We start from the raw sequence: 72,089 nt of genomic DNA, 5'->3' as shown, positions 1-72,089 counted from the left end.
AAGGTTCAATGGAGAAGAGGACCCCTTTTTATAGGTGGGGGAAAATCCAACCGTTATGCTCACAACCCGCACAGAGCGGTACTACCGCTCGTCCTCACGGTACTACCGCTAGGGATCGCGGTACTACTGCTTGCGGTACAAAAATAATACTTCCATACCTACCTCCACAGGACTTGGGACGAGTTTTTTGGTTCGGAGCGGTACAACCGCTGTAGGAGCCGCGGTAGTACCGCTCTGGAGCGGTAGTAAAAATTACATCCGCTCCAATTCGCGGTAGTACCATTGCAGCCTTTTCAGAACACCAAAACTGCCACAACTTTTATAAACAGACTCCGAATTCAATGAAACCAATTTTGTTGGAAAGCTAGCGACAAGGGCTAACACAATCTTGAAAGAAATATCAATAATAAGCAAATTAGAAAAGGCCCATAAGAAAATGGTGAGAACCCTTCCTCGGATAAGACCGGTAAGACCTCCAACACCGAAAACATCATAGAAGACGCATGCGAACTCCGTTTTCGATGAACTCAAGCTTGTCATCAAGATGACCATAAGCTCTAAGACTCACAAAGAGAACCAAACAAGAACCAAGAAACAAGATGCAAGGATGCAATGGTTTGAGCTCTCTACTAACGATACGATCAAGCTACCAACTTGAGAGCCCCCCTTGATAGTACGACAAATGATCCTATAACCCGGTCTCCCAACTACCACCATGAGACCGGTAAAATAGAAAACTTATCAAGGGAAAACCTTTGCCTTGCACATGGTCCACTTGAGCTAGATGATGACGATCTTGACTCCCTCAAGTTGGACCACCTTGCTTGATTGCGATGGCTCGATAAAGACTAGATGATTGCTCCCCCATAGTACACTATGGGTGAGCCACTCTTCGGCTCATCTTCACAAGTCCATTGACACCACAATGGATGGCAAGATTCAAGCACTTGATCTCTTCGTGATGCTCCACTTGAGCTTGCACACGGCAATCTTGATGACGATCACCACTTGATGTCATCCTTTCCATGGGTTGTATGATATCTTCCTCTTGATGCAAGCCCATGGATACGTACCTAACCCCACATAGAACTCCCATATAGACCATGGGTTAGTACACAAAGTGCAATGGACAATGCTTACCATACCATGGGATCACTTGATCCCTCTCGGTACATCTTCTACACTTTGTGAGTTGATCAACTTGATTCACTCTTGACTTAGTCTTGATCAACCTTGAATCTTTGCAACTCTCTTCATTTGGATGATGTCTTGAAGGTAAACATGAATGATCACACAATCTTCTTCTTCAAGACATGCTTGCAATAATCTCAACACTCACATGACCAATCTTTGGATAATTCCTTAATAGCACCTTGGTCAACTCATAAACTCCTTGAAACCAACACATGGACTTCAAGAAAAGCCTATGGACAAATCCTTCAAATATAACTCAAGACAACCATTAGTCCATAGAGATTGTCATCAATTACCAAAACCAAACATGGGGGCACCGCATGTTCTTTCATGTACACCATTAACATTGAAGTCATTCCTTCAACCTGTGGATTCAACATCGCACTAGTATCAACCCTTAATTGGTGAAGCCCTTCCGCAGCCACCAATAGTAGTCAAGCACAACAGACTTACGATGGGCTTGTGCATAACAGTTTATTTCTCTATTTTTACCCTTTAACTTGTGTTCTTTCTACACCTGATAACTAGCTTGTGTTCATTCTACACTTGATTATTGACTAGCTTGTGCATGATGCCACTTGTATTCTTTCTATGGTTATGTGATTTGTATGCGAATGTATTTTGTGAACTAATGATGAATAAATACATTGTGTTATATGTCTGAATCAGATGCAGGCACCCTTTGGCCCACACTTACACTGGACACAGATGCATCATTTTTTGAAAAGGAGGACTACACCCGGCCTCTGCATCAAGCGATGCACACAACCATTTTATTAAGCAAATAAGTCGCAAAGTACGCAATTCAACTCAGGTACATAAGCAAAATAGAATCATAAAACAAAAAAGCCACAACCGGCAAAGTAGGACAAGATCACTAAACACTTATCCTATTATTAGACCGCCATTCAACTGGCCTCACCGAAAATGGGCATTCGTGGCAAAATTTGGTCATCACCTAAGACACGATCTTACATGACAGAAAAAATGGTACCGTCAAGAAATTATTTTGTGATGGCAATTCGGCGACCGTGGGGGTGATGGTTGAAACCCGTCACCAGAGCATTTTCGATGACAAAAATCAATTTTACATGGCACAAGTGGGCCGTCACCAAAAACCTCCGTATTGTAGTGTTGGTAGTTCCATGTCTAGCAGATATTGCACCTCAATGCTTCTCAACTTTCGTATAGAGAGTGATAGTCCTAGGTAATTGCAAAGGAAAACACCATTCACCCCTCCAAAACCTTGCACTAGCCCCTGAGCATCCAAATTATGGCATTGAATAGGGTATATGACACTCTTCGCCTGGTTCACTTTCGGCCCTGATATTTGCCCAAAACTTGTCAAAAACCTGGGTCACAAATAGGAAGGCATCGTCTGCATATAAGCTTGTCCTTAGCCTAGCAACACGTAAGGGAATGGGTAACAAGATGTTGGCCTCTATGGCCTTCTGAAGCAGCCGCTGCAGGGGATCCATCACAGGGATCGATGAAGATCATTGAGGATAAGGGTTCCCCTGCCTGAGTCCACGCCTATGCATGAAAGGAGATCCAGGGGTTCCAGTGATCATCACCCTTGATGAAGCATAATGCACACAATGTCTCTCCATCGTTGTCGAAACCCAAATGTTGTGCGCATGCGGTGCCCAATGAGAGTCTGCTGGGCCGGTTTGTGCCCTCGGCACGTCGTGGCGGTTTGGTTGAGGCCTCCGATTTTAGATGTTGGGTTTGGTGTGAGGTCTGGGCAGGCAGCCCTGATCATGTGCACCTCCTTCATCAAATTGATAGGAGTAGCGGCAAATGTTGCCAGGAAGGTGGCTTCAGACTTGCTGATGTATTACTTTGTAATGTCTCAGTGAATAATTAATAAAATGGTTGTATGCATTGCTCGATACGAAGGATGGGGGTGATCCTCCTTTTCGAAAAATAATAATTGGCGCCAATTGAGAGGTCTCAGAACATAGTGACAAGGTGTAAATTATTTTTGAACAGTTTCAACTCGCTGTTGGTGGCTGTCGGTGTCAAAACTGGCGGATCTCGGGTAGTGGGTCCCGAACTGTGCGTCTAGGCGGATGGTAACAGGAGACAAGGGACACGATCTTTTTACCCAGGTTCGGGCCCTCTCGGTGGAGGTAAAACCCTACTCCTGCTTGATTAATATTCATGATATGGGTAGTACAAGAGTAGATCTACCACGAGATCAGAGAGGCTAAACCCTGGAAGCTAGCCTATGGTATGATTGTTGTTCGTGCTACGAACAAAAAACCCTCCGGTTTATATAGACACCGGAGAGGGCTAGGGTTACACAGAGTCGGTTACAATGGTAGGAGATCTACATATCCGTATCGCCAAGCTTGCCTTCCACGCCAAGGAAAGTCCCATACCACGGGATGGAGTCTTCAATCTTGTATCTTCATAGTCTAGGAGTCCGGCCAAAGATGATAGTTCGGCTATCCAAACACCCCCTAGTCCAGGACTCCCTCAGTAGCCCCTGAACCAGGCTTCAATGACGACGAGTCTGGTGCGCATATTGTCTTCGGCATTGCAAGGCGGGTTCCTCCTCCGAATACTTCATAGAAGATTTTGAACACAAGGATAGTGTCCGGCTCTGCAAAATAAGTTCCACATACCACCATAGAGAGAATAATTTACACAAGTTCAATCTGCTGACGTATTCCGTGGCGTGAAATCACACGACGGCCAAGCCTTTATTCGAATCGTTTTTACTGTTCCACCTCAGCGCGTTTAGCGAAGCAGTTTCCTTGGCACGTCTTATCAAAGAGGAGATTGTGCCCCCTTATTCCGGGATCCTCATCAATACGGGCATGGGTAACCCAACCATGCCCATTGGCATGCCCCCTCTATCGAAGGCGAGTCCCAAACGGCCACGGGGAGGGCTCTTGGTTTTTAACCTCTTTATAACGAGACCAAGGCCTGCTCCTTTCTTTTAATCTCAATTGAATCCACCCCTCGCCTCGAGTTCCAACACCCAAAGCTCCAGATTCAGGCGCTTCGGACCTTTGACAATGTCCGGCTCCGACCTGCAGGGCCGGTGGATGCCTTCTTCCGTCACGAAAGAAGACGTGCTAAAGCTGAGAGACGCCGGGTATCTAACCGGCGAAATTTCGCATAGGCTGCCTGCCCAAGGGCGGGTTATTCCTACTCCCGAGCCTGGTGAGAGCGTAGTGTTTGTGTCTCACTTCCTTCGGGGTTTAGGCTTCCCGATGGACCCCTTTGTGAGGGGGCTCATGTTTTATTATGGGCTGGAATTCCACGACTTGGATCCGGAGTCCATCCTCCACATCCCATCGTTCATTGTCGTATGTGAAGCCTTCCTCCGCATTACCCCTCACTTCGGATTGTGGCTCAAAACCTTCAAAGTGGAGCCGAAGATGATCAAGGGGCAGCAGGCAGAGTGCGGAGGGGCTGTTATAAGCAAAAATGCTGATGCTCCATGGCCCGAGGGTTCTTTTCAAGAGGTGCTCAGTTTATGGCAACAGGAGTGGTTTTACATCCCCGCTCCCAGGGGCACCAAATGGGTGGCGCCACCTGCCTTCCGCCTGGGTCCTCCACAGCGGCTGGCGTCATGGGTCAACAAAGGGCTCGATTGGGGGCCGTCCAAGGACGTTCCTCTGCTGCAGGGCCGTATTCGAGACCTCCAAGAGGGAGAGATCAATCTGGTCGTAGTGGCGCAGGTCATGATGATTCGGCGCCTTCTGCCCTGCAAGCGTCGCCCCCTCCGCCTGTGGGAATTTAATCTGGAGGGACCACGAGCTCTCCAACACTTCATGGGCGCAACGCCCGGGGAGATGTATAAACTGTTCTTCGGATCACAAGAGATGTGTCCGGACTTGACTGAGGACGCAGGTCTGAGCTGCAATCGCCCGGATACTCAAGTAAGTAGTCATGTAACCGGACACGCTATCTGAACATTTATCATAAATTTGTCCTTTAAGGAGTTGTCCCTTGAGCAGGAATGGATAGCGAAAGCAAAGCTGATAAGGTGTCCGGCCCCCCTCCCTGAGACCACGCCGGATCCTATGTTAACCAAGATGCTGGCGGCTGCGCCCTTTGAAGAAGGCGAAGGGGGGAACTGGGGAGCTACTACCTCCGCAAAGGAGTTTATCAAGAAAGGAGGGATCGAGAATCACTCCCTCCAAGGGGAGAAGAGGATCGCTTCTGAAGATCCGGAGGGCAAGGCCTCAAAGCGGGGGAAGAAATCTTCACCAGAGGGTCCTGCGCCAGGAGAAGTCCCGGTCGCACTATTTCCCGAAGGAAATCAGCCGTCCAGCAAGCCGTAAGTAGAAAGGGGAGTTTTGTAATAAGGGACATCCCTGTTTTTATTTCCGAAGATAACCGAAGTTTTACCTTGCAGTTCGGATCTCAGCCCATCTCAGCAGAGCTCATCTTTGGGGGATCTTCGTCCGAAGATGATGGAGAGCGAAACGCCTCCATTTGCCGTACCGTCGTGCGGGGCGGACGACCCTGAGGTGTCGTCGCGGAGGGTTTCCCCGAGTCCGGCGGGGCCGGGAGGTCCAGCGCCAACTGGTGTACGGTCGGAGGAGCTGAAGGATCTGATCGGGCGAGCGTCTATCTCGGAATATCACCGTGCGTTAATGGGTACGGTGATTGAAAAGATTTCATCCGCTGAGAGCGGATTGCATCAAGCCGTCAGAAGTTTACTGACAGGGTTTGAGGTACGTGAAAATGATATACCTTCTGACAGTTTTGCATATAGAATGCGCCCTGTATAGATAGTAGCCCCTAAGACTCGGTATGTTGTCGAAAGTGACAGCGCGCCGAGGATCATAACCTCAGTTTTAAGATGTCGCCTGTCCTATATAGGTGGCGGAGCGTCCGGTGGCTAGCCGGACTAATCAATTTGCCGAACTAAAGCGGCAACTTGACGTGGCGGATGCGGACATCGCGCTTGTAAATAAGCGGCTTGACGAGTCACAAGGTATGCGACTTCTCCGCGGGCACCTGGTAAGGGAGCTTGACGCCCATGCCTTACAACATGCATGCTTTATACAGATGGTGCTGCTGCTATGGAGAACCTTCGGGCGGAGCTAGCCCAAGTCAAGGAGAAAGCCAGGAAAAGTGATGCGGCTGCCTTGAGGGCGGCCGAAGAGCTAAAAGCTGAACAGGCTGCTCACTGCCGAAGCAGGGAGGAAATGGCCGAGATGGCCGGGAAGTTGAAGAATTCTACCGACCGCTGCGAGTTTCTTGAAAAGGAACGTCAAGCGGAGCAAGAGGACCTGAAGAAGGCCACCACCAAAGCCAAGGATGCCCGCTCCGCGATGAGAGCTATAAAGGAGGAGCTGTGTCAAGCCGGGGATATTGCGGCTGGAAAGCTCTTTCTGCTGCGGAGGAAATTTACGGATCCTAAGTATGCTCAGTTGGGCCAGCTGTGGGGAGCGGAGGATGCTTATCTGGATTTGGCGGCGAGTGCCGCAGACGTGGTCGCACACTTCCGAGGCCAAAAGGATCACGGAATGGAAGAGATTTTTTGGTCGCAGTTCCATAGTCCAGAGCGTCCACTTCCATTAACCAATCGGTTAGCTGAATGGGCTGAGCTGAATAGGTTGTCTAGACTTGCCATGAAGGATGCCGTGACTCATTTGTGGCCGAAAAGGCCCGAGCCAAAGAGTTATTTTGGCTTGGTGCAGCAGTTCCTTGATGCGGTGCCGCATATCGATGCAATGAAGCGGTCGGCATGCATAGAGGGTGCGCGGATGGCTCTTGCCCGTGTTAAGACATGCTGGCCGGAGATGAAGGCCACCAACGTTGCATCTCGGGATTCGGACAGAAGCCGAGTACCTGCCGAGCACTATTTTGAGGAAGTCCTGCCGGGCGCTCATTTAATAGAGGCGCAATGCTCGAAGGATATTATGTTCAAATGATATGTATAATTTGTGAAATGATGTTTCAATGTAATATAAAGGCTTTTTATACTTGTGCGTTCAAGTATTGAAATACCTCCTGTGCGGCCGTTAATGTATATATGTATATAACCTGAAAGATGGCAGTCTTCGGCTTCAGCCCCCACGCACATAGTGCGGGCCTGTTTGCAAAAAAAAGCGCATTTTCACACTTAATCCAACGTCTTGGTCCTGTGAAGGAGGTGATAGCGTAGCAAACTAGGCAACCGGACTATAATGCTTTATCACTTTCACTTAGCCATAGGAGTTTGATGGTGGGGCTACTATATAGCCCCTAGGAGCACCGTGCTCTCCCGAATTTGGGGCGCGTATGTGCCTGACTGGGAAACGGTCCTTCGTTAATGCGGAGGAATTCTAAACATTCCGGTGGGTCATCGAGTGGTTGACCAGTCTCACGCTATATCATGACAGTCAGTTTTCGGCTTTCTCTACTGAGGTGCTCACTCGGCCGAACCGGGGCACAATCGCAGTAGTTCTCCTGGTGCCACGTTAGCCAATAGAGTGGAACGTAAGGCAGCAAAACACAGTAGCCGGGCAAACCCAACATTTGACCAAAGACATGATTCGGAGCTGATGCATATAAGGCCTAACTCGAGACGCCGAACACTCCCTAAGGTATTCGGTCTTTATGAAAACGGGCAAAACAATGCCCTAAGCCCCTGGTGTCCAGGTACGCGCAAAAATTTCTGAGGCGGCCGATGCCAAAATGCCAGCCTTCTCCTTGGTTATAGCAAGAAACCGGGGGATGTGTTTCAACAAGAGACAGTAAAAAGGTTTACGCAGGGTCTTAATCTGAAAAGAATCCTTGCAACGGGTCCCTACTGCACGTCTGCGCCTGTGTCTCCGTTGTGCCGTATCCTAGACGGGTGTAGCACGATGTTTATCTGTAAAAGAGAGGAACTTAGTTGAAGAAAGGTTGTGCGAAAATTTATATTAAATAAACAGAGTGTGATTCAAGAAATGAATAAAATTGAGCTTTATTGTCTCTTGTTGTACGTGCGTGGAGCCCCTTGTGAGGGTGTACGCGGCTAGTAAGCCCCTTGTTTATTTATACCGGACCCGCCTAACCGTGTCCGGGGTCTGAATGACCTGTTTAGGTGCTTTGATCAGCAAAGCCAGATTAGTGTGTGGCTGTCAAGGCAGTCTCACGTTCTTTCGTATTCGAGGAACACTCGAAGTTTCCCTTTAATGAGATGATGCCGCGTGGACCGGGCATTTTCAGTGTAAGAGATGCGTAATGCGGTATTGCGTTAAAGCGGGCGAAAGCTTTGCGTCCCAATAGTGCTTGATAGCTACTTTTAAATGGGGCGATGTGGAAGACTAACTTTTCGCGACGGAAGTTGTCGGATGAGTCGAACACAACTTCTAGCGGTAGAGAGCCCGTACAATGGGCATATGGGCTTGGCATCACTCCTTTAAAGGAAGTGTTGCTATGGCGAATTTTGGTTGGGTCTATCCCCATTCTGCGGATTGTGTCCTGATATAGCAGGTTTAGATCACTGCCGCCGTCCATTAGGACTTGTGTAAATTGCAGTCCGTCGATTATAGGTTCTAATATCAAGGCAGTCCATCCTGCGTTCCGGATACTTTCGGAGTAATCCTGATGGTTGAAGGTGATTGCTTTTAACATCCAATGTCGGGACTCCGCTGGGGTGGACCGTGCGGCGCGTATTTCAATGGGCGCCGCTCTATTTTTCCCTGTCACTTGGAGTGAGTTTACTGTTCTGACCTCTTGTGGGAAATTCTTTTGTTTTCCGGTGCTCTGCTTGTGGGGTTCGTCATCGTCCTCACTTGGTGTTTCGAGCCCCTTGTGTTCGGCGTTAAGTCGGCCGGACTGTTTGAAGACCCAACAATCTCTGTGGGTATGGTTTGCAGGCTTCCCGGGGGTACTGTGGATTTGGCATATCTTGTCCAAGATTTTGTTTAGGTTGGATAGCTCGTCGTTGTTGTCCTTAAGAGGTAGTTTTTTGTTGTTCTGCCGAGAGCTTTTGAATCCGGCGTTGACTGCCGTGCTCTTCGGACTGTTTCCCTTGGTCCGGCGCTGGTCCTTGCTGCGTCGTGGTTTCCCATTTCCATTCCTGACTTCAGACGTACTTGGGTCGCTGGTACTGCACCTTGCCAGCCAGCTATCCTCTCCCGCACAAAAATGGCTCATGAGGCTTGTTAATGCGGCCATTCTTCTCGGCTTTTCTTGGCCAAGGTGTCTGGCGAGCCATTCGTCTCGGACGTTGTGTTTGAAAGCTGCTAAGGCTTCGGCGTCCGGACAGTCGACTATTTGGCTCTTTTTGGTAAGGAACCTGTTCCAAAATTTGCGGGATGACTCTCCGGGCTGTTGAGTTATGTGACTTAAATCGTCTGCATCCGGAGGGCGGACGTAAGTCCCTTCAAAATTTGCCCGAAACGCATCCTCGAGCTCTTCCCAACTTCCAATGGTATTTTCTGGGAGGCTTTTGAGACAATGCCGGGCTGGCCCTTTGAGCTTGAGGGGTAAGTATTTTATGGCGTGGAGGTCATCTCCTCTAGCCATGTGTATGTGCAGGATGTAATCCTCAATCCAGACTCCAAGGTCTGTTGTTCTGTCGTATGCCTCTATGTTTACGGGCTTGAATCCCGCTGGAAATTCATGATCCAGCACCTCATCGGTGAAACATAGGAGGTGTGCGGCGCCCATGTATTAGGGTGTGCCGTGATGTTCGAATACTTGAGGTGTTGCATTGCTTTCTAGAGCTTGCTTTCTTGGCCCATAGATAGACCTGACTGGGCCATCGTTTTGGTGCGGATCCTTATGCGGATCGCGTGCCGGCTTGTGTGCGGCGCCGCTTGCCACTCTATGTTTGCCATGTGGTCATCTATCCGACCGGGCGGCCTCTTTGTTTTTTGATTGTGTGGGCTCTACGGCCTCCTCGTCGAATTCGGGCAGTAGTTTCCGCTTCGGGTAGCTCTTTATTTGGCGACTATCGCCGTATTTATCTCCGGTGTTGAGTACTTTGCTCCATCTCATTCTGAGTGCGTCTTCCGCTGTTTTGAGCTTCCGATTCTGCTTCTTCAGACTACGTGCAGTGGCGACGAGCCTTTTGTGGAGGTTCTTCTGCTCCAACGATGTGTCCGCGTGAGATCGTCCGGACTGTTATCTTCGCCGGGGACGGGTTGTTTATCCAAGTTATCCCGTTCGTCGTCCGCCGGTTCGCCCTGCTCTATGGCTGGGTCTGTATGGGTGCTGTCTTTGTCGAGGCGGGACTTTGAGCGGTGCTTACGTCACCGTTTTGACTGCTTTTCGAGGGAATTATCCTTTACCGCGTCCCGTTGTTCCTCGTTATCGCTTCCTTTAGGTGTATCCACCATATATACACCGTGAGTTGAGGTGGCCTTCCAGTGCCCCGTAGGTGCTGGTTTTTGGTCGTCTCCTGCATCATCGTTCATACCGTCAATGTCTTCAGAGTCGAAGTCTAGCATGTCGGTTAAATCATCGACAGTGGCTACTAAGTGGGTGGTGGGTGGGCTTTGAATTTCTTCGTCGTCTGCATCCCAACCGTCCTGACCATAATCCGGCCATGGCTCTCCTGATAAAGAGAGACACTTTAGTGAATTCAGGATGTCGCCAAAGGGCGAGTGCTGAAAGATGTCCAGGGCGGTGAACTCCATGATTGGCGCCCATTCGGATTCGATTGGCAGGGGCGTGGAAGGTTCGGAGTCCGGCACCTTGGAGTCACGAGCTTCACGAAGAACAGGGTTGGTATTCGGCTCTATCGCCGTAGAGGTAGCAGCTCCCAAGGCGGTGTCCAGCCACCCGTACTCGATCGGCGCAGTCGGCTCCGAGCTAAGGGTCTGAGCGGACACTTGTGCGGCCTCCAGGGCACTGTCTGGCAACAGAGCTAGATCATGCCCATCGTGACAGTGCGGCGCGCTTGGCTGTGGCTCGAACCCGTCAAAGATCAAGTCTCCGCGGACGTCAGTCGTATAGTTCAAACTTCCAAATCTGACCTGATGGCCAGGGGCGTAGCTTTCAATCTGCTCCAGATGGCCAATCGAATTGGCCCGCAGTGCAAAGCCGCCGAATACGAAGATCTGTCCGGGGAGAAGAGTCTCACCCCGGACTGCGTCGTTGTTGATGATCGAAGGAGCCATCGGGCCTAAAGGTGACGACACAGAGGAACTCTCAATGAAAGCACCAATGTCGGTGTCAAAACCGGCGGATCTCGGGTAGGGGGTTCCGAACTGTGCGTCTAGGCGGATAGTAACAGGAGACAAGGGACACGATGTTTTTACCCAGGTTCGGGCCCTCTCGGTGGAGGTAAAACCCTACTCCTGCTTGATTAATATTGATGATATGAGTAGTACAAGAGTAGATCTACCACGAGATCAGAGAGGCTAAACCCTGCAAGCTAGCCTATGGTATGATTGTTGTTCGTGCTATGGAGTAAAAACCCTCCGGTTTATATAGACATCGGAGAGGGCTAGGGTTACACAGAGTCGGTTACAATGGTAGGAGATCTACATATCCGTATCGCCAAGCTTGCCTTCCACGCTAAGGAAAGTCCCATCCGGACACGAGACGGAGTCTTCAATCTTGTATCTTCATAGTCTAGGAATCCGGCCAAAGATGATAGTTTGGCTATCCGGACACCCCCTAGTCCAGGACTCCCTCAGTGGCCAGGACCGCTAGCAGCTTGAGGATGAATTAGGAATCTCTGGAATTCCATTGGCTAATTTGCAGCACCTCGACGAGTAGTTTAGCAAAGAGGAATGTACATGTGTTTTGTTTGATCAACATGATGAGAAGGCGCCGCGACGAAGACGCTGGTAAAGACTGTACCATCAAGTTTTCCTTCTGGATAATATCTCGCCTTGAGAACTTGTGCACACAAAAACCTGCCTAGATAATAATCTCCATGCTTGATGAGCCAACAAAGCCTCGTTGAACAAACCGAAGTTGTGGAAACCTGCACCACCCCTATCTTTGGGTTGTAAAAGGTGATCGCAACTTTTTCATCAGTGAACTTTCCCTTATCACTTCGCGGAGCCCCAACAAAAATTTCTCACCATTCTCGTGAGACCATTACATACCGAAAATAGTACTTTGAACACACCCATAATATAGGTCAGCAGGATCTGAGCCACCAACCTAATTAGAACCTCTCTACCGGGCTGACGGCTGAGCTAGGTGCTCATCTTCCAACTGAATAAGCCGTTTTGTGACTTGTTTGAAGTTTCTCAAATCTGGCCTTTGACATACGTATTTCCGGAGTTGGGAGACCCAAATACTTCTCCTCGAAGACAGAACGCTTGTAACACTAAAGATGATGGTCTCGCAAGTGCTATTTCATGTAAAGAGTAACATCAAAGTTAGACGTTGTAGGTCAGAGAAGGATAAAGAAAACCTATTATTTGGGGAGTCGCACAATACGCATGAGTGAAAAATTATTTCATTTTTGTCTTGGGTTACGCCACTATTATTGCATTTTGTCTTCAATAAATGTGAAATTTTCAACTCATCATCCTTTTATTTTCTGCAAGCAATTTCTCAAATTCACGCATTTCATGCATGTGATGGATCATGGAAGTGGTGTATTTGAAGGCGACTCCATCATATGGCGAATGGCGATCCTGTAAAAACGATAATAAAGGAAATATTTGAAAGTGTTTACTTAACTATTTTCTTAGTTTTCTCGCAAAGAAAAAACACTTTCTTAGCTGGGCCTATATCTATAGCCTGTTTGAGATCTGCCGGGCCGAGTGGTTTCGGCCCCAGGTAAAGGCCAGGCGGGAGCTATAAATTTGATTTATGTTTTGCCGCTCCCCAAACCTAAATAACGTTGTATTTCTTACCAAATTTTCTGTGGGGAGCGTTTCCTACCATATTTGATGGCCGAGATAAGATTGTATCGAATTAAAACTTGACAGCCAGCCGTGCACATAGACGCTGTCAACAGCTTACAACCCTCCATTTCTGGGCTCTACACCACTACATAAGCACTCCATCTACGGCACCCCATGGCATCATCCACCCCTAATTCCATTGCTGCAAAGCCCCAAGCATAAACAAGAGAAGCCTCGACTAGACAGTAGACACAAACCACACATCGTTCGCCATCCACGACGTACGCGCTGCAATGGCGGGCTGGTCCTCTCTCGCGTACGACCTCGTCATCGAAGTCGGCGACCGTCTCCTCGCCGCCGGCGACCTTGACTTCTACATGAACATGCGGGCCGTCTGTCGCGGCTGGCGTGACGCAACCGACAGCCCTAGGGCCAATCCGGCGGACCCTCGCTTCCTCCTCCGGCAGTGGGTCCTGCTGGACGAGAAGTTCCCAAAGAGGGGTGACGCCCTCGCCGCCGGCCGCCTCTTCCTCAACACCACCACGGGACGCTCCGTCCACAGAGAGCTCCCATGCCTCCCCAACCACTACTTCGTGACGAGCACAGGTGGCCTCCTCGTCATGGCAAGCAGGGTCGCTCCACACGCCGTATGCGTCGTCAACCCTATCACGGCTTCCCCCATCACGTTCATGGCGCCCATACCTGACACGTTGCAGCACACCACCGCCTATCTCCACCAGGTTGGCAATGGCATTTCACCCACCCTGGTCCTGGAGATCGGCGTGTCGCGCGACACGGCGTACTCGGCCCAGCCCGACGCCGAGCTCTTCGAGCTGGTGGAGCACACCCTGCTGGACAAGGGGCTCAACATCTGGGGCATCGACCGGCATCAGCAGGGCATTGATGGTCTCATCAGCAGCATCCTCGCCGTCCTTCCTGACGAAATGTCCTCCATCTATCCCTGCTGCTACTTCCTCGGTTCCCCGGGGGATAACCTGCTCGTCGTCCCCCGTCAATGGCCAGCCCAAGGCGTCGAGGTCATCAAGGTGGACGTGGAAACAATGGAGATCCAGCCGACAAGGTGCATCGGTAATCACGCTCTGCTCCTCGGTGACAACAGATGCCTGTCCGTCGCTGCTGACAAGCTCCATGCTGTCCAAGGCGAGGAGCTCCATTCCATCCGCCGCAACTGTATCTACTACTATGTCGGTGGCGAAGCTCCAGCTCCAGGCATGTGCGTGTACGACCTCACCAATGACAGGGAGGAGCGGCTCGCCCTGTTTGATGCTGGATGGAATGAAACGTGCATCATGGATGAATCGGTCCGTCCCTCCATGCTTCAGAAGCTCATGAACTACTGCACCGATATCAAATGGACGCAGATAAGGCAGGAACAGCGTTACCGGCAATGGCAGGAGATCTACGAGGCGTTACTACAGAGTCGTGCGTGATTGATCTCTCAAGTTGAGAAATGTGTGCTTAATTATATGCATGGGTTATGCATTCCGAATTTCAGGAGTTGAATTTTCTGAGTTTTCTGTGTGATTTATGTCAATTCGAATCTTGTTGATTCATTTGAGTTGAATATTATTATAATTAGCATCTTTAGTTGAGAGATCAATTGATGAGATTTTCCCCTTCCATGTATGTTTAAAATCATACTTTTCAATTCATGTTTGTTGATTGTGTGAAAATGAAACATGACAGTGCATCAGTTCGTTTATTTGCTAGAGTTTACACCTGTGCTCACATTTCTTTTGGCCAAGTAGGACGTGAGTTTTGGATTCTTCGTCAGAATGATTTCACAAAAGTGGTACGAACATGCACATAGATAATATAAACATGCACTCGCGTAAGCTAATCGACACAGGTTATAGGCGATAGCACATGCATGATGCATGGCAACACAAGATCCCCACTTGTAAGTTAACATAACGTACGACCATGGTAGGATGATGTCTCTCGATATGCTGACCCACATCATCAACATGTTAAAAGGGTGTTAACAGTTAACACATACACACATCATATTATAGGAAATGGAAAATTTCAGTTGCGTAATGCATCCTATATCTTTTCAAAAAAAGATGATTTCGTAAAGCATGGATGCTGAAATCATGGGTGTTAATACAGTGAAGGAGACACAGTGAATTTTAATTACAGTGGACGCATGATGGGTTCCTCGTTAGAGCTAGCTACAAGCTCTCACCATAATTCTTAATAATAAAGAGATGTGACGTACACACCAGAAATCCAAAATGGCTCCTGGGTGTATTTTCTAAATTTCAGAGAAATAGCCATCCGTTTTGTGTTTATTTGGGTGTCTTCTGATAATTTACATGGAAAAGGTAAAATATTGTGGCCTACACGAAATAATGAGTTTAGTACCGCAAAAATTGTTTTTCTAGAGCAGACTTGTTTTGCCCAAATCACAACATAATGCATTTTTTCATGAAACTTTGCACACAAATTGATGATAAGAACATTTATGTTTTCGAAGCAGTTCTGGGACATCGTTCGGTCGACCATGGGGCAAGACGTGACACTCGTGTGACCTGGCACCCTAGCAGGGTGCTAGCTCCACACCAGCATCGGGCCCTCTCCAAAGCCTGGCAATTAATAGATTTTAAACAAGGCAAAAGATTTACCATTTTCATTGATTAATAATAAGAGTTTGAGCGACAGTAACCGCAACAGCAAAAACAAAGACATTGAGCTAGTCCCGCGACATTATACTATACACATGCTTAGTCCCGCAACGGCAGGAGATCTATAAGGCGTTACTACAGAGTCGTGCGTAGTGAAGTCGTGGTAGTCGACTCTTCTTCTCCGGCGTGTCCGTCAGGTTGCTTCGACTGTTTGTTGCTGGAAGTCGAAGCAGCGGTAGCGGTGGCCAGGTGGTATACGATGACGCGTGACATGTGGTTCGTTCGGTGATCCTCCGTGACACCAACCTTGCCTAGTTCCTTCGCAGTTCCTCATCGGAGTCGGAGCTGCGTTGTCTTGTGTGGATTGTATGGAGTGTTGTGCTGCAGCTATTAGGGCTGTTGTTTTTCTTTTTCTCTCACCTTCGGGTCTTTTGGTCCTAGGACCTTCGCCACTTTTATTATTTTCCGTTGGTCTCTGCTATTATTGTTAGGCTATACGTACACGACTTGTATAGGTCAAGGCTATACGCATTGTGGGCGTGTGAGTGGGTAGCGCACGATAGTGCTAGTGGCACACGATCTTCCTCTCGGACGTGCTCTCTGTAACTGTATATATGGCCGGCCGATGAGCCTAATGGATGTGTGTGCTGAGTCGCAAAACCTCTCTCCCTCATCTCTCAACTATCATGGCATCAGATGCTCCCGATCGGATCAACCCCTTTGCTCCGATCCCCGATCCCTCTTCCGCTGCCCCCGACGGCACCGCCGCCGCCCCTGGCGACGCGCCCATGCCTGGCGATGCGCCCACTAACGCCTCTGCGTCCGCCGTCGCCCCACCACCTGCCCTTACCACCCTGCCTGTGGCTCTTCCCGTCCCTCCTCAGGCGGTTGTACCCACTGCTGCTCCCCTCCCTGGCTCCGTGCTCCAGACGATCGACATCCTCCGGCATGTGCCGGTCACCCTGGACCTCCTCGCCGGCAACTACGCGCAGTGGCGTCGCCACTTCGACATGGCGATCGGCATGTTTGGTCTCCGTGACCATGTTGACGCCGCGGCTCTCCCACGCTTCGATGACCCCGAATGGGCCATGGCGGACCACGCCGTCGTCCACTGGCTCAACACCACCGTCTCCCCCGAGCTTCTAGACGCGGTGATGCAGAACGAGGACACTGCACTCACGGTGTGGACGGCGATCAATGCCATCTTCCGGGACAACCAGCTTGCCCGGGCCGTCTACGTCGACGCCGAGTACCACGCCGTCGTCCAGGGCGATATGACGATCATGCAGTACTGCACCAAGCTCAAGACCTACGTCGACCAGCTGTGTGACCTGGGGCAGCCCGTGTCCGAGCCGCAGCAGGTATTCCATCTCCTCCGCGGGCTCGGGCGGCAGTTCCATGGCGCCATCCCCCACATCACCTCGCGCTCGCCGCTCCCCACCTTCCTCCAACCGCGCTCCTTTCTTCTTCTCGAGGAACACCGTGGTGATCAGGCCGCGTGCATCCAGGGCGAGCACGCGCTCGTCGCCGGGCGTGGGCACACCGCCCCCCCTCCGGTCGCTCCCGCATCCGCCGCACCTGACGGTTCTGCCGCGCGTGGCCGTGGCCGCGGACGCCGCCGTGGCCGTGGCAACGGCAACCCTGGTGGCCAGCCTGCCGCCCCCCTCGCCGCCACGTCTTCCTGGGCTCCCTGCTCCGGCGCCTAGCGCCAACTCCTCGACTGGCCTGGTGCAAGCCTGGCCCATGCCCTGGCGCGCCCCGGGCTCTGGTGTGCTCGGCCCGCACCCCGGCACGCCTCCCCAACAGGCCATGTATGCCGCTCCCTCTGCGCCTCTGCCTGGCGCCTACGGCTACGGCGGCTACGGTCCTCCACCGGGGTACGGCCCGCTGCCGCACTACACTGTGCCTGCCGCCAACGCGTCGTCGTCTGCTTCACCGCTCGACATGGCGTCGCTCCAGGCAGCGCTTCACAACGCCACTGCCGGCCCGTCCTCGTCAGGCAGCTCCTCCGACTGGTACCTCGACTCGGGCGCGGCTGCCCACATGACCAACAACACCGGTACTCTTCATTCCGCCCATCCCTCCTCCTCCCCTTCTCACATCATCGTGGGTAGTGGAGAGCACCTCCCGATCACCCATGTTGGTGTTGGTTCTCTCATCTCTGGCACTTCCCCAATTCAGCTCCGTAACGTGCTTGTTGCCCCTTCTTTAATCAAAAACCTCCTCTCTGTTTGTCAGCTTTGCCGAGATAATCCTGTTTCTGTGGAGTTTGACTTGTTTGGGTTTTCTGTCAAGGACATCCGGACCAGAACGATGATCCTCCGCTGTGATTCCACCGGTGATTCGTATCGAGTTGGGTCGGCGCCGGCGCTGTCTTCACGCCCGTTCGCTGGCGTGGCCACTGTCGAGCTGCTTTACCAGCGTCTTGGGCACCCTGGCGCCGCCTCGTTTCAGCAGATCGCCTCCCAGCTCTGCTTCCACTTCAGCAAGTCGTCGCCGCATCACTGCCAAGCCTGTCGATTAGGCAAACACGCACGTTTACCGTTTCAGTCTTCAGTTAGCTGTACTCATTTCCCATTTCAGTTGCTTCATCTAGATGTATGGACTTCTCCTGTTACCAGCGTTTCCGGCTATCAGTTTTACCTTGTGATACTTGATGATTACACACACTATGTCTGGACGTTTCCTCTCAAGCACAAGTCTGATGTGCTGCCAATTCTGCGTGACTTTTATGCATATGTGCGCACACAGTTTCAGCTTCCTGTGTTTTCTCTTCAGACAGATAACGGGCGCGAATTCGACAGTGCTTTAGTGCGCTCCCTTCTCTCTGCGCATGGCTCTGTTCTTCGTCTCTCCTGCCCATACGCTAGCCAACAGAACGGGAAGGCGGAGCGCATTCTGCGCACACTCAACGATAGCGTTCGTGCCCTTCTTCTCCACGCGTCCATGCCGCCGCGGTTCTGGGCTGAAGCGCTCAACACTGCTACATACCTGCTGAATCGCCGTCCCTGTCATTCCAGTGCGCCTCGCTCTCCATACGAATTCTTGCTTGGTGTCGCACCCAACTACAGCCTCTTGCGCGTATTCGGCTGCCTCTGCTACCCCAACACCTCTGCCACAGCTCGCCACAAGCTTGACGCTCGCTCTGCTGCGTGTGTTTTTCTTGGCTATCCATCTGATCACCGCGGCTATCGCTGCTTCGATCCAGTCTCCCGGCAGGTTCTGACCTCGCGCCACGTCCTCTTCCACGAGGATGTCTTCCCCTTTGCTCGCCTTGCTGCTCCCGCCGCCGTGTCGCCACCGTCCCGGAGCTCTCTGCTGCGCCCCTAATCCTGCAGGTGCCCGCTCCGCGCCCTATTGCCGCGCCTCGCTTCACGCTGCGTCGCGATTCAACCACGACTGCTGGATCGCCATCGAGCGGCTCCGCGTCTTCATCCGCTGCCGCTCCCGTCTCCAGTTCAACTGGGGGCATTGGATCGGCGATCGACGGCTCCAGCTCCTGTGCGCCATCGACTACTTCAAACTCCACGGCTCCCTCGTCAAGCGCTCCTGCTGCTTCGCCCTCACCGTCGCCCGCGGCCGCTCCGCCATGCTGGATGGTCACGCATGCGCAAGCTGGGATCTTCGCCACTACGACGCCGCCACTCCATCCACCAGCGCGTCGATCTCTCCGCTCCCCAGCTCCGTTCGCGTCGTCGTGCGTGACCCGAATTGGCTGGCGGCGATGTGTGAGGAGTTCGCCGCCCTCGTCAGCAACCGCACCTGGGAGCTGGTGCCGCGTCCCCCTGGCGATAACCTGATCACCGGCAAGTGGGTGTTCAAGCACAAGCTGCGCGCCGACGGGACCCTCAAGCGCTACAAGGCCAGGTGGGTCGTGCGCGGTTTTCGGCAACGTGCCGGCGTCGACTACGGCGAGACATTCTCCCCTGTGGTCAAGCCGGCCACCATCCGCACGGTCCTCACCATTGCCGCCTCGCGCCGCTGGCCTGTCCACCAACTGGATGTGAAGAACGCCTTCTTGCACGGCACGCTTGAGGAGGAAGTGTTCTGCCACCAGCCCGCCGGCTTCGTCGACGACACCAAACCCGGGCACGTCTGCCGCTTGGCCAAGTCGCTCTACGGCCTTAAGCAGGCGCCACGCGCCTGGTTCCTGCGCTTCGCTGGATTCCTCAAGACGATCGGGTTCATCGGCACTCGCTCTGACTCCTCCCTTTTCGTCTACACCAACGGCGTCGAGCAGGTGTTTCTTCTGCTGTACGTGGACGACATTGTTCTCACCGCTTCCAGCGCCGCTCTCCTCCAGCGCATCGTCCACCGGCTCACAGGCGAGTTCGCCATGAAGGACCTCGGCCCGCTCCATTTCTTCGTCGGCATTCGCGTTCAACGCACACCGGCAGGATTCTTCGCCTGCCAACAACAGTACGCCGAGGATGTGGTTGATCGCGCCGGCATGGACTCCTGCAAACCCTCGCCCACGCCGGTTGACACGAAGGGCAAGCTACCGCAGGCCGATGGCCCGCTCGTGGACGATCCCTCCGCCTACCGCAGCATTGCCGGCGCGCTGCAGTACCTCACCATCACTATGTTCAGTAGATCCGCGCGCCTGCCATCTGCACTTGGTCAAGTGCGTGCTTCGCTATGTTCGCGGGACGCCGTCGCTCGGTCTACATCTTCGCGCTTCATCAACCTTGGATCTTCGTGCCTTCACTGACGCTGACTGGGCCGGGTGCCCGGACACCAGACGCTCCATGTCTGGCTTCTGCATTACCTCGGCGACGCCCTCGTCTCCTGGTCATCGAAGCAGCAAGCCACTGTGTCCCGTTCCAGCGCCGAGGCGGAGTACCGCGGCGTCGCGAACGCCGTGGCTGAGTGCATCTGGCTACGCCAACTTCTCGTCTTCTGCGACAACGTGTCGTCGGTGTACCTGTCGGCGAACCCCGTTCACCACCGGTGCACCAAGCACGTGGAACTGGACATCCACTTCGTTCGCGAGCGCGTCGCCCTTGGCGACTTTCGCGTGCTGCACATCCCCACCAAACAGCAGCTGGCGGACGTGATGACCAAGGGGCTGCCCACTGACACCTTTCTCCAGTTCAGGTTCAGTCTTTGCGTCGCTCCCAGCGACGTCACGACTGCGGGGGGGTGTTAGGCTATACGTACACGACCTGTATAGGTCAAGGCTATACGCATTGTGGGCGTGTGCGTGGGTAGCGCACGATAGTGGTAGTGGCACACGATCTCCCTCTCGGACGTGCTCTCTGTAACTGTATATATGGCCGGCCGATGAGCCTAATGGATGTGTGTGCTGAGTCCCAAAACCTCTCTCCCTCATCTCTCAACTATCAATTATCAATGAATGCCAGTGATCCTGGATCTCAAAAGAAAAAACAGACTCGGCGTGATGATCTCTCAAGATGGCAAATGTTGGCTTAATTATATGGGTTATGCATTCCGAATTTCTGAGTTCTCTGTGTGATTTTTGTCGATCCGAATCCTGTTGATTCATTTGAGTTGAAGATTGTTATAATTGATCTTCAGTTGGGAGATCAATTAATTGATGACATTTTCCCCTTTCATGTTTAAAATCAAACTTTTCAATTCATGTTTATTGATTGTGTGAAAATGAAACATGCATGACAGTGCATCAGTTCGTTTATTTGCTTGAGTTTACACCCGTGCTCATATTTTTTTGTTCAAGCAGGACATGAGTTTTGGATTCTTCGTTAGAATGATTTCACAAAAAATGGTATGAACATTTTTTTTTCTTGAAATGCGGTCCCTTAGGGCCCGATTCGTACGAACATGCATTCACGTAAGCTAATCGACACAGGTTATACGCGATAGCACATACATGATGCATGGCAACACAAGATCCCTACTTGTAAGTTAACCTTAACGTACGATCATGGTACGATGCTGTCTCTGGATATGTCGACACACATCAGTAACATGTTAAAAGGGTGTTAACAGTTAACACATACGAACATTTGTATCGTAGGAAATGGATAATTTCAGTTGCGTAATGGATCCTATAATTATTTGAAAAAAAGATGATTTAGTAAAGCATGGATGCTGAAATCATGGGTGTTAATATAGTGAAGGAGCCACGATGGCTTTTAATCATAGTGGACGTATATATCTCTGTTCATGGGTTCTATGTGTGTTACTCGTTAGAACTAGCTACAAGCTCTCCATAATTCTGAAGGAGATGTGATGTACACACCGGAAAAGCAAAATGGCTCCTGGGCGTACAATTTTCTACATTTCAGAGAAATAGCCATGCGTTTTGTTCGTGTTTATTTGGGTGTCTGATAATTTACATGGAAAAGGTAAAATTTTGCGGCCTACATGAAATAATTAATTTAGTGCTTCAAAAATTGATTTCCTAGAACACAGACTTGTTTTGATCAAATAACAACATAATGGATTTTTTGAATAAAACTTTGCACACGAATTGATGATAAGAACATTTATGTTTTCGAAGCAATTATGAGACGTTGTTCGGTCAACCATGGGGCAAGACGTGACAGTCGTGTGACCTGACACCTAGCAGGTTGCTCGGGCCCTCTCCAAACCGAGGCAATTATTAGATTTTGAAACAAGGCAAAAGATTTGCCATTTTCATTGATTAAGAAGAAGAGTCTAGAGACACAGCAGAACAAAGACATCGAGCTAGGCTCGCGACATTATATTACAAACATGCTTAGCCCTAGGTATCGCCAGAATAGTTGATTCGTCCTTAATGTAGCGCACAATCACTGGACCAGCGTCGCCTTGGCCCTAAAAACGTGTGCATTCCTTTCCTTTCAAATCTTCCAACTGACGCCTTCCCATCAAGATTTGACCATGACATATCGATGCCAAAGCGCAATGCTGACATGAAGATCAGGCCAAGAAAGCCCAACAATGGCTTACCAACGGCTCAACCAGCAAGAAGCAAGCTGCACTATTACAGAATACTTACAAATTTTATTTCATCACTGACGGGTGTGGACTATCAGTGAAAACTCTTGGCTTTCATAGACAATTGGTGTGTTCAGTCAGCGCAGAGGGGCCATAAGGCCTTGTACATTGCAAGGTGCTTGGGGTGCTTAGAAAAATAAGTCAGTTTTTTTAACCACCGGTGCTTATTTGTAGAGGGTAGACACTTAATTAGGCACCTCTCCTGTAGAGATAAGAAGTCTTGAGAAAAACTTGGCCATTTTAATAAGCATCTCCTCCAAGGACCTTGCATTGTACAAGGCCTAAGGTGACTCATCAGCAACAACAAGAGCGACCACTCTTGGGTGATACATCGCTAACCGTCACTCACCTCTTTGGAGTTGCAACAATTTACCTGAAATTGGTGATTCATCACTATTGAGAAATTGTCTCTCTAACCCGTCAACAGTGAGACACGACTTCTATAAGTGTCCCTGACCATCCCCTCATCTCGTAAACCAAAATGCAATATCTCCATGTTCCCCTCCCCTCCTATATCCCCCCCCCCATCATATCCCTCCACGGTTTCCCCCGAACGCCTTCCCTCTGACCCCAACTCCGCCTCCCTTCATGCGCCCCTGAGATCCTGCCGCCCCTCAGATCTGGGCCAAAAGTTCTCCTCCTCACTCCCCGATTAGATCACTTCCTTCCACGCACAACTCCTCATTGGCAGCCTCCTTTGAAGACCCGCCCCCCATGCTCTCTCATAAGAGTGGTTGAGTAACCCCCAAGTATAGAGGCGAATAACCTAGGAGTAAGTATTTACCTCGGTAGACAACCAAGTTTTATCAAACCGGAAGGAGTTCTTCCAGCAAACAAAGTCACTGGTACACGCACAGAAAACACAACACAAACTTGTCTCCAACACACAAGTAAGGTTGTCAAGCTTCTTGTCCTACTAGTTACAAGATTAAATTGCACCATATGGTAGGAATTGATAGATAGATAAAATGGTACAACAAAGAATAGTAATTCTAATGAAGATTTCAGTAATAGATAATATACCCATGGGCCATAGGTTCACTAGTGACATCTCTCATAAGCATAGTAGTGTAGTGTGGTGAAGAAATTACACTCGGGCAGTGATTAAATTGCAATATTTATATTTATGACTATGATCATTCATGGTATAATCTCATATAGGCATTACGTCTGTGATATATAGACCGTTATTCAACTGCATCTACAACTAATACTTCAACCCAAGACCGCTATCCGACATGCATCTCGAAGTATTAAGTTCATGACAAACAGAGCATTGCAATAAGCAAGATGACATAATGTACACAGTAAAATATAAAGCAATATCACAACAGAAAATCATTTTGTCCTTAATGGAAACAATACAATACATGTCTTGTCCCATTCCATCACTGGGATATGGATCGCCGCAAGATTAGAACCCACTACAATGCACCACTCCCTCTGAAGAAGTACCCATCAAACTTGGCCAAAGAAGATAGATAGATCGAAGAGCATACAAAATTATTCAATTATGCAATCAAGAAACTTCAAAAGATTCAAGTGATTTCAATGAACAATTTGATCATAAAGTGACAATCATCATATCCCAAGAAACACACCGCTGATTACATCGTATTGATCCCGATCATGTGAGGCAGCTCACAGGAACTTTGAATTGAAGAACGAGAGAGAGGAGATGCCATCTAGCTACTACTATGGACCCTAAGTTCCTAAAGGAATTACCCACACATAGTGGTGGAGGCATCAAGGGTGATGAAGAAGCTTCCGGCAGAGTATTGGAACACGCCTCCAGATTAGATCTCCTCAGAACATAAACTCGCGGCAGCAGAAAAAATCATAGGATATTCGTTGGTTTCTCAAAACATGAGATTATTACAGGCAGAAGAATGCACGAAAGGCGGTAAATGGGGGGCCCATGTGGTCTAGGGGCGTAGGTCAGCCCCTGGCCGCGCACCTACCCGCATGGGGGCCCTATGGGCCTTCTTGTCTACCTTAGGTACTTTCTAGACTCTTCTCGTGCAGAAAAAATCATATTAAATCGCCAAGATGATATATCCGTAGATACGGATCTCCTGCGAAATCAAAAAGAGGTAGAAAACAACAATTGCCTCTGGGCAATAATTAATAGGTTAGTCTAAAAAATAATATAAATTTCTATAAAAAGTTTACAAAGTGATATTATAATAGCATGAGACAATTAAAAATTATAGATATGTTTGAGGCATATGACCCCACCCTTAGATCCCGCAACCACCTCAGAACCCACTTCCACCATCTTTCCCACACTAATGTCGCAACCCCTCCCTATTCCCTATGATCCCGTTGCGCTATAAATATAAATTAATACAACCATTCCCGTGAAGAACATGAGAAATAATAGGATAGTTCTCCTATGCAAAAAAATAAGGATACAATTCATTCTATTCTTTTGGGGCGTCTCTCAAAACTTAAATAAAAGGGAGTAGTTCAAAGGATAAAATCAGTGTATGGCATGCATCCCCAGGTTCTACGATCAAGAAAATAGTACCTATAATAAAATCAAAATCATGAAAGTCGGTGGGGACTTTTTGACATATGCCTTTATTGAGGCATTTGTTGTGGGCATCCCCTTCTCTTCAAGGAAATTATGTGCCCTGTTCCTGATCAAGTGTTGGGAAACCCAAAATATGATGATTACTACTTCAGTTGTAGGGTTGGTATGAAGCCAACCCATAGAATACATACGAGCGTGTTCTACATGCGATTTCTTGTAGAACATGTTCCAATCAAACCTCTGTTCCTTCGTGTCTGGATTTCAATACCAACTAGGGTCGCCCTCTTCTCCTATAGGTCGGATGGAATACTGATACGTCCATTTTGCATCATACTTTTATATTGATATTTATTGCATTATGGGATGGTATTACACATTATATCACAATAGTTATGCCTATTCTCACTTATTTTATAAGGTTTACATGAAGAGGGAGAATGCCAGTAGCTGGAATTCTGGACTGGAAAAGGAGCAAATATTAGAAATCTATTCTGCACAACTCCAAAAGTCCTGAAACTTCACAGAGAATATTTTTGGAATATATAAAAAATATTGGGCAAAGAAACACTACTAGGAAAAGGCCTACTAATGGCGCACCAGTTTTGCCTACTAATGACGCACTACTGGTGCGCCATTAGTACCACGCCACTAGTATTTTTTACTAATGGCGCACACTAATGGCGCACCTCTGATGCGCCACTACTAACCCTTAGGTGCTCCACTAGTATTCCCTCTACGTGCGCCACTAATAGCGTTATAGGTGCACCACTAGTAATAAAGGAAGGTGCGCCACTAATAAGGGCTGAAATGCGCCACTAGTAATGTATTTGGAAAACAAAAAAAATCCAAATTTACAGAAAACAACCTATAAGGAAAAATAATTTAAAAACAGAAAATGAAATAGAATCATAATTTTTATTATAGTAAGAATATTACAATGTCTTTACAAGTATCCAATAAAAGAAAAATTACAAGGAAATAAAAGGAAATTCTAAAACTAATCTTCTAGTAATCTTTTCTTCTTTTTCCTTACTTTATCCCTGCAAAGAATGATAGAAATATGTGAGAATGAACATTGCAGAGAAGTGAAATTGAGCAATTATTTGCATCCGACATCGAAGATCTAAGATACCTTGAATCATAGACATGGGTCATTTCATGAAGCCAAGAGTCTATGCCATTCAGGATGCATAGTTCCCTGTCAGAAGAACTTAATTATTCAGTAAACACAGTCCTAAGCTTTTTACATGAGACAAAACATAAGGTACATGCTTGACCAGTTGACCTAAGCTACGGCCATGCTAATCCTGCTAACAACACACATGCAACTAGCTAACCAAGATTACTACTAACATAATTCACCGAAAAGAGTAACAGGTGATGCATCAAAAGGAATCTGGCCAGATCCGATCACATTAGACGAGCCTAGGTGTGTGGATCCAAAACAAAGTGTGCAGATCTTTGATAAATGAAAGTTAAGGTTAATAATCTAAACTTTAATATTCTGAAATTTGTTACAGTTTAGCCCAAGGAGACATGCTCTATTCCTAAGAAATTAACTATTTAGTGACATAAACGTTGTGATTAATGTGACGATGAAGGAGTTTAAGTTCTGTACCTCATGCATTGCGGAACCGTCCAGTGCGGCTCGCTGTGTCGTAGGGTCCTCATCTTGACAAATGGCTAAGTCTACTGCCTACTGCCAATGCATAATTAGCACACACAAGGATTTTATTGAGTGAAACAAAATTACCATCCATACTTCCTCTACTGCCTACACATCCAACAGGATAAAAAGAAACATTTTTCAGCAAAATCGAGTTAAATAGATGGATTTCCATCTTGCATACATGTGTGCATAGCGAATAGATGGAGGGGGAGAAGAGAGAGCTTACCAACAGCATCTGGTTGGGGAGGTGGTCATGAGCAGCATGTCGGAGAGGTTGCCGGCTAATGTTTCAAAATGAAGAATAGTCAAGTTAAGTGTTAACCAACATTGTACAAAATACAGTAATTCACCGTTTTGATAACTCACTTAACATTGTACAAGTTGAGGTAACTGAAGATAAAATGGAGCTTATGGAAACAATATTCAGAGAGTAGGAGAATAGATCCTAAATTAAAAGGATCCACTAAGTTGTGCCATTGCTACACACAGGACCTGCAGGCGCGGGTGTGACATGCCATGCCATCCAGCAACGCCGGCCATGTCGACCCACAAGTTGATTAAACAAAAACTTGGAAAACCAGCAAGTTGAATATGCATGCATCTTACCTCCCTCAGTTGCTTCCAGTCAGTCACTTGCGATCAAGATGTCCCTTCCTCCTTCCATGGAGAAATGGATCTTTCTTTCTTTCTTCCTTTCTTTGTTGACAACCATCAATCCCTGATTAGATTAGTAAAGGAAGTAGGTCAGCAGGGGGGTCTGAGTAGGAACGACAAGACGAAGTGCTATAGTTTATCAACATTGTCCGCTCTCAAAATCAATTTGGAATTCTCCAAGTATATTACTAAAATAAAGCTTCATACTGCCACAAGTAAATTTCCAAGTACTACAAATTACAATGAGTGATTCAGATAAACAAAGAATGACTGGAAGATGGCATTGGTTGATGACTTTGCTCTGTGCCAGCCAACTTTGAAAACATAGTAAGTGTACCTATACATACATAGGAAACAGGTCGTGCATCCACCAAGAAAAGGAAACGAATCAAAATCAATACATATCGTCTTTTAAAAAACTGAAATCAATACAGCTGGCAGCTAGTACAGATTGTCGCGAGAACGCCAGAGGCAAACTGAAACACACGCGAGAACTCTTGTTGCGAGAACGCCGTCGAGGGTGGGCATCTTGAGGAAGAACTCGGAATGGCGCTGGTGATGCCCTGTGAGTCGTTCGACCACTCAAACGTGACCCGAAAAAACTGACTCCCCTGCCATCGTTGATTGCATCTCCCTTTTGGAAATATAAAAACTGTATAAATTACAAATATTGGCTCCGGCAAGAAAAGAAAAGGAACCAAATCTGCACTGCTTGTTCTTTTATTTTGGATTGAAATCAACAATACAGATTGCAGGGACAAGGCCAAGAGGAAAATTGAAACGCACGCGGTGTAGGAAGGAGACGGCGTGGTGAGTTCAGAGATGCAGGGCGGGGTGAGAGGAAGGGAGAGGAGGTGACTGCTTACGGGGGTTGGGTGCGGTGGCGCTGACGAGATGGAAGGAGACGCCATCGTCCTTGGCCGTCGAGGATCTTGTGGACGCCGTCGAGGACGGATGAGGTCACCGAGGTCGAGCACGCCTCTCTTGACCAGCACCGCCATGCCGCGGATCTTGCCCACCTTCCACGCCTGCTTGTTCTTCCCCGTCAGCCCGTGGAGCAGCAGCATCTCCGCCTCCTCTCCCCTCCTCTCCGGTTGTGGGGGCGCTGAAGTCGCCCTGGCATGCTGCCTGCATTTTGGTCTTGGAGGAGAGAGGTCCTGAGCTCGGTCGACATGGCTGCGGGTGCGAGGAGGGAGGGAGGGATGGAGAGCTGTGGAGGCGGAGGGCGGCTAGGTGGGGTGGAAGGAGTAGGACGTGGTGGCGGTGGTTGCCGCGGCCTGTGGATCTGAGGCCTCGCTCCCTCCTAGGAAGAGATGGAGAGGGGAGAGGGTGGGGGCGTCGGCGACAGGATGCAGGGCGGGGCGGGAGGTCGACGGTGAGTCTAGAGGAGACGAGAACGCCGGTGGGGATCGGGATAGGAGGTCCACGGCGGCGGCGGCGGGTTTGGAGGGGATCGATTCGAGGGGAGAGGAGGAGAAAGCGTTGTGTTGCGTTGTGTTGCTTTGGTTGGATTGGATTCTCTCGAATCAGGGCCGGTCGGTGCAGCACATTGCGCCATTACTAGTTTTTTTGAAAAAAATTAAAAAAAATTCTAATGGCGCACCGTGGGATGTGGTGCGCCATTAGTATTTGCACACTAATGGCGCACCAACACATGGTGCGCCATTAGTATTTACTAATGGCGCACCACATGTACAGTGCGCCATTGGTGTCCATCCCATCTATAGCCCTTTTCCTAGTAGTGAAAGCACCAGAGGGGGGCCACCAGCCATCCACAAGCATGGAGGGCGCGCCCTACCCCCCTGGGCGCACCCCCCATCCTTGTGGGCCCCCTGGTAGGCCTCCGACGCCCATCTTCTGCTGTATGGTGTGTTTTGACCTGAAAAAATCAGAAGGAAGCTTTTGGGATGAAGCGCCACCGTCTCGAGGCAGAACCTGGGCAAAACCAATCTAGGGCTCCGGCGGAGCTGTTCTGCCGGGGAAACATCCCTTCGGGAGGGGCAAATCAAAGTCATCGTCATCACCAACAATCCTCTCATCGAGAGGGGGTCAATCTCCCTAAACATCTTCACCAACACCATCTCCTCTCAAACCCTAGTTCATCTCTTGTATCCGATCTTTGTCTCAAAACCTCATATTGGTACCTGTGGGTTGCTGTTGGGGAATGCAGTAATTTCAAAAATTTCCTACGCACACGCTAGATCATGGTGATGCATAGCAACGAGCTAGAGAGTGTTGTCCATGTACCCTCGTAGACTGTAAGCGGAAGCGTTATGACAACGCGGTTGATGTAGTCGTACGTCTTCACGATCCGACCGATCCTACTACCGGAAGTACGGCACCTCCGCGATCTGCACATGTTCGGCTCGGTGACGTCCCATGAACTCATGATCCAGCAGAGTGTCGAGGGAGAGCTTCATCGACACGACAACATGATGACGGTGATGATGAAGCTACCGGCGCAGGGCTTCGCCTAAGCACTGCAACGATATGACCGAGGTGGATTATGGTGGAGGGGGGCACAACACACGGCTAAGAACAATGTCTGTTGTGTTTCTAGGGTGCCCCTGCCCCCATATATAAAGGAGAAAGGGGGAGGCTGGCCGGCCCTTGGGCGCGCCAAGGAGGGGAGGAGTCCTCCTCCTAGTAGGAGTAGGACCCCCCCTTTCCTAGTCCAACTAGGAGGGGGAAGGGGGGAAGGAAGGAGAGGGAGAGGGAGAGGGAAAGAGGGGCTGCGCCCCCTCCCCTAGTCCAATTTGGACTCCCCTTGGGGGCGGGCGCCACCTCCTGGGCTGCTTCCCTCTCTCTCCCCTAAGGCACCCGAAGGCCCAATACTTCCCCGGGGGGTTCCGGTAACCCCTCCGGCACTATGCTTTTCTCCGAAATCACCCGGAACACTTCAGGTGTCCGAACATAGCCGTCCAATATACCAATCTTTATGTCTCGACCATTTCGAGACTCCTCGTCATGTCCGTGATTCCGAACTATCTTCGGTACATCAAAACACATAAACTCATAATACCGATCATCACCGAACGTTAAGCGTGCGGACCCTACGGGCTCGAGAACTATGTAGACATGACCGAGATACATCTCCGATCAATAACCAATAGAGGAACCTGGATGCTCATATTAGCTCCCACATATTCTACGAAGATCTTTATCGGTCAAACCGCATAAAAACATACATTGTTCCCTTTGTCATCGGTATGTTACTTGCCCAAGATTCGGTCGTCGGTATCTCAATACCTAGTTCAATCTCGTTACCGGCAAGTCTCTTTACTCGTTCCGTAATGCATCATCCTGTAACTAACTCATTAGTCACATTGCTTGCAAGGCTGATAGTGAGGTGCATTACCGAGAGGGCCCGGAGATACCTCTCCGACAATCGGAGTGACCAATCCTAATCTCGATCTATGCCAACTCAACAAACACCATCAGAGACATCTGTAGAGCACCTTTATAATCACACAGTTACGTTGTGACGTTTGGTAGCACACAAAGTGTTCCTCTAGTATTCGGGAGTTGCATAATCTCATAGTCATAGGAACATGTATAAGTCATGAAGAAAGCAATAGCAACATACTAAACAATCAAGTGCTAAGCTAATGAATGAGGCATACTAGTGACACTCTGCTTGTCTATGTACTCACACATGTACTAAGTTTCCGGTTAATACAATTCTAGCATGAATAATAAAAATTTATCATGATATAAGGAAATATAAATAACAACTTTATTATTGCCTCTTGGGCATATTTCCTTCAGTCTCCCACTTGCACTAGAGTCAATAATCTATTTCACATCGCCATGTGATTTAACACCAATAGTTCACATCACCATGTGATTAAAACCCGTAGTTCACATCATCATGTGACCAACATCCAAAGGGTTTACTAGAGTCAATAATCTAGTTCACATCGCTATGTGATTTAACACCCAAAGAGTACTTAAGGTGTGATCATGTTTTCCTTGTGAGAGAAGTTTAGTTAACGGGTCTGCCACATTCAGAGCCGTATGTATTTTGCAAATATTCTGTGTCTACAATACTCTGCACAGAGATACGCTAACTAAACGCTCCCACTTTTAATATGTATCCAGATCGAGACTCGGAGTCATCCAGATCGGTGTCGAAGCTTGCATCGACATAACTCCTTACAACGAACTCTTTATCACCTCCATAACCGAGAAATATTTCTTTAGTCCTCGAAGGATAATTTTAACCGCTGTCAAGTGATCTAGTCCTAGATCACTATTGTACTCCCTTGCCAAACTCAAGGCAGGTTATAGAATAGGTCTGGTACACAACATGGCATACTTTATAGAACCTATGGCTGAGGCATAGGGAATGACTTTCATTCTCTCTATCTTCTGCCGTGGTCAGGCTTTGAGTCTTACTCAACTTCACACCCTGCAACACAGGCAAGAACTCTTTCTTTGATTTTTCCATTTTGAAGTACTTCAAAAACTTGTCAAGGTATGTACTCATTGAGAAAACTTATCAAGCATCTTGATCTATCTCTATAGATCTTGATGCTCAATATGTAAGCAGCTTCACTGAGGACTTTCTTTGAAAAACTCCTTTCAAACACTCCTTTATGCTTTCCAAAAAATACTACATCATTTCCAATCAACAATATGTCATACATATACTTATTAGAAAGGCTGTAGTGCTCCCACTCACTTTCTTGTAAATACAAGCTTCACCACAAGTCTGTATGAAACTATATGCTTTGATCAACTAATCAAAGCACATATTCCAACTTCGAGATGCTTGCACCAATTCACAGATGGATCGCTGGAGCTTTGCACGCTCTGTTAACATCTTTAGGATAGAAAAAACCTTCTGGTTGCATCATATACAACTCTTCTTTAAGAAATCCATTAAGGAATGTAGGTTTGACATCCATTTGCCAAATTTCATAAAATACGGCAATTGCTAACATGATTCGGACAAACTTTTAAGCATCGATACAAGTGAGAAAAACTCATTGTAGTCAACATCTTGAACTTGTCGAAAACATTTTAAGACAATTGAAGCTTTGTACATAGTAACACTACTATCAGCGTCCGTCTTCCTCTTGAAGATTCATTTTATTCTCTATGGCTAACCGATCATCGGGAGGGTCAACCAAAGTCCATACTTTGTTCTCACACATGGATCCTATCTCAGATTTCATGGCCTCAAGCCATTTTGCGGAATCTGGGCTCATCATCGCTTCCTCATAGTTCGTAAGTTCATCATGGTCTAGTAACATGACTTCCAGTACAGGATTACCGTACCACTCTGGTGCGGATCGTGCTCTAGTTGATCTACGAAGTTCTGTAGTAACTTGATCCGAAGTTTCATGAACATCATCATTAACTTCCTCACTAATTGGTGTAGGAATCACTGGAACAAATTTCTATGATGACCTACTTTCCAATTTAGGAGAAGGTACAATTACCTCATCAAGTTCCACTTTCCTCCCACTCACTTCTTTCGAGAGAAACTCCTTCTCTAGAAAGGATCCATTCTTACCAACAAAGATCTTTCCTTCAGATCTGTGATAGAAGGTGTACCCAATAGTTTTGTTTGGGTATCCTATGAAGACGCACTTCTCTGATTTGGGTTCGAGCTTATCAGGCTAAAACTTTTTCACAAAAGAAACACAACCCAAACTTTAAGAAACGATAGCTTTGGTTTCTAGCCAAATCATAGTTCATATGGTGTCGTCTCAACGTGAAGGAAATATGCCCTAGAGGCAATAATAAAGTTATTATTTATTTCCACATATCATGATAAATTTTTATTATTCATGCTAGAATTGTATTAACCGGAAACATGATACATGTGTGAATACATAGACAAACTTGATGTCTCTAGTATGCCTCTACTTGACTAGCTCATGAATCAAAGATGGTTATGCTTCCTAACCATAGACATGTGTTGTCATTTGATTAACGAGATCACATCATTAGGAGAATGATGTGATTGACTTGACCCATTCCGTTAGCTTAGCACTTGATTGTTTAGTATGTTGCTATTGCTTTCTTCATGACTTATACAAAGTTCCTATAACTATGAGATTATGCAACTCCCGTTTACCGGAGGAACACTTTGTGTGCTACAAAACGTCACAACGTAACTGGGTGATTATAAAGGAGCTCTACAGGTGTCTCCAAAGGTACATGTTGAGTTGGCATATGTCGAGATTATGTTTTGTCACTCCGATTATCGGAGAGGTATCTCTGGGCCCTCTCGGTAATGCACATCACTATAAGCCTTGCAAGCAATGTAGCTAATGAGTTAGTGTAACGCCCCAGATCCAACTTTTGCCTTTTCCGGAGATGCGATATGTTATTTTCCTCCGTGGTTGGGTTTTTGTTTTTTTGTTTTGCATTTTGTTCTGTTCGTTGCATTCATCATTGCATCATTTGCATTGCATCATGTCATCATGCCATCATCTCATAAATCTTTTGCAACTCAACTAAATAAATGGCATGGATCTTTGATCCATTCAAATCGAGGGAATTCACATGGTGATTCTCTTTAAAACATATCCTCTCGATATTTAGGGAGCTATAAAATAATATTCCATTAATTTGGAATTTACCACAACACACGTGCATGTTAAATCCCGTGGCCTTTCCTTCTTCAAGTTTTGACTCTCTAACCTTGCCTATAATTCTTTTCCCACTTTTCGAAGCCCTTCCTAAATGTTCATTTATTTTCTGTTAATCTTAAACCTTGCCTACACCCTCTCTGCCAAATTTCAGCTCCTTTGGACTTGTTTTGGTTGGGTTTAAAAATGGCTCAAGTTTGAATTTAATTCAAACTTGAATTATTTTTATATCTCTAAAAAATGTCCAAATCATTTTATTCAAATTGTTCATAAATCCAGTATCTCTGATCTGTTTCTGTCTCAGTCTACTTCCTTCCAGATCTCCCTGTGCATTTCTGCTCTTGTTATTCTGTCTGAAGAATTAAAGAAAAGAAATAAGGGAGAAAGGAAGAGCAGCCCAGCGAAGCCCACCTATCTTACTTGTTCACTGCAGCCCACATCGCACAGCTAGCCCATCTCCACAAGAGCTTCGTCCTCCTTCTATACGGCGCACATCCAGACCTCCACGTCGGCAGCCGGCTTGATTTGACGGCCGGGACAGCCCCCCTACCTCCTATAAATCATGCCCCGATGCCCTAGGGTCTCTCCTCCTTCCATTCCTCCCTCCTCCTCGTCTAGCCGCCGCAAGGTAAGCTCTCCACGCCATAGCCGACACCATGTCCGAGTCGAGTTTGAGCTCGTGCTCGGCTTGATCCTTCCAGTGGCCACCCTCTTCTTCCTCGGGAGCGTCAAGATCGTCGTCTTCGTCTTCCTCACCTCGTCCAGGAGATTCACCCAGTCCCTCTACTTCCCCTGCGTCCTCTACTTCATGCCGGGAGCCAACGCCGCGAGGGTCTTCTTCCCCGACGTCGGCCACTTCCTGTCTTCGGCGCCATCTGGTCGTCTCCGACCACCTCTCGGCAATCCAAGCACGCCCGCGTGTATGTGGTGAGCACCCGATTCCTCCCCATGCCTCGTCTTCTCGATTTCTTCTTGTCCCTCCTGATTCCTCCCGGCCGAGCGCGTCGCCGCGCGTCGTTGTCGCCGGAGCTCCTCCGGTGGCATCCTTCCCGTTTTCATTGCATCGCTAGGCTTAGGCTCCTCTGTAGGTGCGTTTTCTTCCAGCTAGTAACCGTTTCACCCCGCCGTCCGCCGTGTTGGGTTGGTCTCCGCCGCCTCTGTCCTCCCGATGACGGTGATGTCTCTGTCGTTGTTTGGTGCCGTGAGTGGCACGCGGGAGTGCGGGTTTGTCCTGTGCATCGATCGCGCCCCTCCGCCGTAGCCTTTGGTCGTCAGAGTTTCCCCTGAGGAGCTCGCCCGCTAACCTACTCGCACGCGCACCCTGTTTGCTCGCTGCCTCGCTGCGTCTCGCCATGGCCAAGGAGCTCCAGCTCCATGCACACGGCCGCCCCCTGCTTGCACTTGCGCCTGTAACTCCCACACACGCCTCGCAACACACGCGCATCTCACTCGTGAGCTCCGTTGCCTGCTTCGACCTCTAAGGTTGTAACCACCCTGACCGAGACAAGCTCTCGCTCGTCCTCGGTTTGCAGTACCCGTAGCCTTGTGCGCATGCCCGCAGCAGCCGCCGCTTGGTTCATCCGCACGCACATCCTTTTCTGCACACCCGCCGATGCCTAGCAGCAGAGATCGGCATCGCGTTCGCTCGCCGCTGCCGTGAGCTTTCTCGGCGTAGCCATGGCTGAAGCTCGCCACTTCTGTTCCTTTCCTATGAAGGAACCACCTCCTAGTGCACACAACACACTGTCCAGCCCAATTGGTTAGTCCTCCCCTTTGTCACCCAGGCGACCGAGGATTGAATCCCCACGGGCGTAAAATTCTTTTCCATCAATTTTTGGCTTACCAGATCAAGCTTTGTTCTTGTACATGTTCGGTCAAGTCCTACATCCATCACAGACACCTTCCAGGCGAGATGGTCAGCCTGCTCTGCTTTCAACGGTGAGGTGCTGGGTTCAATTCCCAGGCACCCCAATTTTTGCCCTGTTTTTCATTCTGCACACCCACCGTCACTCGGGCAAAATCCTCGTGGGCCGCTGCAGGATCCTGCAATTCGGCCCGATTGTGTTTTTTTATCAGTCTTGCGTTTTGCTATTTGTCTACTGCATTGCATATTTACAGAATTGCCTTTGGCTTAAATTGTTTATAGCTAAATATCCATGCATCCAAATGAAACATGCCATATATGCATCTTGCTCAGTTTTTCATGTTCTTTAACAGTATGCAACTTTCATCCATGTTTAGAATGTTTAAATTGTTGTTTGCAATTAATTTGCTCTAATGCCATGCTAAAATGATTTATTTCATAACTAAATAACCGTAGCTCCATTTTAAATAAACTTTATATGTAAATGGGGTGGAAAAATGCCTAGTTTAACATGGTGCACTCCTCTTGCATGTTTAACAACTCTAAAATATGGTTTGGGCAGAACAGTACCAAATTCGAAATATGGACATGAGGATTTTCCAGAACTGTTGTTCGTTGTTCCGGCCTCATTTAAACTTGACTAAATAGTTAGTTTACTTTTGATTCACCCCTTGCCATGTTTAACAACATTTAATATTGATGAGTAGCATAACCGAGAGTGAACTAAATAACTCGATGTGGTGTTTTGTCAATATGCAACTCGTTGCATATTGAGCTCCACTTAATTTGTAGTGTTGTTTGTTGCAAATTGCCATGCCATGCCTCATTTAAACCGGACATGCATCATACTTGATTGTGCATCATGCCATGTTTATGATTGTGTGTTTACCATGTTGTTTTCTTCTTTCCGGTTTGCTTCTCTCGTTAGCTTCGATTTCGTTCAGGATTTGTGAGGGTTCGTTCGACTACGTCCGTTTGTCTTCTTCATGGACTCGTTCTTCTTCCTAGCGGGATTTCAGGCAAGATGACCGCTACCCTGGATCTCACTACTATCATTGCTATGCTAGTTGCTTCGTTCTATCGCTATGCTGCGTTACCTATCATTTGCTCTTCAAGCCTCCCAAATTGCCATGAACCTCTAACCTTTGACACCCTTCCTAGCAAACCGTTGTTTGGCTATGTTACCGCTTTGCTCAGCCCCTCTTATAGCGTTGTTAGTTGCAGGTGAAGTTGAAGATTGCTCCATGGTGGACAGGGTTATGTTGGGATATCACAATATCTCTTGTATTATTAATGCATCTATATATTTGGTAAAGGGTGGAAGGCTCGGCCTTATGCCTGGTGTTTTGTTCCACTCTTGCCACCCTAGTTTCCGTCATACCGGTATTATGTTCCCGGATTTTGCGTTCCTTACGCGGTCGGGTGATTTATGGGACCTCCTTGACAGTTCGCTTTGAATAAAACTCCTCCAGCAAGGCCCAACCTTGCTTTTACCATTTGCCTCACCACCACCTACTTTTCCCTTGGGAGTCGCTCTCTCGAGGGTCATCTTTATTATAGCCCCCCCCCCGGGCCAATGCTTGTCTAAGTGTTGGTCCGAACTAGAGTCCTTTGCAGCGCCCCCTCAGGGAAACTTGAGGTCTGGTTTTAGTTGTACGGAGTGCTCATCCGGTGTTGCCCTGAGAACGAGATATGTGCAGCTCCTATCGGGATGTCGGCGCATCGGGCGGCTTTGCTGGTCTTGTTTTACCATTGTCGAAATGTCTTGTAAACCGGGATTCCGAGACTGATCAGGTCTTCCTGGGAGAAGGAATATCCTTCGTTGATCGCGAGAGCTTATCATGGGCTAAGTTGGGACACCCCTGCAGGGTATTATCTTTCGAAAGCCGTGCCCACGGTTATGTGGCAGATGGGAATTTGTTAATGTCCAGTTGTAGATAACTTGACACCTGATCCGAATTAAAACGCATCAACCGCGTGTGTAGCCGTGATGGTCTCTTCTCGGCGGAGTCCGGGAAGTGAACACGGTTTCTGTGTTATGTTTGACGTAAGTAGGTGTTCACGATCACCTCTTGATCATTGCTAGCTTCACGACTGTTCCTTTGTTTCTCTTCTCGCTCTCATTTGCATATGTTAGCCACCATATCATGCTTAGTCGCTGCTGCAACCTCACCACTTTACCCCTTCCTTTCCCATTAAGCTTTGCTAGTCTTGATACCCATGGTAATGGGATTGCTGAGTCCTCGTGGCTCACAGATTACTACACCAACAGTTGCAGGTACAGGTTATGCGATGATCATGACGCGAGAGCGATGTTGCTTGTTTTGGAGTTCTTCTTCTGCTTCTTCTTCGATCAGGGGATAGGTTCCAGGTCGGCAGCCTGGGCTAGCAGGGTGGATGTTGTTTGAGTTTCTGTTTGAGTTTCTGTTTGTGTTTCATCCGTAGTCGGATGATGCCCTTATGTATGATGACAGTTAGTTACGGAATGATGCATTACGTAACGAATAAAGAGACTTGTCGGTAACGAGATTGAACTAGGTATTGGATACCGACGGTCAAATCTCGGACAAGTAACATACCGATGACAAAGGGAACAACGTATGTTGTTATGCGGTTTGACCGATAAAGATCTTCGTAGAATATGTAGGAGCCAATATGAGCATTCGGGTTCTGCTATTGGTTATTGACCGGAAACAGTTCTAGGTCATGTCTACATAGTTCTCGAACCCGTAGGGTCTGCACGCTTAAGGTTTCGATGATAGTTTTATTATGAGTTTATGAGTTTTGATGTACCGAAGGTTGTTCGGAGTCCCGGATGTGATCACGGACATGACAAGGAGTCTCGAAATGGTCGAGACATAAAGATTGATATATTGGACGACTATATTCGGACGCTAGAATAGTTCCGGGGGTTATCGGATATATATCGGAGTACCGGGGGTTACCGGAACCGCCCCCCCCCCCCCCGGGAAGCTATTGGGCCTTATGGGCCTTAGTGGAAAGGAGAGAGGGAGGCCATGAGGTGGCGCGTGGCCCCCCTCCCAATCCGAATTGGGAAAGGGAAGGGGCGCGGCCCCCCTTCTCCTTCCTTCTCTCCACCCCCTCCTTCCCCCTTCTCCTACTTGGAATAAGAAAGGGGAGGCCAAACCTACTTGGAGTAGGATTGCCCCACCCCCCTAGGGCGCGCCTCTCCCCTTGGCCGGCCCTCTCCTCCTCCTCCCCCCCTTTATATACGGAGGAGGGGGCCACCCCATAGACATAACAATTGATCTCCAAGATCTCTTAGCCGTGTGCGGTGCCTCCCTCCACCATAGTCCTCGATAATATTGTAGTGGTGCTTAGGCGAAGCCCTGCGACGGTAGAACATCAAGATCATCACCACGCCGTCGTGCTAACGGAACTCTTCCCCGACACCCTACTGGATCGGAGTCCAGGGATTGTCATCGAGCTGAACGTGTGCTAGAACTCGGAGGTGCCGTAGTTTCGGTGCTTGATCGGTCGGGCCGTGAAGACGTACGACTACATCAACCACGTTGTTCTAACGCTTCCGCTCTCGGTCTACGAGGGTACATGGATAACACTCTCCCCTCTCGTTGCTATGCATCACCATGATCTTTCGTGTGCGTAGGATTTTTTTTGAAATTACTACGTTCCCCAACAGTGGTATCCGAGCCAGGTTTTATGCGTAGATGTCATATGCACGAGTAGAACATAAGTGAGTTGTGCGCGATACAAGTCATACTGCTTACCAGCATGTCATACTTTGGTTTAGCGGTATTTTGAGATGAAGCAGCCCGGACCGACATTATGCGTACGCTTATGCGAGACTGGTTTCACCGTTACGAGCACTCGTGCTTAAAGGTGACTGGCGGGTGTCTATCTCTCTCACTTTAGTTGAACCGAGGGTGGCTACGCCCGGTCCTTGCGAAGGTTAAAACATCACTAACTTAACGAACTATCATTGTGGTTTTGATGCGTAGGTAAGAACGGTTCTTGCTTAGCCCGTAGCAGCCACGTAAAATTTGCAACAACAAAGTAGAGGACGTCTAACTTGTTTTTGCAGGGCATGTTGTGATGTAATATGGTCAAGGCGTCACTACAAGAATTCTGTTAACCCATGACGGATAGGATCCGTCATTGACCTGTGCAAAACTATCATGTATATCGCGTCATAATTTGACCGATGCAGGCTCCATGACGGATCATCCAAAATCGTCATGGACCATGACGGCTCCTGACTGTCATGGGTGGCACTTAACTAATATGCACATAACAGCGTTAATGTGTGTGCCACATCAGCATCTGACATGGATCATACGTGGCGGCCCATGAAGTAATCGGCCCAACAAGAATTTTGGCCCACTAAAATTTAGCGCCATGCAAGACTAACACCCATGTAGTAATCAACCCAATTGGAATTTTGGCCCATTAAGTTTTAGGACTGTACAAGGCCCGCTAGTTTCAATCTCAATGGTTAGCCCATCTTATTTCTATTGTTCCATAGAAATTGGTATTGGTATAATTTTTTCTTAAAAAATGCTCATGTCATTACATAGAAATAAAAAAATATAAACACAGCAAGAAAAAGTTACACAAAAAAAGCTTAAAATTACAGACATTTTCGGACCATACATCGGTCAAAGGCTAGAAAAACTAAAGAAACTAAGAACTAAAAACACCCTATGCTAACTCTGCAGCCAAAAAACTCTGCAGCCACCGCCGTGCCGCTCAGCGCTCGCCGGACGACAACCGGGGGTAATTCCCGCGCACTTCTGGACGCAGATCCGACCATCCCTGCCGGCGTCATCGTAGAGAACCTTATCCACCAATATCTCGCCTCAACTCATGCTGGACATTGCCTGCGCGTCGACAAAACTTAAGACGACTCAAAAAAAATCCAAAGTAGAGAGGAAGCGCGGTCAACGGAGAAGTCGATGGTGAGGACGACGTAGGCGACAGATGCGGGCCCGAAGGGGAGGCAGCGCCCCAGCACAGCGCAGCCCCTGGCGGCATGGGCCCGGTAGCGGCTCTATGCATCCCCCGCGGTTCGGCACGCCCACGACAGGGTCGCCCTCTCCCTGCAGCAACATGGCCATGACCTGCATCAATGAGATCCACGATCTAGATCAACGACCTGCCAAGATCTGGCCGGTTGGGAGAGAAAGGGGCAGGGGAGGCTAGAGGTGAGGGATGGGGATAGTGGTGATGTAAGCGTATATGGAGGTAGGATGCTCGTGGCCGCTCCATGATCCGCCCAGAGTTGCCATGGACTCGCGGATCTCGGCAGGATCTGGCCGGAGAAGGGAGTGTAGGGGGCGCAACCAGTTGAGGTGTAGCTGGGCACGACGGGGAGGCGTCGGAGTGGGAGGATGTGTCGACGACGGGGAGGAGCCGGATGAGGTGGGTTCGGTGGCTGGTGGCTGGCGGCATGAGAGGATGGAGGGACGGCTAGGGAGGGTGCTGCCGTCCGAGTTCGGGCGGCGTGCGGGCGTTGGTCAGCGGCAGATATTGCGCGTGGGTGGGCTGAAGATCAGACGGGAAAGAGGGGAGGTTTGCTAGCCGCCGGATCTCAGAGTAGCAGATAGTTCAGATTTGCGATCCACGGGACGCTTTGCTCAACCAATCACAACGCGAGTTTTCCCTCACACTAGATCGCCACATCAGCAGGGCATTTGTTTTCCTTAAAAAAAAGCAGCGGCAGGCCGTGACGGTTTGGAGAGACAGCGTTAAAAAACAAAACTAAGCCCTACAGCTCGTTCTATATGAGCTTCTCCTAGCCGGCCATGATGGTTCAGAGAATAAGTTACATATATGTTGATACCCATATTGATTAAATTAACAAATTATATTCATATTTTTGTGAGTAAACATGAATTAATTTTTGGAGACACGTATTATATATATAGTTGTTGTGTACGAGTGCAAACTATTATGTCCGCAATCTGTCACACCATGATTTTTTGACCAACTGGCATTGAACTATGCAAGTATGTGAGAGGTGCACGGATCGTTCAATAACACACGTTTCTTTTACTAAAAATTTGGAGTTCAGGTGTGTTACCAAACGAAAAACGTCCAAGTGATCCTTTAGTCAGGCTGGAATCATAGTTGTCATGCGCTATTCTCTTCACCCAAGAGGTCTTGGGATCAAGTCCTGATTACATTTTTTATTAAAACTTAAAATCTATGGCCTCTAGAAAAAAACAAAGACCATATGGTCTTTTAGGGTTTGTGGACACATTTGCATCTTGTTGAGCCATGACGGATTCTATGACGGACGAGAGAAACCCGTCATCGGCTGTGACGGATTTTCATAACGTCACCAGCAATTTGTCATGGATTAACAGGTTTCTTGTAGTGTGTGATGCTATATTTTATTGTATGAGATGATCATGTTTTGTAACCGAAGTTATCGGCAACTGGCAGGAGCCATATGGTTGTCGCTTTATTGTATGAAATGCAAACGCCCTGTAATTGCTTTACTTTATCACTAAGCGGTAGCGATAGTTGTAGAAGCAATAGATGGCGTAAACGACAATGATGCTACGATGGAGATCAAGGTGTCGCGCCGGTGACGATGGTGATCACGACGGTGCTTCGGTGATGGAGATCACAAGCACAAGATGATGATGGCCATATCATATCACTTATACTGATTGCATGTGATGTTTATCCTTTATGCATCTTATCTTGCTTTGATTGACGCTAGCATTTTAAGATGATCTCTCACTAAATTATCAAGAAGTGTTCTCCCTGAGTATGCACCGTTGTGAAAGTTCTTCGTGCTGAGACACCACGTGATGATCGGGTGTGATAGGCTCTATGTTCAAATACAACGGGTGCAAAACAGTTGCACACGCGGAATACTCAGGTTAAACTTGACAAGCCTAGCATATACAGATATGGCCTTGGAACACGGAGACCGAAAGGTCGAACATGAATCATATAGTAGATATGATCAACATAGTGATATTCACCATTAAAACTACTCCATCTCACGTGATGATCGGACATGGTTTATTTGATATGGGTCACGTGATCACTTAGATGACTAGAGAGATGTCTGCCTAAGTGGGAGTTCTTAAGTAATATGATTAATTGAACTTAAATTTATCATGAACTTAGTACCTAATAGTATTTTGCTTGTCTATGTTTGTTGTAGATAGATGGCTCGTGTTGTTGCTCCGTTGAATTTTAATGCGTTCCTTGAGAAAGCTAAGTTGAAAGATGATGGTAGCAACTACACGGACTGGGTCCGTAACTTGAGGATTATCCTCATTGCTGCACAGAAGAATTACGTCCTGGAAGCACCGCTGGGTGCCAGGCCTGCTGCAGATGCAACTGATGACATTAAGAACGTCTGGCAGAGCAAAGCTGATGACTACTCGATAGTTCAGTGCGCCATGCTTTCCGGCTTGGAACCGGGTCTTCAACGACGTTTTGAATGTCATGGAGCATATGAGATGTTCCAGGAGTTGAAGTTAATATTTCAAGCAAATGCCCGGATTGAGAGATATGAAGTCTCCAATAAGTTCTATAGCTGTAAGATGGAGGAGAATAGTTCTGTCAGTGAACACATACTCAAAATATCTGGGTATAATAATCACTTGATTCAACTGGGAGTTAATCTTCCTGATGATAGTGTCATTGACAGAATTCTTCAATCACTGCCACCAAGCTACAAGAGCTTCGTGATGAACTATAATATGCAAGGGATGGAAAAGACTATTCCCGAGCTCCTCGCAATGCTAAAGGCTGCGGAGGTAGAAATCAAGAAGGAGCATTAAGTGTTGATGGTCAATAAGACCACCAGTTTCAAGAAAAAGGCAAAGGGAAGAAGAAGGGGAACTTCAAGAAGAACAGCAAACAAGTTGCTGCTCAAGAGAAGAAACCAAAGTCTGGACCTAAGCCTGAGACTGGGTGCTTCTACTGCAAGCAGACTGAACACTAGAAGCGGAACTGCCCCAAGTATTTGGCGGATAAGAAGGATCGCAAAGTGAACAAAGGTATATGTGATATACATGTTATTGATGTGTACCTTACTAATGCTCGCAGTAGCACCTGGGTATTTGATACTGGTTCTGTTGCTAATATTTGCAACTCGAAACAAGGACTACGGATTAAGCGAAGATCGGCTAAGGACGAGGTGACGATGCGCGTGGGAAATGGTTCCAAAGTTGATGTGATCGCGGTCGGCACGCTACCTCTACATCTACCGTCGGGATTAGTTTTAGACCTAAATAATTGTTATTTGGTGCCAGCGTTAAGCATGAACATTATATCTGGATCTTGTTTGATGCGAGAAGATTATTCATTTAAATCAGAGAATAATGGTTGTTCTATTTATATGAGTAATATCTTTTATGGTCATGCACCCTTGAAGAGTAGTCTATTTTTATTGAATCTCGATAGTAGTGATACACATATTCATAATGTTGAAGCCAAAAGATGCAGAGTTGATAATGATAGTGCAACTTATTTGTGGCACTGCCATTTGGGTCATATTGGTGTAAAGCGCATGAAGAAACTCCATTCTGATGGACTTCTGGAATCACTTGTTTATGAATCACTTGGTACTTGCGAACCATGCCTCATGGGCAAGATGACTAAAACACTGTTCTCCGGAACTATGGAGCGAGCAACTGATTTGTTGGAAATCATACATACTGATGTATGTGGTCCAATGAATATTGAGGCTCGCGGCGGGTATCGTTATTTTCTCACCTTCACAGATGATTTGAGCATATATGGGTATATCTACTTGATGAAACACAAGTCTGAAAAATTTGAAAAGTTCAAAGAATTTCAGAGTGAAGTGGAAAATCATCGTAACAAGAAAATAAAATTTCTACGATCTTATCGTGGAGGAGAATATTTGAGTTACGAGTTCGGTTTACATTTGAAACAATGTGGAATAGTTTCGCAACTCACGCCACCCGGAACACCACAACGAAATGGTGTGTCCGAACGTCGTAATCATACTTTACTAGATATGGTGCGATCTATGATGTCTCTTACTGATTTACCGCTATTGTTTTGGGGTTATGCTTTAGAGACGGCCGCATTCATGTTAAATAGGGCACCATCAAAATCCGTTGAGACGACGCCTTATGAACTATGGTTTGGCAAGAAACCAAAGTTGTCGTTTCTTAAAGTTTGGGGCTGCGATGCTTATGTGAAGAAACTTAAACCAGATAAGCTCGAACCCAAATCGGAGAAATGTGTCTTCATAGGATACCCAAAAGAGACTATTGGGTACACCTTCTATCACAGATCTGAGGGCAAGATTTTTGTTGCTAAATTCGGATCCTTTCTAGAGAAGGAGTTTCTCTCGAAAGAAGTGAGTGGGAGGAAAGTAGAACTTGATGAGGTAACTGTACCTGCTCCCTTATTGGAAAGTAGTTCATCACAAGAACCGGTTCCTGTGACAACTACACCAATCAGTGATGAAGCTAATGATATTGATCACGAAACTTCAGATCAAGTTACTACCGAACCTCGTAGGTCTACCAGAGTAAGATCCGCACCAGAGTGGTACGGTAATCCTATTCTGGAAGTCATGTTACTTGACCATGGCAAACCTACGAACTATGAGGAAGCGATGATGAGCCCAGATTCTGCAAAATGGCTTGAGGCCATGAAATCTGAGATGGGATCCATGTATGAGAACAAAGTATGGACTTTGGTTGACTTGCCCGATGATCGGCAAGCCATCGAAAATAAATGGATCTTCAAGAAGAAGACTAACGCTGATGGTAATGTAACTGTCTACAAATCTCGACTTGTTGCGAAAGGTTTTCGACAAAAGTTCAAGGAGTTGACTACGATGAGACTTTCTCACCCGTAGTGATGCTTAAGTCTGTCCGAATCATGTTAGCAATTGCCGCATTTTATGATTATGAAATTTGGTAAATGGATGTCAAAACTGCATTCCTGAATGGATTTCTAGAAGAAGAGTTGTATATGATGCAACCGGAAGGTTTTGTCGATCCAAAAGGTGCTAACAAAGTGTGCAAGCTCCAGCGTTCCATTTATGGACTGGTGCAAGCATCTCAGAGTTGGAATAAATGCTTTGATAGTGTGATCAAAGCATATGGTTTTATACAGACTTTTGGAGAAGCCTGTATTTACAAGAAAGTGAGTGGGAGCTCTTTAGCCTTTCTGATATTATATGTAGATGACATATTGTTAATTGGAAATGATATAGAATTTCTGGATAGCATAAAGGGATACTTGAATAAAAGTTTTTCAATGAAAGACCTCGGTGAAGCTGCTTACATATTGGGCATCAAGATCTATAGAGATAGATCAAGATGCTTAATTGGACTTTCACAAAGCACATACCTTGATAAAGTTTTGAAAAAGTTCAAAATGGATCAGGCAAAGAAAGGGTTCTTGCCTGTATTACAAGGTGTGAAGTTGAGTCAGACTCAATGCTCGACCACAGCAGAAGATAGAGAGAAAATGAAAGATGTTCCCTATGCTTCAGCCATAGGCTCTATCATGTATGCAATGCTGTGTACCAGACCTGACGTATGCTTAGCAATAAGCTTGGCAGGTAGGTACCAAAGTAATCCAGGAGTGGATCACTGGACAGCGGTCAAGAATATCCTGAAATACCTGAAAAGGACTAAGGATATGTTTCTCGTTTATGGAGGTGACAAAGAGCTAGTCGTAAATGGTTATGTCGATGCAAGCTTTGACACTCATCCGGACGATTCTAAATCGCAAACCGGATACGTGTTTATATTGAACAGTGGAGCTGTCAGTTGGTGCAGTTCTAAACAAAGCGTCGTGGCGGGATCTACATGCGAAGCGGAGTAAATAGATGCTTCGGAAGCAGCAAATGAAGGAGTCTGGATGAAAGAATTCATTTCCGATCTAGGTGTCATACCTAGTGCATCGGGACCAATGAAGATCTTCTGTAACAATATTGGTGCAATTGCCTTGGTAAAGGAATCCAGATTTCACAAGAGGACCAAGCACATCAAGAGACGCTTCAATTCCATCTGGGACCAAGTCCAGGTGGGAGACATAGAGATTTGCAAGATACATACGGATCTGAATGTTGCAGACCCATTGACTAAGCCTCTTCCACGAGCAAAACATGATCAACACCAAGACTCCATGGGTGTTAGAATCATTACTGTGTAATTAGATTATTGACTCTAGTGCAAGTGGGAGACTGAAGGAAATATGCCCTAGAGGCAATAATAAAGTTATTATTTATTTACTCATATCATGATAAATGTTTATTATTCATGCTAGAATTGTATTAACCGGAAACATGATACATGTGTGAATTCATAGACAAACTTGATGTCACTAGTATGCCTCTACTTGACTAGCTCATTAATCAAAGATGGTTATGTTTCCTAACCATAGACATGTGTTGTCATTTGATTAACGAGATCACATCATTAGGAGAATGATATGATTGACTTGACCCATTCCGTTAGCTTAGCACTTGATCGTTTAGTATGTTGCTATTGCTTTCTTCATGACTTATACAAAGTTCCTATAACTATGAGATTATGCAACTCCCATTTACCGGAGGAACACTTTGTGTGCTACCAAACGTCACAACGTAACTGGGTGATTATAAAGGAGCTCTACAGGTGTCTCCAAAGGTACATGTTGTTGGGGAACGTAGCAGAAATTCAAAATTTTCCTACGTGTCACCAAGATCTATCTATGGAGAAACCAGCAACGAGGGGAAGGAGAGTGCATCTACATACCCTTGTAGATCGCTAAGCGGAAGCGTTCAAGAGAACAGGGTTGAAGGAGTCGTACTCGTCATGATCCAAATCACCGGAGATCGTAGTGCCGAACGGACTGCACCTCCGTGTTCAACACATGTACAGCCCGGTGACGTCTCCCATGCCTTGATCCAGCAAGGAGAGAGGGAGAGGTTGAGAGGAAGACTCCATCCAGCAGGAGCACGACGGCATGGTGGTGGTGGAGGAGCGTGGCAATCCTGCAGGGCTTCGCCAAGCACCGCAGGAGAGGAGGAGGACTTGGGAGAGGGGGAGGGCTGCGCCAGAACTTGTGTGTAGCTCCCATGCGCCTCCCCACTATATATAGGGGTGAAGGGGCTGGTTTCTTGCCCTCCAAGTCCATTGGGGCGTTGGCCAAGGTGGGTGGAAAGAAATCCCATCATTTCCTTCCCCACCGATTGTTATCCCCCCTTTTTAGGGATCTTGATCTTATCCCTTCGGGATATGATCTTATTCCTTCTAAGGGGGGATCTTGGTGCGCTTTGACCAGGGGTGTGGGGCCTTGCCCCCACTACCCAAGTTCATGTGGGCCTCCCATGCAGGTGGGCCCCACTCCGGAACCTTCTAGAACCTTCCCGGTACAATACCGAAAAATCCCGAACATTTTCCGGTGGCCAAAATAGGACTTCCCATATATAAATCTTTACCTCCGGACCATTCCGGAACTCCTCGTGACGTCCGGGATCTCATCCGGGACTCCGAACAACATTCGGTAACCACATACAAACTTCCTTTATAACCCTAGCGTCATCGAACCTTAAGTGTGTAGACCCTACGGGTTCGGGAGACATGTAGACATGACCGAGACGTTCTCCGGTCAATAACCAACAGCGGGATCTGGATACCCATGTTGGCTCCCACATGTTCCACGATGATCTCATCGGATGAACCACGATGTCAAGGACTCAATCAATCCCGTATACAATTCCCTTTGTCTAACGGTATTGTACTTGCCCGAGATTCGATCATCGGTATACCGATACCTTGTTCAATCTCGTTACCGGCAAGTCTCTTTACTCGTTCCGTAACACATCATCCCGTGATCAACCCCTTGGTCACATTGTGCACATTTATGATGATGTCCTACCGAGTGGGCCCAGAGATACCTCTCCGTTTACACGGAGTGACAAATCCCAGTCTCGATTCGTGCCAACCCAACAGACACTTTCAGAGATACCTGTAGTGCACCTTTATAGCCACCCAGTTACGTTGTGACGTTTGGTACACCCAAAGCAATCCTACGGTATCCGGGAGTTACACAATCTCATGGTCTAAGGAAAAGATACTTGACATTAGAAAAGCATTAGCATACGAACTACACGATCTCTGTGCTAGGCTTAGGATTGGGTCTTGTCCATCACATCATTCTCCTAATGATGTGATCCCATTATCAACGACATCTAATGTCCATGGTCAGGAAACCGTAACCATCTGTTGATCAACGAGCTAGTCAACTAGAGGCTTACTAGGGACATGGTGTTGTCTATGTATCCACACATGTATCTGAGTTTCCTTTCAATACAATTATAGCATGGATAATAAACAATTATCATGAACAAGGAAATATAATAATAACCAATTTATTATTGCCTCTAGGGCATATTTCCAACAGTCTCCCACTTGCACTAGAGTCAATAATCTAGTTCACATCGCCATGTGATTAACACTCACAGGTCACATCGCCATGTGACCAACATCCAAAGAGTTTACTTGTGTCATTAAACTAGTTCACATCATCATGTGATTAAGACTCAATGACTTCTGGGGTTTGATCATGTTTTGCTTGTGAGAGAGGTTTTAGTCAATGGGTCTGCAACATTCAGATCCGTATGTACTTCGCAAATCTCTAGGTCATTCTGTAAATGCTGCTTCCACACTCCACTTGGAGCTATTCCAAATGGTTGCTCCACTATACATATCCGATTTGCTACTCAGAGTCACTCGGATAGGTGTTAAAGCTTGCATCGACGTAACCCTTTACGCCGAACTCTTTATCACCTCCATAATCGAGAAACATGTCCTCATTTACTCCAAGGACAATTTTGACCACTGTCCAATGATCCATTCCTGGATCATTCTTGTACCCCTTGACTGACTCATGGCAAGGCACACTTCCGGTGCGGTACACAGCATAGCATACTATAGAGCCTACGTCTGAAGTATAGGGGACGACCTTCGTACTTTCTCTCTATTCTGCCGTGGTTGAGCTTTTAAGTCTTAACTTCATACCTTACATCTCAGGCAAGAACTCCTTCTTTGACTGATCCATCTTGAACACTTTCAAGATCATGTCAAGGTACGTGCTCATTTGAAAGTGCTATTAAGCATTTTGATCTATCTTGTAGATCTTGATGCTTATTATTCAAGTAGCCTAATCCAGGTTTTCCATTGAAAAACACTTTTCAAATAACCCTATGTGCTTTCTAGAAATTCTACATTATTTTTGATCAACAATATGTCAATAACATATACTCATCAGAAATTCTATAGTGCTCCCACTCACTTCTTTGGAAATACAAGTTTCTCATAAACTCTTGTATAAACCCAAAATCTTTGATCATCTCATCAAAACGTACATTCCAACTCCGAGATGCTCTCTAGTCCTTAGAAGGATCGCTGGAGCCAGCATACCTTTTAGCATCCTTAGGATCGACAGAAACTTTCGGATTGTATCACATACAACCTTTCCTTACGAAGACTGGTAAGGAAACTCGTTTTGACATCCATCTGCCAGATTTCATAAATGCAGCTAATGCTAACATGATTCCGACGGACTTAAGCATCGCTACGAATGAGAAAATCTCATTGTAGTCAACTCCTTGAACTTGTGAAAAAATTCTTTGCCACAAGTCGAGCTTCATAGACGGTGACATTACCATCCACGTCCGTCTTCTTCTTAAAGATCCATTTATCTCAATGGCTTGCCGATCATCGGTCAAGTCCACCAAAGTCCATGCTTTGTTCTGATACATGGATCCTATCTCGGATTTCATGGCTTCTAACCATTTGTCGGAATTTGGGCCCACCATCGCTTCTCCATAGCTCGTAGGTTCATTGTTGTCTAGCAACATGACCTTCAAGACAGAATTACTGTACCACTCTGAAGTAGTACGCATCCTTGTCACCGTACGAGGTACGGTAGTGACTTGATCCAAAACTTCATGATCACTATCATAAGCTTCTACTTCAATTGGTGTAGGCGCCACAGGAACAACTTCCTGTGCCCTGCTACACACTTGTTGAAGTGACGGTTCAATAACCTCATCAAGTCTCTACCATCCTCCCACTCAACTTTTTGAGACAAACTTTTCCTCGAGAAAGGATCCGATTCAAGAAACAATCCCTATTGCTTTCGGATCTGAATTAGGAGGTATACCCAACTGTTTTTGGGTGTCCTATGAAGATGCATTTTATCCGCTTTGGGTTTGAGCTTATCAACCTGAAACTTTTTCACATAAGCGTCGCAGCCCCAAACCTTTAAGAAATGACAGCTTAGGTTTCTCTAAACCATAGTTCATACGGTGTCATCTCGACGGAATTACGTGGTGCCCTATTTAAAGTGAATGTGGTTATCTCTAATGCCTAACCCATAAATGATAGTGGTAATTCGATAAGAGACATCATGGTACGCACCATATCCAATAGGGTGCAACTATGATGTTCGGACACACCATCAAACTATGGTGTTCCAGGCGGTATTAATTGTGAAACAATTTCCACAATGTCTTAATTGCGTGCCAAAGCTCGTAACTCAGATACTCATCTTTATGATCATATCAAAGACATTTTATCCTCTTGTCACGATGATCTTCAACTTCACTCTGAAATTACTTGAACCATTCAATAATTCAGACTTTTGTTTCATCAAGTAAATATACTCAACATCTACTCGAATCATCTGTGAAGTAAGAACATAATGATATTCACTGCACGCCTCAGCACTCATTGGACTGCACACATCAAAATGTGTTACTTCCAACAAGTTGTTATCTTGTTCCATCTTACTGAAACTGAGGCTTTTCAGTCATCTTGCCCATGTGGTATGATTTGCATATCTCAAGTGATTCAAAAATCAAGTGAGTCCGAACGGTCCATTTGCATGGAGTTTCTTCATGCATATACACCAATAGACATGGTTCGCATGTCTCAAACTTTTCAAAAACGAGTGAGTCCAAAGATCCATCAACATGGAGCTTCTTCATGCGTTTTACACCAATATGACTTACATGGCAGTGCCACTAGTAAGTGGTACTATCATTACTATCTTATATCTCTTGGCATGAAAATGTGTATCACTACGATCGAGATTCAATAAACCATTCCTTTAGGTGCAAGACCTTTGAAGGTATTATTCAAATAAATAGAGTAACCATTATTCTCCTTAAATGAATAACCGTATTGCGATAGACATAATCCAATCATGTCTATGCTCAACGCAAACACCAAATCTCGATGGTAGAGGGAGCGTGCGATGCTTGATCACATCAACCTTGGAAACACATATCGTCAGCTCACCTTTAGCTAGTCTCCGTTTATTCCGTAGCTTTTATTTCGAGTTACTAACACTTAGCAACCGAACCAGTATCTAATACCCTGGTGCTACTAGGAGTACTAGTAAACTACACATTAACATAATGTATATCCAATATACTTCTATCGACCTTGCCAGCCTTCTTATCTACCAAGTATCTAGGGTAATTCTGCTCCAGTGGTTGTTCCCCTTATTACAGGAGCACTTAGTCTCGGGTTTGGGTTGAACCTTGGGTTTCTTCACTAGAGCAGCAACTGATTTGCCGTTTCATGAAGTATCCCTTCTTGCCCTTGCCCTTCTTGAAACTTAGTGGTTTCATCAACAATTGATGCTCCTTCTTGATTTCTACTTTCGCGGTGTCAAACATTGTGAATACCTCAAGGATCATCATATCTATCCCTGATATGTTATAGTTCATCACGAAGCTCTAGCAGCTTGGTGGTAATGACTTTGGAGAAACATCACTATCTCATCTGGAAGATTAACTCCCACTCGATTCAAGTGATTGTTGCACTCAGACAATCTGAGCACAAGCTCAACGATTGAGCTTTTCTCCCTTAGTTTGCAGGCTAAGAAAATCGTCGGAGGTCTCATACCTCTTGACGTGGGCACGAACCTGAAATCCCAATTTCAGCCCTCGAAAACATCTCATATGTTCCGCGATGTTTCGAAAACATCTTTGGTGCCTCAACTCTAAACCGTTTATCTGAACTATCACGTAGTTATCAAAACGTGTATGTCCGATGTTCGCAACATCCACAAATGATGTTTGGGGTTCAGCACACTGAGCGGTGCATTAAGGACATAAGCTTTCTACTGTCCGCATGATCGCTACTGTCAACTTTCAACTATATTTTCTCTAGGAACATATCTAAACAGTGGAACTAAAGAGCAAGCTTACGACATAATTTGCAAAAGATCTTTTGACTATGTTCAGGATAATTAAGTTCATCTTATGAACTCCCACTCAGATAGACATCCCTCTGGTCATCTAAGTGATTACATGATCCGAGTCAACTAGGCCGTGTCCGATCATCACGTGAGACGGACTAGTCATCATCGGTGAACATCTTCATGTTAATCGTATCTACTATACGACTCATGCTCGACCTTTCGGTCTCTGTGTTCCGAGGCCATGTCTGTACATGCTAGGCTCGTCAAGTTAACCCTAAGTGTTTCGCATGTGTAAATCTGTCTTACACCCATTGTATGTGAACGTAAGAATCCATCACACCCGATCATCACGTGGTGCTTAGAAGCGACGAACTTTAGCAACAGTGCACAGTTAGGGGGGGAACACTTCTTGAAATTTTTGTAAGGGATCATCTTATTTACTACCGTCGTTCTAAGTAAACAAGATGCATAAACATGATAAACATCACATGCAATCAAATAGTGACATGATATGGCCAATATCATTTTGCTCCTTTTGATCTTCATCTTCGGGGCTCCATGATCATCATCGTCACCGGCATGACACCATGATCTCCATCATCATGATCTCCATCATCGTGTCTTCATGAAGTTGTCTCGCCAACTATTACTTCTACTACTATGGCTACCGGTTAGCAATAAAGTAAAGTAATTACATGGCGTTGTTCAATGACACGCAGGTCATACAATAAATAAAGACAACTCCTATGGCTCCTGCCGGTTGTCATACTTATCGACATGCAAGTCGTGAATCCTATTACAAGAACATGATCAATCTCATACATCACATATCATTCATCACATTATTCTTGGCCATATCACATCACATAGCATACCCTGCAAAAACAAGTTAGACGTCCTCTAATTGTTGTTTGCATGTTTTACGTGGCTGCTCTGGGTTTCTAGCAAGAACGTTTCTTACCTACGCAAAACCACAACGTGATATGTCAATTGCTATTTACCCTTCATAAGGACCCTTTTCATCGAATCCGTTCCGACTAAAGTGGGAGAGACTGGCACCCGCTAGCCACCTTATGCACCAAGTGCATGTCAATCGGTGGAACCTGTCTCACGTAAGAATACGTGTAAGGTCGGTCCGGGCCGCTTCATCCCACAATACCGTCGAAACAAGATTGGACTAGTAACGGTAAGCATATTGAACAAAATCAACGCCCACAACTACTTTGTGTTCTACTCGTGCAAAGAATCTACGCAATAGACCTAGCTCATGATGCCATTATTGGGGAACGTAGCAGAAATTATAAATTTTCCTATGTGTCACCAAGATCTATCTATGGAGAAACCAGCAACGAGGGGAAGGAGAGTGCATCTACATACCCTTGTAGATCGCTAAGCGGAAGCGTTCAAGAGAACGGGGTTGAAGGAGTCGTACTCGTCGTGATCCAAATCACCGGAGATCCTAGTGTCGAACGGACGGCACCTCCGCGTTCAACACACGTACAGCCCGGTGACGTCTCCCATGCCTTGATCCAGCAAGGAGAGAGGGAGAGGTTGAGAGGAAGACTCCATCCAGCAGCAGCACGACGGCGTGGTGGTGGTGGAGGAGCGTGGCAATCCTGCAGGGCTTCGCCAAGCACCGCGGGAGAGGAGGAGGACTTGGGAGAGGGGGAGGGCTGCGCCAGAACTTGTGTGTAGCTCCCATGCGCCTCCCCACTATATATAGGGGTGAAGGGGCTGGTTTCTTGCCCTCCAAGTCCATTGGAGCGTTGGCCAAGGTGGGAGGAAAGAAATCCCATCATTTCCTTCCCCACCGATTGTTATCCCCCCTTTTTAGGGATCTTGATCTTATCCCTTCGGGATATGATCTTATTCCTTCTAAGGGGGGATCTTGGTGCGCCTTGACCAGGGGTGTGGGGCCTTGCCCCCACTACCCACGTTCATGTGGGCCCCCCATGCAGGTGGGCCCCACTCCGGAACCTTCTAGAACCTTCCCGGTACAATACCGAAAAATCCCGAACATTTTCCGGTGGCCAAAATAGGACTTCCCATATATAAATCTTTACCTCCGGACCATTCCGGAACTCCTCGTGACGTCCGAGATCTCATCCGGGACTCCTAACAACATACGGTAACCACATAAAAACTTCCTTTATAACCCTAGCGTCATCGAACCTTAAGTGTGTAGACCCTACGGGTTCGGGAGACATGTAGACATGACCGAGACGTTCTCCGGTCAATAACCAACAGCGGGATCTGGATACCCATGTTGGCTCCCACATGTTCCACGATGATTTCATCGGATGAACCACGATGTCAAGGACTCAATCAATCCCGTATACAATTCCCTTTGTCTAACGGTATTGTACTTGCCCGAGATTCGATCGTCGGTATACCGATACCTTGTTCAATCTCGTTACCGGCAAGTCTCTTTACTCGTTCCGTAACACATCATCCCGTGATCAACCCCTTGGTCACATTGTGCACATTTATGATGATGTCCTACCGAGTGGGCCCAGAGATACCTCTCCCTTTACACGGAGTGACAAATCCCAGTCTCGATTCGTGCCAACCCAACAGACACTTTCAGAGATACCTGTAGTGCACCTTTATAGCCACCCAGTTACATTGTGACGTTTGGTACACCCAAAGCATTCCTACGGTATCCGGGAGTTGCACAATCTCATGGTCTAAGGAAAAGATACTTGACATTAGAAAAGCTTTAGCATACGAACTACACGATCTCTGTGCTAGGCTTAGGATTGGGTCTTGTCCATCACATCATTCTCCTAATGATGTGATCCCGTTATCAACGACATCTAATGGCCATGGTCAGGAAACCGTAACCATCTTTTGATCAACGAGCTAGTCAACTAGAGGCTTACTAGGGACATGGTGTTGTCTATGTATCCACACATGTATCTGAGTTTCCTTTCGATACAATTATAGCATGGATAATAAACGATTATCATGAACAAGGAAATATAATAATAACCAATTTATTGCCTCTAGGGCATATTTCCAACACATGTTGAGTTGGCGTATTTCGAGATTAGGTTTTGTCACTCCGATTGTCGGAGATGTATCTCTGGGCCCTCTCGGTAATGGACATCACTATAAGACTTGCAAGCAATGTAGCTAATGAGTTAGTTACGGAGTGATGCATTACGTAACGAGTAAAGAGACTTGCCGGTAATGAGATTGAACTAGGTATTGGATACCGATGATCGAATCTCGGACAAGTAACATACCGATGACAAAGGGAACAATGTATGTTGTTATGCGGTTTGACCGATAAAGATCTTCGTAGAATATGTAGGAGCCAATATGAGCATCCAGGTTCTGCTATTGGTTATTGACCGGAAGTAGTTCTAGGTCATGTCTACATAGTTCTCGAACCCGTAGGGTCCGCATGCTTAACGGGCGTAACGGGCCTTGGGTTAGCGGGCTGTAAATGGGCTATATGTGAACAGGCCGTTAATAGACTTTCCTTGGGCCGGCCCACCACCTTTTGACCAAGACAAACGGGCCGGCCTTTTCACAGGAATGGGCCTCTGTTAGGCTGTGCCACGTGTCGACGTATCGTAGGCGCCTTATGTCCAATGAGTAGATGACATCTGTCCCAACTATGAGCCGACACGTGTTTCCTCCAGCCAATGATGATTTTACACGTGGAAAATCCCCATTGGTCAGGGCTGTTAACAGGTTACCGGATCCAAAACCCAACCCGAAAGCTTAACGGCGTTCCATTAGGGTGGATGCCATGTGTCGGTCACCCTTGACGAAAGCACTTCTGTGACGCGCGATTTATCGTCATGGAAGTGGACACTTCCGTGATGATAATTTTGGTAATGTCATGGAACACTTGTACGACAGCACAGGTACGACTATCTTGATTCTGTCATAAAATTGTCATGGATGTACATGCATGACAAAAAATGCGACCTACTGTGACAAACACGTATCATCACGGAAGTGTTTTTTTTGTAGTGTATATGTCCGAACTTGCCCGGAACACTTTCGAAGTCCAAACATAGTCATCCAATATATCGATCTTTATGTCTCAACCATTTCGAGACTCCTCGTCATGTCCGTGGTCGTATCCGAGACTCTGAACTTCCTTCGGTACATCAAAACACATAAACTCATAATACCGATCATCACCGAACGTTAAGCGTGCGGACCCTACGGGTTCGAGAACTATGTAGACATGACCGAGACATGTCTCCGGTCAATAACCAATAGCGGAACCTGGATGCTCATATTGGCTCCTACATATTCTACGAAGATCTTTATCGGTCAAACCGCATAACAACATACGTTGTTCCCTTTGTCATCGGTATGTTACTTGCCTGAGATTCGATCTTCGATATCTCAATACCTAGCTCAATCTTGTTACCGGCAAGTATCTTTACTCGTTCCGTAATGTATCATCCCACAACTAACTCATTAGTCACATTGCTTTCAAGGCTTATAGTGATGTGCATTACCAAGAGGGCCCAGAGATACCTCTCCGACAATCAGAGTGACAAATCCTAATCTCGATATATGCCAACTCAACATGTACCATCGGAAACACTTGTAGAGCACCTTTATAATCAACCAGTTATGTTGTGATGTTTGGTAGCACACAAAGTGTTCCGCCGGTAATCGGGAGTTGCATAATCTCATAGTCATAGGAACATGTATAAGTCATGAAGAAAGCAATAGTAGTAAACTAAAATGATCAAGTGCTAAGCTAACAGAATGGGTCAAGTCAATCACATCATTCTCTTAATGATGTGATCCCGTTTATCAAATGACAACTCATGTCTATGGTTAGGAATCCTTAACCATCTTTGATTAACAAGCTACTCAAGTAGAGGCATACTAGTGACACTATATTGTCTATGTATTCACACATGTATTATGTTTCCGGTTAATACAATTCTAGCATGAATAATAAACATTTATTATGAAATAAGGAAATAAATAATAACTTTATTATTGCCTCTAGGGCATATTTCCTTCAGTCTCCCACTTGCACTAGAGTCCATAATCTAGATTACATAGTAATGATTCTAACACTCATGGAGTCTTGGTGTTGATCATGTTTTGCTCGTGAGAGAGGCTTAGTCAATGGGTCTGCAACATTCAGATCCGTATGTATCTTGTTAATCTCTATGTCTCCCACCTGGACTTGGTCACGGATGGAATTGAAGCATCTCTTGATGTGCTTGGTTCTCTTGTGAAATCTGGATTCCTTTGCCAAGGCAATTGCACCAGTATTGTCACAAAAGATCTTCATTGGACCCGATGCACTAGGTATGACACCTAGATCGGATATGAACTCCTTCATCCAGACTCCTTCATTTGCTGCTTCCGAAGTAGCTATATACTCCGCTTCACACGTAGATCCCGCCACGACGCTTTGTTTAGAACTGCACCAACTGGCAGCTCCACCGTTCAATATAAACACTTATCCAGTCTGCGATTTAGAATCATCCGGATTAGTGTCAAAGCTTGCATCGACATAACCATTTACGACGAGCTCCTTGTCACCTCCATAAATGAGAAACATATCCTTAGTTCTTTTCAGGTATTTAAGGATGTTCTTGACCGCTGTCCAGTGATCCACTCCTGGATTACTTTGGTACCTCCCTGCTAAACTAATAGCAAGGCACACATCAGGTCTGGTACACAGCATTGCATACATGATAGAGCCTATGGTTGAAGCATCGGGAACATTTTTCATTTTCTCTCTATCTTCTACAGGGGTCGGGCATTAAGTCTGACTCAACTTCACACCTTGTAACACAAGCAAGAACCCATTCTTTGCTTGATCCATTTTGAACTTTTTCAAAACTTTATCAAGGTATGTACTTTGTGAAAGTTCAATTAAGCGTCTTGATCTATCTCTATAGATCTTGATGCCCAATATGTAAGTAGCTTCACCGAGGTCTTTCATTGAAAAACTCTTATTCAAGTATCCTTTTATGCTATCCAGAAATTCTATATCATTTCCAATCAACAATATGTCATCAACATATAATATTAGAAATGCTACAGAGCTCTGACTCACTTTCTTGTAAATGCAGGCTTCTCCAAAAGTCTGTATAAAACCATATGCTTTGATCACACTATCAAAACGTTCATTCCAACTCCTAGAGGCTTGCGTAAAATGGATTGCCAGTTATAGCAGTGGATCAGTGATAACTTAAACGCCACCCATTATCCCCAAAAATCTCCCAACTACCGCCTCCGTCTCCCACTCATACCCATATCAATGTCCTTCTCGATCCCGATTTCTATTTGTCGTAACCGTCCCTGGTTAGTAGCCACCGCTCATGTCCCTCCCACGACCCTCCCTAGTCTCCCTCTAGTCCCACCTCTCCATCTGATGGGTAGGCGCCGAGCCATCTCAATGCCTCTGCTCCATCCTCGGCTTGGTGGCATGTCAAAGCTGAACTGGGCCACCCCTAACCGTGGTGGCCATGGTGGTGGTTATCATCTACTGTTGGGTCGACAAATTAAGCCCATGGGCGTGGTCCCAGTCCCAACATTGTTGCCAATATATTTGGCCGTTGCAATGGCCACGATGGTGAGCTCCTTTCCTTCGTATTCAAGTTGGTGATGGTCTAGTTACGTGCTATGTGTGAGAATTTTGATGTAGTCATATGTCATGTGAGAATCTAGTGCCATTAGCTTACAATGGTGAGAACCTAGTTAATAGTTATGTGCTAGGAGTTTGGTATAGTAGTATGTTAGGGGTTTGCTATAGGTGAGGATCTACTTAAAGCAATGCTATTGTGCGTAGTAACGGAGGGACTTTGTTTCCATTCTTATCTTTATATCGATTCATATTCATTCTCCAATGTGTATGCATGTAATTTTTCATACGTCTGGAGTAGAGAGTTTGGGCACTTCTGGAATTTGCTGGTGCCACTACTAGGAAAAGGCCTACTAATGGCGCACCGGTTTTGCCTACTAATGGCGCACTATCGGTGCGCCATTAGTAGCACGCCATTAGAATTTTTTTACTAATGGCGCACCTGGCAGTGCGCCATTAGTATGTAACTCCATGCGCCATTAGTATGCCTCCTGGGGGGCCATATGTAACCATGTGCTTTGTCACACTAATGGCGCACTCTGCCTTGATGCACCATTAGTATCCTTTGGCATACTAATGGCGCACTCTGCCTTGATGCGCCATTAGTATGAATATTTGGTTTTTTTTTGCTTTTCTGATTTTTGCACAGGTTACAAAATATATTATTGGACAGAATATAGACAGCAGCACACAGCAACATCAGATTCATCGAATACAATAGAAGATTAGTCTCCGAATACAATTCATCATATTAGTCTCCGAATTCAAAAGACCGAACAAAGATAAAACATTACAAGTCTCGAGACCGCGAGTAGCGAGTTTGTCTTCACATTACAAGTCGATATCGACCATCTAAACTACCATCACATAGAAGAGAGTTGTTGTCATCACGATGAGCATCATCGCGATCAAACTGGTCTTCATCCGGTTCCTCCAACGCTCCCTCCTCTCTCCCGCTAGATAGCGGGCATATCAAGAGTCAGCCTTCGCCCTAGTGGTGTACCCTTTGTAACTGTTACCGCTGAAACGGTGAACCTGTCTCCGCCACTCCTCCCAGTCGTCGTAGACTCCGGGAACCTTACCCTTGTACACGACATACGACGGCATCTCTATGCACAAGCCAAACAACAGACAATACATAAGCAATATGTAAGTATGCAACAAAAGGATCGGAAGAGAAAAGCAAGACATTAATAGCACGATTCATGGTCCTACTAATAAATAGCATCGATTATATCTAAGTTGAACGACTGTCCAAACCAAAGAGACATACGAATTCATTAAAGTTTAATTACAACATGAGCCAATCAATGTTTCAGAACTACACATCACTACTTTCGACTCGACTCATCGGACAGGAGTGTGGATGAAGCCGCTGTCTGTCGCGATGGTCATGAAATCGCGGTCATTGTCACCCTGCATTTGTAGCATTCCATCTATCTCATTGTTGGATGGTTGATATCTGAGGTAGAACTGCCCCGACGTATGAAGGACATCTTGATGGATGATGTCCGCAAAGTCCGACTGGATGCGAAAGAATTCTTGTCTGAGGTCCGCATCCGGGATTGCCGACAAGTTCACGGCCCAATCTTTGAGATTATATGGTAGCAGAAGTTGATGATGGTCCCTTACGATCGCCCGCATGTGATGGAGGGCATAGTAGGCATCCTTCTGACCGCCAGGAGGCTGCTTGACGCAGCAGAACTTCGTATTGTGTGAGAACATGTGCTTGCCGTACTTACGAACAGTCCTGGTGAAGGTGCCTCCAGATTTGTCGTAGCCGGGGAGAACATCATCAAGAACTTTCTTGACATTTGTGTAGTCTATCTTGGAGTTACGGTTCGGGTCAAAATACGTGGCCATGGAATATTTCGGGCTTAAGAGGATGAGTGTGCAATGTGTGTCACTACACAGAACACGGAATGTTAGAAAAAAAAAGAACGATCGAAATCTAAGAAATCATATGTTACGGGGCGGTTAAGGGATGACTTACTAGGGAAAGTAAGCCACAAGGAAGTTATCCTTATCTGGGTTTGCCAGAATGATGCCTTCGAGGTGTGAACTCGCAAATTGGCGGTCCCCAGCGCTGCTCAAGTGCTTGGCACACATGTAGAAGGGGTCGACTATCACGATGTCCGGGGTCTTGTCTCTAATGATCCGCATCTCCATACTCAACGAAAACAGCCGAACGAAGGTGTAGTGCAGCGGATGAAGGTTAAACATAGCAAATATGTCATCAAACCGCAGGACGATCTTACCCCCGATGTCGCCATCCACAAAGCCCTTGCCCTCTGGCACCTTGGCCACGAAAACCGGGTATGCCACATCCTTCTCTCTGAGACGCCGCTTCTCCAAAGAAAGAACACTGTCGTGCAGACTCCGCATAGCACCGGTTGCAGCATTCAGCATATTCGGCGGTAGCATCGCCCTACCCGCCACATGCACCCTCCTCGAGATATCCTTAGGTGAAGGTGGCCCGTCTTGAGCACGGATCGAACTCGGTGCCGGCTGGCTCGCACCGGCGCCCTTGTTAGTCTTTCGTTTCCGTCCCTTCTTCTTGATCTCCTGTAATGGGACCGAGTTCTGCTCACAGACCGCCTTCTTGAGCGTGTTGGGGCTGATAATATTTCGCACCTTGGCTATCTGAGGCTCGGTGAAGGCGGGAGCTGGATGCGTCTCCTGATAACTGAACGCCAGACGACGCCTATTGCAATTGGATTTGTCCGTCGTACCAGCTAGATTGCGGTTGTCTTGGTTGGGTTCTTGAGAAAGAGGCCCGCAGAACTCGTCAGCGTACCCATGTTCGGCAAAGTACTTATCGACTTTGGTAAATGTACCGTCATCGTTGTCATCGTCGTCCGGATCCTGTGCCATAGGGATGTCCAACATAGGGATGTCCGGCAGGTCCGGTAGCGTTGCGGCGTTCTTGCCATGGCTTGGCGCCGGCACGACTGGCGGTCTTGTCTGTGGGGTGGTGTCCCCCGCCCCCAAACGAATCTGGCTCTTCGACCAAAGCAGCGGCCAGTTTACGCAGGCGCTGAGGGTCATCTCATCTTCTTCGTCGGCCCCAGCGGGTCGAACCGGAGGTAACAACTCATCGCAGCCTGGCAGCACCCGAACCACTTCAACCCTATACACTGTGGGTGGCATCGGATTACCGTGGAACATGCGGTTGCCCGGTTGAACGATTCAGCCCTTGGTGACATCGACCAACTCGGCACCCACGAAGTGCAGAAGAGTGCAAGGAACATCGGCGGTGCCCTGCGAAAACATGTACAGGGCATCAGGGATGCCCAGTCAAAGGCAAGGAGATGAAGTCATCGGCCGAGAGGCTTAGTTACCGTGATGCCGTCGAGCTCGGCTAATGTCGAGGCACCGCCAACGGCGGGCGTGCAACTGACGGAGGGGGCGCTTGCTGGCGAGGTGCCGGCCGGCGTACACCCCGGTGCATTAAGCTCCAATGCCCGTGCTGGCGCCGGAGACACGAATACCGCCTCCGCCGGAGACACCAATGGCGCCGCCGTCGGAGACACCAATGGCGCCGCCTGCGCGCTGTGCGAGTTGCTGGCCGTGAAGCTGGGAACCGGGGGAGGCCCCTGTTGGCCACCCGCAATCCACGTCGTCAGCCCATGAATCAACATAGGCACCATGGCGTTGAGCTTCGTTCCCAGTTGTTGTTCCACTTGCTCTTGGACAAGCTCCGGAATCCGCGCCACTTGTGCCTTGAGTGCTTCAACCTCGCGTGTCTGGCTTTCCGAGCTGGCCTTTTTCTCCTTCCGCACACCAGCGGTATAGTATGACCCCCATTTTGTGGACAAGCCTTTGCCGGCCACACGACCAGTTGACGTCGGCTTAGTGAGCTTATCCTTGTTTTTCATTATGTTCAACGCCCTATTTAAAGGGGTGTCGAAAGGGGAGCTTTGAGACGACCCCGCGCTACTGCTTTCAGTGTCCTGCGAAAGGAACGTGAACTATTTAGAAATATTGGGGATTAATTAGAGTGCAACCATATGGAGCTAATTATGCGGGGGTGTATTCCTTACCAGAACAAGCTCAAGCGCCCTGGTCTTCGGATCCGTGGTAAGCTCCTTTGTTATCGGGTCCTCCTTGTACCAGGCCCTGACATAGTTCCTGGTCTGCTTGTTACCGCTGTATTTCTCGAAGCGGGGCGGTAGGCCTTGCTCGGCACGCTCCGCGTCCTCCTTGTCCCATATAGGCTCCGCCACTCTGTAACCGCCGGGACCGAGTTTGTGTTCCCCTAAGTTCAACTCCCGCATTTCTTTCCCCCACTGACTTGATTTGGAGGTTGCACTGCTCGAGCACTTGATCTCGAACTCCTTGTACTCATCTTCGCTCATCAAAGGATATTTTGCCTTGATCTTCTCATAACTATCACCTTTATCAATCATTTTCTTCACCGCGCTTCTCCAAGTAGACAGGGTCGTGCTCATCTTCGTGAGGGCGGCACTGTTCACTTTATTCCCTGAGAGGCGTGTGTTTTCAAATTCGGCGGGGAACTTGTATTGTTCGTGCAGCTTCGTGAAGAGGAGGTTGCGCAAATTCCCTCGGTCCTTATGCCTAAGGTTCTCGGTGTTGATCGAGACGGTGCTCCGGAGAATGCACCCGAGCTGAACCGAGTACCCCTTGACTATATGTTTGGGCTCCGTTGGATTCCCGTCGGAGTCCACTTGAGTGAATTCCTCCTTGACGGTGCGGAGCGCATTCGGACGCCGGTCCTTCCTTCGCTTTTTCGATTGGCTGCCATCTGTGTGTGTGCCGCCATCATCAGTGGTGGCATCCTCGGCAGCACCATCAGTGGTGTCATCCCCGACGCCACTAGGGGTTGTGTAATCAGGATTGGTGTCTTCTGCGACGTCCTCATAGCGGTGAGGTTGTTCCTCCATCTCCTGGGACAGCTCCCAGAATTGCTTGCCGCCCGAACCACCGGCCTCATTGTTGTGGGCCATGTTTCGCTCTAAATAGGAAAAAAGTTTGGCCAAAAAGTTGGTTATTGTCAAGGAACAAGATCATGGTCTCATCATTTAGGGTTTGTCGACACCGAGGCACCCTAAAAGCCTAAGCTTTCATCATTTAGGGTTTGTCGATGCCGAGGCACCCTAAAAGCCTAAGCGTACATCATTTAGGTTCTCATCGACACCGAGGCATCTGGGGCAGCCAATTTAAGTTTTCATCATTTAGGGTTTATCGATGCCGAGGCACCCTAGGTTGGGCCTAATCACTTGGCACTAATCACTTGGCTCTATTGCCACCTATGGTTTAATACAGCAAGAATAAAGGGGCAGTTGATCCTACTTAATTAAGTACTAAGATACCCCCGCCCATGAATTAGTAGCAAGTACCTCATATGTCCGATTTTTAGCAAAGTCATGCTAAAATTCACGGAAAATTTCAGCATGACCTTTGCTGAAAATAGGACATATGGAGTACCCGAATTTGCCGGAACGGAAGTTAATCGACATTCCGGCAAACTCAAGGGCCTCTCGGGGTACCTGCAAAATCATCACGACATGAAGGGCCTCTCAAGGGCCTCAAGCAGCAGCGGCGTCTCCTAGGACCCCATTTTTTTGCTAAATTTCTTTGAGCAACAATCAGAGCAGAAAATTCAGCATATTTCTATACAACAGCACTGTAAAGATGAAGAACAGTTCTACAGCAGCCAATTTATATACAATAGCATCTTTGGTCATACCAATTTCTGAAACAATTCAAAGATGAAGAAATTAACTATGTATAGTTTATTCTTTTTGTACCAGGAACTATTTTAGTTTATTATTTATTGTACCAGGGAGGAATATAACAATCTTTTTTGGTATATATCCTAGTTATATTGCTGCAAGAAAGGAGGATCATCATACACATATATATGTGCATAAAAATCATAAAAATTCAAAATCACTTGAAACCTGATCACTCGGACCACACCACATGCCACAGCATACATAGTACATAGAGTTGACAATTCAGTTGCAATCATGTAGTAATGGATTGTTCTACCTACCATGTTGTTGGAAATGGATTGTTCTACCTAGCAGGTTGTTGGAAGTTCAGTTGCTTTTTTCATTAGGGCTGGCAACAAGACATGGTCAAATTTCAATTAAGATTATCTATTGGTTCAAGACTGGCAACAAGACTTGTTCTACAAAATCAATTATCTATTGAGTAGTTCTTGTGCTCATCTAGTAGCAACATCTTTCATACATGATCAGTAGTCATGTACCAAATTTTTATTTAAACTGAATTTGCAAATCACCAAGAGCTCAACTAGTTTCAGACTAGATTTACACTAAATACACTAGAGTATTTGACCAGTTGTTAGTTACATTTACACTAGACTGAAGAAATTGCTGCATCACTAGACTGAAGAAATTGTGTTGTCAGTTAGGGACTGAAGAAAATACACTAGAGTTTTGTACTGATTCAGTTAACTGACAGCAAGTAACAACATGTTCTAACAGCAACAGTTTCAGAGTACTACTCCCAAATCCTCCTAGTTGTAGCTCACCTAAATGGTTGAATTCAAAGAACTACAGTGACCTTCAGTGATTGAGAGCTTAAAATTTCCAACAATCTGAACAAACAAAGTAAAAAAGGATCAGTATCTCATTTCAGCTGATTTATTCTTCATAAGCATAAGCTTTGTTTGTTGGAAACTAGCCTGTGAAACTGAAATTTAACAGTAAACTGAATTACTGTCATTTAACAGTAAACTGAATTTTAAATTGAGTACTGGAGTAAACTTGTTGGAGTACAAATTTATGCATTACTCCATATATTTTGAAATACCTACTGCTATGAGCTATGTCAACAGGGCTACTCCAGTGCACATCACTGCCCAGAGCAAACTGAAACCCACTCTTCTCTCTCTACCCAACGGGCTAATCTATATGAATGCAGTTTTATCAACGGGCCATATGTCGATAAGAACGATTGTTGCTGCCTATGAAGCACAACACAGATGTATGGCATGAACAAATTCAATCTACAATGAGACTGAAGCATCTAGAAGATCAAAGTAATCATGGGTTGGATCGAGGAAAAAAATGGGGGCGAGGGGGAAGATGGAATCGGGGGCTCTGTACCTGCGGCGGCTGCGGCTGGAGGACGGCGCCGTCGACGAACTCGAGGGCGGAGGCACCGGATGCTCCTCTTGTTGATGGGGGAGGGGAGAGGCTGGAGGCAAACCCTAGCCGCCAAGCGCACGAGTGCTGCAGCTAGGTGGAGTAACCTCTGCCGGAGATAACGGAGCAGGTGGACGACGTCGTGGTTGGTGAGGAGCAGGTGGCCGGCTTCGTGGTTGGTGAGGAGAGCGCGAGGAAGAGCGCCTCGTCCGAGGAGGTGGTTGGTGCCTTGGCGGCCGGCGGCGGCGGAGGCCTGGAGGATGTGGAAGAAGGCGCAGACGGCGAGGAGGAGTCCGGCGAGGGTCGGGGCGGCGGGGGTGGGGGCGCGGGGGCGCGGGGGCGGCGGGGGTGGACTCTGGTGAGGGTCAGGTCGGGGCAGCGCGCGGGTGGATCTGGTGGCTTGGGAGAGAGGGTCAAAGGGGATCTAGCGAGAGAGAGGGGATAGCTATGGAGAGGGTTCTAATGGCGCACCGACTAGTCATGCGCCATAAGTATGACTATTCTAATGGCGCACCACCCCTCGGTGCGCCATTAGATTTTTGTTTTAATCTAGCCCACTAACCATATCTACAACCTAACCCTATCTATAATAGAACCCACCCACTAGCCCGACTGGTTAGCACGCAGCACACACACCAGGAGGTCCTGGGTTCGATTCCCAGGCTCCCCAGTATTTTTTTATGCATTTTAAATGCCGTTTTTATATTTATTTGTGTTTAAATATGTTCAAACTTGTTTAAATCATAACAGTAATATTTTTTTATAAAAACAGTAATAATTTTTTTAAAATATGTTCAAATTTGTTACTTGAAAATATCATCGGCGGCGGTGGCAGAGCGGGGGAGGGTGCGGGGATCGAGATCGAGATGGAGGGGGAATAGAGATCGAGATGGAGGGGGATCGAGATCAAGTGTCTTCATGAATTCAAAAAGTGCCCATGAAATTTAAAAATATTCATGATATCAAAAAGTGCCCATGAAATACAATCGAGAAATGAAGACTACGATTTAAATACAATCGATCTTAGCTAGCTATCTGTTCACAATCTTCTTGCCCTTCTTTTTCGTAAATGGAGTTCTTCTGTGGAATGGACGTCCTTTAGGTAGGGTGGTCCTGCTTCTTCTTTTGGTGTGTGATGCTACTTCATCGTCATCGTCATGTTCGATCTTCGGGTCGCCGTACTTGTCGAAGTCTTGCTCATTGGCTACTCCATCCATTCCGATGATCTTCCTTTTGCCTCTCCTCACGACAACACGACTGGGCTTTGACGTTTCGGTAATGAAGAAGCATTGGTCCACTTGGGAAGCCAGTACCCATGGCTCATTTTTCGCGGTGACGTTTGCGCCAGCGGTCTTGGATTTGGCTTCGGGTATAACCATGGTGGTGAAATATCGGTCTTCTTTTAGGACGCTCTTGGCCCATCTGACATGGAACATCGGCACCTTCTCTCCAGCGTAGCTCAGCTCCCAGATCTCCTCGATCCTTCCGTAGTATCTGTCCTTGTCCTTACCGGTGTAGGATTCCATCATTACCCCGGAGTTCTGATAACCATCGCTCTTCATGTCCTTGTCCTCGGTGTAGAATGTGTAGCCGTTGATATCGTACGCCTCATAGGTCATCAGGTTGTGCTCGGCGCCCTGTGACAAGGCGAATATGAGTTGTTCTTCCGCGGAAGAATCTTCATGTAAAGGGTACGACAGAAGCTTCTGCTTGAACCAACGCGTGAAACATGAGTTGTTCTCTTTGAGTATATCTCCGTCCGTCCTCTGTTGGCCTCGGTCATTGTACGTCTTCTCAATAAAAGTTTTGTGCTCTACCACCCAAGGATCGACCACCTCTATGTGTTGTAGCGCGACTAGGTTTTCTCTTTCAAAGTCGGCGAGTCGACCCTCGAAGTCGACATGCATTTCGCGGCGACCCTCACGGTGACCCCATCCAGCGAGCTTGCCGAGGTGCCTGTTGACGGGCAGACCAACGGGGTTCTCGATGCCTAGATAATTCGTGCAGTAGGAGATGCACTCTTCGGTCAGAAAGCCCCTGGCTATACTTCCCTCTGGACGTGACATGTTGCGAACGTATCCTTTGATGACATCATTCATCCTTTCGAACGACATCATGCTGTGCAGGAACGTCGGCCCGAGTTGGATGATATCCTCCACGATATGGACCAGCAGATGCACCATAACGTCGAAGAATGCGGGCGGGAAGTACATCTCAAGCTCGTATAGTATCACCAGGATCTCTTCCTGTAGCCTTCTGAGTTGCCTCACGCCAATCGACTTCCGAGAGATGACGTCAAAAAAGTTGCATAGGCCAAATAGCGTTTCACGGACGTGCGCATCCATGATCCCACGGATTGCAACTGGAAGTATCTGCGTCATCAGCACGTGACAGTCGTGAGACTTCATCCCGCTGAACTTCTGCTTCGCTGGGTCTAGGTATCTGCTTATCTTCCCCGCGTAACCGTAAGGAAGTTTTACTCCTAGGAGGCAGGTGAAAAATTGCTCGATCTCCTCCTGACTTAGAGTGAAGCACGCGGGAGGGTAGTCGTTTCCGGTCTTCTTGGCCTTTTTGCCTTTGCGACGACTTTCCGTGTCCTGCTTCGCCTCATCATCATCATCATCATCATCATCATCATCATTAGCGTGAAGCTCCTTCCTGATGCCCATTGATTTCAAGTCTGCCCTTGCTTTCGGCCCATCTTTGGTCCTCTCTGGCATGTTGAGCAGGGTACCAAGCAGACTCTCGCACACGTTCTTTGTGATATGCATGACATCAAGGCTGTGAGGCACATGGTGGATCTTCCAGTACGGCAAGTCCCAGAAAACAGACCTCGTTTTCCATACCTTCAGCAGCGGCTCTGGCGCCTTTCGCTTCTTTCCTGGCTCTGGCGCCTTTTGCTTCTTTTCCGGCAGTGGGCAGTCTTTTCAATTTTTCAACAACTCGTCTATTTCCTCGCCGCTCCTCGTACACGGGCGTTTTCGGGGTTCGGTTTCACCAGCGAACAGATCCTTGCGTTTTCTCCACGGGTCATCGTCGCGAAGCCACCTTTGATGTCCCATGAACACGGTTTTCGAAGACCCGGGATCTCTATCTAGCTGGCGATACGTTGTGTCATCCATGCACCTTACGCATCCAGAAAATCCGTGGACTACCTGCCCCGCGAGATATCCGTAACCGAGATAGTCGTGCAACGTCATGAGCAGTGCGGCTCTCATAGGGAACTATTCTTTCTCTGCGGCGTCCCACGTATTGGCTGGCGTTTTCCACAGCGTGTCTAGCTCCTCCTTCAGTAGCCCCAGATACAGATTGATGTCGTTCCCTGGTTGTTTTGGCCCTTCAATTAGCATACTCATGTGAATGTACTTCCTCTTCATGCACAACCAGGGGGGAAGGTTGTACATCCACATAAACACAGGCCAGGTGCTATGTGTGCTTCTCTGGCTGCCAAACGGATTGACTCCATCGGTGCTCGCGCCCAGCACGATGTTCCTTGGATCCTTCCCAAATTCTTGGTATTCGAAGTTCAACGCTTGCCACTGGCTTGCATCCTTAGGGTGACTCAGCATCTTGTCTTTTTTATTTATCTCCGGATCATTTCCGTCATCTTCCCGCTTCTTCTCCTCCCTATCCGCGTGCCAACGCAGGAGCTTTGCTACCTTAGGGTCCGCGAAATACCGCTGCAGACGAGGAGTGATCGGAAATTACCACACCGATTTTCGAGGAGCTTTCTTCCTCTTCTTGTATCGAGTGACGCCACACACCGGACATATGGTAGACTCCGCGTGCTCGTCCCGATAAATGATACAATTGTTCATGCACACATGGTATTTCACGTGCGGTAAATCCAGAGGACACACGATTTTCTTCGTCTCCTCGAAACTGGTCGGGCACTTGTTCCCCTTGGGAAGACGTTCGTGCCAGAATGACATGTTCTCGTCGAAGCATGCATCGGTCATTTTGTGTTTTACCTTCATCTCCAGAGCCATGAGCGTTACTTTCAAGCGGGTATCCTCGGGCCTGCATCCTTCATACAATGGAGTAACCGCGTCTATCTCCAGTTGATCCAGCTTGGCTTTCTCTCGGGCGGTAGCTCTTGCGTTATCCGTCTGCTTGAGAAGCAGCTCTTGAATATGAGGGTCCTGCACCCAGCCTCCATCGTCGTCTGCTCCGGCATCTTCATCTTCATGATCATGCCCTTCGTCTTGATCTTCCCCATCATCATTTACGACATCTTCTACATGATGACTGTGTACAGCATCACCATCGTGATCATGTCCTAGAGATTCTTTGTCTTCTCGCCCGCCCTCGCCGCGGTGGTACTTGTCTTGTTACCCTTCCTCATTTCTTGCCCGGCCCCCATGGACGACTTCATAGTCATCTTCATCACCTTGCCACCGATAGCCATCCATGAAACCACGCAAGAGCAGGTGGTCCCGCACCTGCCCGGAATCCGGGTCCGCAATAAGGCTCTTCAGCTTGCATCTTCGACACGGACATCTTATCTCTGTCTCGTTCTTTTGAAGCATCTCGGCCTTCGCGGAGCTCAAAAACCTATTCACGATGCCTTCAGTCATCGTGCGGACCATGGTCGCCTGCGGGGTAGAGCAAAACGATATTTTAGAACCAAGAAAAAATTTGGCATGACCTTCCATAAAAATAGGACCAAATAGAATGCATAGTGCCAAAATTCTCGCCGAAACGGAAATGAATCAAAACATTCCGGCAAAATATTGGCAACTATCGCATTTCAAATACTGGTACCTTCAAACACAAACATATATGCAACACCACAAACACATGCAACACCACAAACATACATAGATCTGGCTAGGCCACAAAAAGTGCATGTGCACGTTGTTGGAGCGAGCTAGGGAGAAAAAAAGTAGATCTACATCATGAAGATAGCTTTCCCCTTACTTACCTATCAAAAAAGGTAATTTCATCACTTAATTTTGATGAATCTATGGTGAAAATGAGGTGAGGAGGAGGAGACAGCCGAGACAAGCTTGGAGGAGGAGGTGGAGAGAATGAAGTGGGGAAAGTGAGTGGGTAGGTGGGCTGTCGAAAATATCTTGTTGGTCCCAGGTTACTAATGGCGCATCACCACATAATGCGCCATTAGTCACCCTGGTTACTAATGGCGCACCTGCAGGTGGTGCGCCATTAGTACTTTTTGCAGAAAAGTAAAAAAAAACATATGTATACTAATGGCGCACTGTGGAAAAATGCGCCATTAGTAGTTTAAACTACTAATGGCGCACTTTGCC

This window comes from Triticum aestivum, chromosome 1B, assembly GCF_018294505.1.
Source record: "Triticum aestivum cultivar Chinese Spring chromosome 1B, IWGSC CS RefSeq v2.1, whole genome shotgun sequence".
NCBI lineage: Eukaryota > Viridiplantae > Streptophyta > Magnoliopsida > Poales > Poaceae > Triticum > Triticum aestivum.
This window is presented reverse-complemented; position numbering follows the sequence as displayed.